Source organism: Budorcas taxicolor, chromosome 14 (genome assembly GCF_023091745.1).
Source record: "Budorcas taxicolor isolate Tak-1 chromosome 14, Takin1.1, whole genome shotgun sequence".
Lineage (NCBI taxonomy): Eukaryota > Metazoa > Chordata > Mammalia > Artiodactyla > Bovidae > Budorcas > Budorcas taxicolor.
This window is the reverse complement of record NC_068923.1, coordinates 70,681,856-70,753,944: the sequence shown is the minus strand read 5'-3', so window position 1 is coordinate 70,753,944 and position 72,089 is coordinate 70,681,856. Positions and strand designations below refer to the sequence as shown.

General features: G+C 39.7%; 1 pseudogene; it reads left to right on the top strand.

Moving 5' to 3' along the window:
• Positions 1-20,926: 20,926 nt before the first annotated feature.
• On the top strand, positions 20,927-50,591 carry LOC128059202 (TBC1 domain family member 1-like; annotated as a pseudogene).
• Positions 50,592-72,089: the final 21,498 nt, after the last annotated feature.

Genomic DNA, 72,089 nt, shown 5'->3' with positions numbered 1-72,089 from the left:
ATTGATTCTTCTGATCCATGAACACGGTATATTTCTCCATCTATTAGTGTCCTCTTTGATTTCTTTCATCAGTGTTTTATAGTTTTCTATATATAGGTCTTCAGTTTCTTTAGGTAGATATAGTCCTAAGTATTTTATTCTTTTCGTTGCAGTGGTGAATGGAATTGTTTCCATAATTTCTTTTTCTACTTTCTCATTATTAGTGTATAGGAATGCAAGGGATTTCTGTGTGTTGATCTTATATCCTGCAACTTTACTATATTCATTGATTAGCTCTAGTAATTTTCTGGTGGAGTCTTTAGGGTTTTCTATGTAGAGGATCATGTCATCTGCAAACAGTGAGAGCTTTACTTCTTCTTTTCCAATTTGGATTCCTTTTATTTCCTTATCTGCTCTGATTGCTGTGGCCAAAACTTCCAGAACTATGTTGAATAGTAGTGGTGAAAGTGGGCACCCTTGTCTTGTTCCTGACTTTAGGGGAAATGCTTTCAATTTTTCACCATTGAGGATAATGTTTGCTGTGGGTTTGTCATATATAGCTTTTATTATGCTGAGGTATGTTCCTTCTATTCCTGCTTTCTGGAGAGTTTTTATCATAAATGGATGTTGAATTTTGTCAAAGGCCTTCTCTGCATCTATTGATATAATCATATGACATTTATTTTTCAATTTGTTAATGTGGTGAATTACACTGATTGATTTGCAGATATTGAAGAATCCTTGCATCCCTGGGATAAAGCCCACTTGGTCATGGTGTGTGATCTTTTTAATGTGTTGTTGGATTCTGATTGCTAGAATTTTATTGAGGATTTTTGCATCTATGTTCATCAGTGATATTGGCCTGTAGTTTTCTTTTTTTGTAGTATCTTTGTCAGGTTTCAGTATTAGGGTGATGGTGGCCTCATAGAATGAGTTTGGAAGTTTACCTTCCTCTGCAATTTTCTGGAAGAGTTTGAGTAGGATAGGTGTTAGCTCTTCTCAAAATTTTTGGTAGAATTCAGCTGTGAAGCCGTCTGGACCTGGGCTTTTGTTTGCTGGAAGATTTCTGATTACAGTTTCAATTTCCGTGCTGGTGATGGGTCTGTTAAGATTTTCTATTTCTTCCTGGTTCAGTTTTGGAATATTGTACTTTTCTAAGAATTTGTCCATTTCTTCCACGTTGTCCATTTTATTGGCATATAATTGCTGGTAGTAGTCTTTTATGATCCTTTGTATTTCTGTGTTGTCTGTTGTGATCTCTCCATTTTCATTTCTAATTTTATTGATTTGATTTTTCTCTCTTTGCTTCTTGATGAGTCTGGCTAATAGTTTCTCAATTTTATTTATCCTTTCAAAGAACCAGCTTTTGGCTTTGTTGATTTTTGCTATGGTCTCTTTTGTTTCTTTTGCGTTTATTTCTGCCCTAATTTTTAAGATTTCTTTCCTTCTACTAACTCTGGGGTTCTCCAATTCTTCCTTTTCTAGTTGCTTTAGGTGTAGAGTTAGGTTATTTATTTGACTTTTTTCTTGTTTCTTGAGGTATGCTTGTAGTGCTATGAACTTTCCTCTTAGCACTGCTTTTATAGTGTCCCACAGGTTTTGGGTTGTTGTGTTTTCATTTTCATTAGTTTCTGTGCATATTTTGATTTCTTTTTTGATTTCTTCTGTGATTTGTTGGCTATTCAGAAGTGTGTTGTTCAACCTCCATATGTTGGAATTTTTAATAGTTTTTCTTCTGTAATTGAGATCTAATCTTAATACATTATGGTCAGAAAAGATGCTTGGAATGATTTCAATTTGTTTAAATTTGTCAAGGTTAGATTTATGGCCCAGGATATGATCTGTCCTGGAGAAGGTTCCATGAGCACTTGAGAAAAAGGTGAAATTCATTATTTTGGGGTGAAATGTGCTATAGATATCAATTAGGTCTAACTGGTCTAATGTATCATTTAAAGTTTGCGTTTCTTTGTTAATTTTCTGTTTAGTTGATCTGTCCATAGGTGTGAGTGGGGTATTAAAGTCTCCTGCTATTATTGTGTTATTGTTGATTTCCCCTTTCATACTTGTTAGCATTTGTCTTACATATTGCAATGCTCCTATATTGGGTGCATATATATTTATAATTGTTATATCTTCTTCTTGGATTGATCCTTTGATCATTATGTAGTGGCCTTCTTTATCTCTTTTCACAGCCTTTGTTTTAAAGACTATTTTATCGGATATGAGTATTGCCACTGCTGCTTTCTTTTCGTCTCTATTTGAGTGGAATATGTTTTTCCAGCCCTTCACTTTCAGTCTGTATGCGTCCCTTGTTTTGGGTGGGTCTCTTGTAAGCAACATATAGAGGGGTCTTATTTTTGTATCCATTCGGCCAATCTTTGTTTTTTGGTTGGAGCATTCAACCCATTTACGTTTAAGGTAATTATTGATAAGTATGATCCCGTTACCATTTACTTTATTGTTTTGGGTTCGGGTTTATACACCCTTTTTGTGTTTCCTGTATAGAGAATATCTCTTAGAATTTGTTGGAGAGCTGGTTTCGTGGTGCTGAATTCTCTCAGCTTTTGCTTCTCTGTAAAGCTTTCGATTTCTCCTTCATATTTGAATGAGATCCTTGCTGGGTACAGTAATCTGGGCTGTAGGTTATTTTCTTTCATCACTTTAAGTATGTCTTGCCATTCCCTCCTGGCTTGAAGAGTTTCTATTGAAAGATCAGCTGTTATCTTTATGGGAATCCCCTTGTGTGTTATTTGTTGTTTTTCTCTTGCTGCTTTTAATATTTGTTCTTTGTGTTTGATCTTTGTTAATTTGATTAATATGTGTCTTGGGGTGTTTCGCCTTGGGTTTATCCTATTTGGAACTCTCTGTGTTTCTTGGACTTGAGTGATTATTTCCTTCCCCATTTTAGGGAAGGTTTCAACTATTATCTCCTCAAGGATTTTCTCATGGTCTTTCTTTTTGTCTTCTTCTTCTGGGACTCCTATAATTCGAATGTTGGAGCATTTCATGTTGTCCTGGAGGTCTCTGAGATTGTCCTCATTTCTTTTAATTCATTTTTCTTTTTTCCTCTCTGATTCATGTATTTCTACCATTCTATCTTCTATTTCACTAGTCCTATCTTCTGCCTCCGTTATTCTACTATTTGTTGCCTCCAGAGTGTTTCTGATCTCATTTATTGCATTATTCATTATATATTGACTCTTTTTTATTTCTTCTAGGTCCTTGTTAAACCTTTCTTGCATCTTCTCAATCCTTGTCTCTAGGCTATTTATCTGTGATTCCATTTTAATTTCAAGATTTTGGATATATAGAGGGGTCTTATTTTTGTATCCATTCGGCCAATCTTTGTTTTTTGTTGGAGCATTCAACCCATCTACGTTTAAGGTAATTATTGATAAGTATGATCCCGTTACCATTTACTTTATTGTTTTGGGTTCGGGTTTATACACCCTTTTTGTGTTTCCTGTATAGAGAATATCTTTTAGAATTTTGAAAATTCACTATCAATATTCGGAATTCTTTCTCAGGTAGACTCCCTATCTCTTCCTCTTTGGTTTGGTTTGGTGGGCATTTCTCCTGTTCCTTAACCTGATGAGTATTCCTCTGTCTCTTCATCTTGGTTATATTGCTGTGTTTGGGGTGGCCTTTTAATATTCTGGTAATTTGTGGAGTTCTCTTTATTATGGAGCTTCCTCACTGTGGGTGGGGTTGTATCAGTGGCTTGTCAAGGTTTCCTGGTTAGGGAGGCTTGTGTTGGAGTTCTGGTGGGTGTAGTGGGTTTCTTCTCTCTGGAGTGTGGTGGAGTGACCAGTAATGGGTTATGAGATGTCAAAGGTTTTGGAGTAACTTTGAGCTGCCTGTATATTGAAGCTCAGGGGTGTGTTCCTGTGTTGCTGGAGAATTTGCATGGTATGTCTTGCTCTGGAACTTGTTGGCCCTTGGGTGGAGCTTGGTTTCAGTGTAGATATGGAGGCGTTTGATGAGCTCCTATTGCTTAATGTTCCCTGAATTCAGGAGTTCTCTGATGTTCTCAGGCTTTGGACTTAAGCCTCCTGCTTCTGCTTTTCAGTTTTATTTTTACAGTAGCCTCTAGATTTCTCCATCTATACAGCACCGATGATAAAACATCTAGGTTAAAGATGAAAAGTTTCTCCACATTGAGGGACACCCAGAGAGGTTCACTGAGTTACATGGAGAAGAGAAGAGGGAGAGGGTTGTTAGAGGTGACTGGAATGAGATGCGGTGAGATCAAAAGAGGAGAGAGCAAGCTAGCCAGTAGTCACTTCCTTATGTGCGCTCCATAGTCTGGACCGCTCAGAGGTATTTACAGAGTTATACAGGGAAGAGGAGAGGGAGGAAGTAGACAGAGGTGGCCAGGAGGATAAGAGAGAGGAATGAGAAGGAGAGAGACAAATCCTGCCAGTAACCAGTTCCTTAGGTGTTCTCCACCGTCTGGAACACACAGAGATTCACAGAGTTGGACAGAGAAGAGATGGGGGAGGAAAGAGACAGAGGCCACCTGGTGGAGAAAAAGGAGAGTCCAAAGGAGGAGAGAGTGGTCAAGCCAGTAATCTCGCTCTCAGGTAAAATTGGGTAGTGAAGTTTGGGTTTTTAAATGTACAAAATTGACAACGAAAACCTTTTTAAGCAAAGATTAAAAATTTAGAGTAGAGGTTGGATTTTCAAAAATACAATATTAAAGAAAAGAAGCAGAAGGAAAAAAGAAAAAAAAAAAGAAAGAAAGAAAAAAAAAAAGCCACAAGAATTATTAAAAAACTCCAACAACAACCACATAAAGACTATATATGGTGTTTGCCTTAAAAAAAGTCTTTTTTTTTTTTTTGAAAAGTAATAGTAGGTTATAGAAATAAAAATTAGAGGAGAAATAGAAGACTTAACAATTAAAAAAAAAGTTAGGGAAAAAAAGCAAGAAAAAAAAGAAAAAAAAGAGGTGGGGGGGGGAAGGAATGATTGTAAAAATAATAAAGATATATCTGGCCCTTCTGTGATGTTGTGGGCAGTGTGGTGTCACTTCCAAGGTGGTTCCCTCTGTTTAACTTCTGTTTGCTGGTTTTTTAGGCTCACTAGTTCAGTCGCGCTGTGGGGAGGGGGAGATGCTGCAAACCAATAGCACTGTCGTGTGCACACAGTGTCTCAGCCCCGCTGGACCTGTCCCTTCTCATGGCGCACAAACTGCTCCGGTTCCACTATGCTCAGCCGGGAACCGTCTGAGGCCGGCCCTAGGCTGCGTGCACTTCCCGGGTCTAAGCTGCTCAGGTTCGGCACTCAGGTAGCCCTCAGAGGCTCAGATTCGGTCGGGACTGTGTTTTGTGCCCTTCCCGGGTCTGAGTAGCTCAGGAGTTTGGCGAGCGCGGTCGCTGCAACTTGTCGTCTTTTCTGTCTCTGCTGCTCAGTTTTCTGGGTGTACTGCTGGCGCCCCTTGTGAGGCAGATGGTGACTGTCCAGCATCCCCAGAAGTCTTAGCAAAGAAGCCTGCTTGCAGTTTGGTAGGTAGAGTCTCTCCGGGGCTGCAATTGCCCCTTTCCAGCCCTTACAGCTCTGGAGGCCTGTCCCTGGTGGGTGAGGGTCTGCAGCCAACTATTTCCGTCTGGTCCTTTGTTCTGTGCTCGGTCCTGGTGGTGTCTTATGTTTGAGCTTTTCGCGTGGTAGCTATCCCACAGTCTGGTTTGCTAGCCCAAGTTAGATCGTTCTGGTTACGCGTGGGGCATTCCTGACCGATTCTTACAAATCTCTGCAGCCCACACCTCCCGCGCTTCCCTGCCCTGTCCCCACTTGCTTGTGGCAGATGCAGGCGTCTGTGCTGCTTTTCCGCTGGGGGAGTTACTGTTGGGCTTATAATCTGCTGGTTTAATTATTTATTTATTTTTCCTTCCTGTTATGTTGCCCTCTGTGTTTCCAAGGCTCGCCACAGACTCGGCAGGGAGAGTGTTTCCTGGTGTTTGGAAACCTCTCTTCTTAAAATTCCCTTCCCGGGACGGAGCTCCCTCCCCACCTCCTTTGTCTCTCTTTTCGTCTTTTATATTTTTTCCTACCTGTTTTCGAAGACAATGGTCTACTTTTCTGGTTGCCTGATGTCCTCTGCCAGCATTCAGAAGTTGTTTTGTGGAGTTTGCTCAGCGTTGAAATGTTCTTTTGAGGAATTTGTGAGGGAGAAAGTGGTCTTCCCATCCTATTCCTCTGCCATCTTAGGACCGCCTGCCATATTCCCATCTCTTAACGAATTTTCCAGAGTTATTTTGATCCACACAGTCAAAGGCTTTGGCATAGTGAATAAGCAGAAGTAGATGTTTTTTCTGGAACTCTCTTGCTTTTTTGATGATCCAACAGATGTTGGCAATTTGATCTTTGGTTCCTCTGCCTTTTCTAAATCCAGCTTGAACATCTGGAAGTTCATGATTCACATACTGTTGAAGCCTGACATGGAGAATTTTGAGCATTACTTTACTAGCATGTGAGATGAGTGCAATCGTGTGAGATTTTGAACATTCTTTGGCATTGCCTTTCTTTGGGATTAGAATGAAAACTGACCTTTTCCAGTCCTGTAGCCTCTGCTGAGTTTTCCAGATTTGCTGAATGTTCTATGTAGACATTCATATCATTTATTAATAGTGACATTTTCATTTTCTTCTATATTCAAGTCTTGTCTTACAGACTACTTAGTACTCCCAGCACATATAGCTATTGAGCACGCAAAATGTAGCTAGTATGAATAAGCATGTGAATTTTTAACTTAATTTTCTTAAGTTTAAATAGTAATTTCTGTCTAATAGTATTAGACCATGCATATCTAGTACCTTTGTTGTCTCTCTTTAACAAAGAAGTTATTCATCATTAAACAAAATAGTTATCATTTTCTTATTTTTAGTGTATAGATTAATCTGTATGTTTAACATTTGATCAACATTATTTCTTGCATTTCATAACTTATATCTAGAATCTTTCCTCCTTTAAGTACACCTTTTAGAATGTATGCTAATAAATGTCTATTGGTGGTAAACTTGTTTTTTCTTTTTGTAAATGTCTTTATTTTAATAATGACCTTGAAAAAGAACTTTTGTAATACAATTCTAGGTTCATATTCTCTCAGTCTTTTGAAGATTTTGCTCTAAGGCCTTTGACTTACGTTGAAGCTGTTCAGAAATATATTGTTTGACCAAATTTTCCTTATTATAGGTGTTCTGTTTTTTTCTTTTTTTCCTGGTTGGCAGAATTTCAGATACTTCCTTTATTGTTGGTGTTCTGCAGTTTTACTATCTTTTATATATAGATCTTCCTCTGATTATTAAGTTTCTCTCTATCATAATTCTTACAAAGCTCTCATGTTCATGAGACTCAGCAATTCTCAGCCTGATTCTCAGTTATTCCATTATTGCTTCTCTGTATTATTTTCTCAAGGATTATAATTAAATGTGTGTTTCACCTTCTGTTTCTTTCTTCAATGATTCTTAACCTTTTATATTTCCATGCCCTTATCTCTCAACTGCAAATTCTTCATTTCTTTTCTAGTTCATTATCTCTTTAGCTGTGTCTTATATATTATTTAACATAGCCATTGAGATTTTAATTTCAATAAATTTTTTTATTCAGAAAACTTCTACTTGATCCTTTTACAATTTGCTTAGCCATTTTTAATAATCTCATGTTTCTAACATATTTTAACTGTGTTTGTCTTTTTCTTCAGTTCAGTTCAGTCGCTCAGTCGTGTCTGACTCTTTGCGACCCCACTAATCGCAGCACGCAAGGTCTCCCTGTCCATCACCAACTCCCGGAGTTTATTCAAACTCATCTCCATTGAGTCGGTGATGCCATCCAGCCATCTCATCCTCTGTCGTCCCCTTCTCTTCCCGCCCTCAGTCTTTCCCAGCAATGGGGTCTTTTCCAATGAGTCAGCTCTTGGCATCAGGTCTTTTTTCTAGGCTTTTATAAAAATCATTTTATATTTTTCATCAGCTAATTCTAATGTCACCAGGTTTTGACAGGTTTATTTTTTGTTATTTCTGATGATGCTCACTCATGCAGCCTATTTTATTTATTGTTAGTGATTTTTTTAAACGGTGAGTTTTACTTTAATTATGCAGTGTTTGAGAATTCCAAAAGGCTAATGTAGGGTGGCTTTCTGCCACTGAAGATTTGTTTGCTTCAGTGAACCAAAGTTACATACATATATTCAACCACTTTAGCTCCTGTGGGTCATCCCATCTTACTGCAGCATCCCTACCTTGAAGACAATGGCCTAGGTGTCCCCTGAGCCCAGGGCTGGTATTAGAATTGGGGAACCTCAAATTGTATATTTGTTTCCTGGGATTATTCAGGGTTGAGCTCACTGTCCTTTTTATTCTTCCCCTACATATCTTAATCTTTGGAGATTTTCTATGTTTGCTTTTGTGTTCAACTCTAATTTAAAAAGCAAGTATGTTGTAGTTATGCAGGATCAACTTGCATTACAAGAGGAGGATCATTCAGAACATCTATCCTACCCTTCTCTTAACATCAAAAGTCAGTTTCAGGGCTCATTTGATCACAAATAGGCTTCTTCTAGAGCCCTACAGCATTTTTGGATTAGAGTGTGCTTATTGTAGAACTTCTAGCCGTGGGGTTAAATTGATTGACTTTATTTTTCCTGTATTCTAGGCTTTTTTTGAGCCTCATAAAATCCAATTATGTTCAGTTCAGTTGCTCAGTCGTGTCCAACTCTTTGCAACCCCATGAATTGCAGCACGCCAGGCCTCCCTGTTCATCACCATCTCCCGTAGTTCACTCAGACTCACGTTCATCAAGCCAGTGATGCCATCCAGCCATCTCATCCTCAGTCCTCCCCTTCTCCTCCTGCCCCCAATCCCTCCAAGCATCAGAATCTTTTCCAATGAGTCAACTCTTCGCATGAGGTGGCCAAAGTACTGGAGCTTCAGCTTTAGCATCATTCCTTCCAAAGAAATCCCAGGACTGATCTCCTTCAGAATGGACTGGTTGGATCTCCTTGCAGTCCAAGGGACTCTCAAGAGTCTTCTCCAACACCACAGTTCAAAAGCATCAATTCTTCAGCACTCAGCCTTCTTCACAGTCCAACTCTCACATCCATACAAGACCACAGGAAAAACCATAGCCTTGACTAGATGGACCTTAGTCGGCAAAGTAATGTCAGATCATTAAATTATTATAATAAATTGTGGAAAAAACAAAATACTAGTTTGTATCTGAAAAACAGATATAGGTTTCATACTTATTGTCTTCCTTGGGAAAATAACTTCTGAGAAAGTTGTAGATATGCTTTATAAAATATTTCCCAGTTTTATCCTCCTGGCCTGTATTGTCTAAGATTACAGAGATAGACAGTATATGGAAAGAGTACTAAATCTGGGGTGAGAGAAATGACTGGAATCCTTAGTTTAGACATTATGTATATGATTTTCAATGATGTAATTAACTTTATGAGTCTGTATTTTATTTGTATAATGGAGATAATTTGTTTCACACATTTTTTATAAGAATTAAATTCAACAACATAGTACATGTTGAGTTACCTGTGAAAATGTCCAGTCAGGAGAGCAGTATATGCTATCCCCCAATACTTCTCTTTGGCATAAAAATTATCTTGAGCTGGTTATTCTTAAGCCACAACAGACTTTTTAAGCAACAGCAGACATAGGAGAAGCTCTGAAAATCTAGTAGAAGTTGTCCATTTTATTAAAAACATGCATAGTTATAAGGGAAAATGTCCATTTATCAGTCTGTCTCCCTCTCTGTACCAGGAAGAGAAAGATCACTAAATCTTTAGATATGCTTTCCAGTGGAGAAAACTACTCTATCCCTGTTTATTTTGCTTTGCCTAATAACCTTCCATAATTGGCTAATCCCTCCCTTTTGCAACATCTTCTGTATGTAAGGTAGTGTTGTTTAGCTGCTAAGTCATGTCCACCTCTTTGCAACCCCTTGGACTGTAGCCCACCCAGCTTCTCTGTCCATGGGATTTTCCAGGCAAGAATGCTAGAGTGGGTTGCCATTTCCTCCTCCAGGAGATCTTCTGGATCCAGGGACTGAATCTGCATCTCCTGTGTTGGCAGGTGGCTTGTTTACCAGTGAACCTCCAGGGAAGACCCATGTAGTGTGTGGCTTGGGCCATTTTGGGAGTTAGTTTTCCATGGGTATCACCAAGGTATACATGTTATTAAACTTCTTGTTTTTCTCCCCTGTTAATCTGCCCTTTAGCACAGTTGTCTCCACTAAGAATCTAGAAGTATAGAGGGAAAAGTATTTTTCCTCCCCAGTAATTTTGAAAGACCCATGATGGGAGTTTCTGAGACAACTTACTCTGGAGCCTACAGATGAGAAATCTGGTAGAAGCCGGCAAAAAGTAAAAAGTTTAACAAAGTCAATTCTCCCAAGTCCCTATCTGTATACCCAGTTTAGACAAGAGGGTAAAAAATTTCTTGTCCCCCCTGTCAACTAAAACCTGTTTAGTTACAACCTGAAAGTAGGGCTTCCCTCATAGCTCAGTTGGTAAAAAACCCACCTGCAATGCAAGAGACCCCGGTTTGATTCCTGGGTTGGCAAGATCCCCTGGAGAAGGGATAGGCTACCCACTCCAGTATTCTGAAAAGTAGAAGGCTACTTTTTTGGTGGGAATGTTTAGGACTCTGAACCTGGGAGGCAGCATCTCAGTAGCTCTGAGAAAACTGCTCCAAGGAGGCAAGAGGGACCATCAGACTATATACAAGTTTGCAACAAAGGGAGCAGGCACTCTGAACATCAAAGATCAAGTATCAAGTTAAGGAATTGAGCATTCTATGTATAGGAAGATGCAAGTCTCTGGGCTCACTGAATTCATTCATTTCAAATGCACCTCAGCTATCTGGGGCTAATCCTGTTTTCTTGTTCACCGTGCTTCTTGCATTTCCCCAGCTCCTCAGCAATCACCTGGGAGCGGCGGCATCCCCTAGATTACAGTCTGGGGAGCCTGCATTCACTTTTTTTTAATTTTTATTTTTACTTTATTTTGCTTTACAATACTGTATTGGTTTTGCCTGCATTCACTTTTGAAGGCCAGAAATCGCTGATGGCTGTGACATCTCTTGTTTATTAATATGGCAGGAGATATTTTCATTTCACACTTGCATTCCAAATTTAGATTAGACGAAGAAATATTTGTGTGAACTGGTTTCCTGGGTATAGGAACTAGTGAAGAGGCTCTGGAGGAGGACATGGCAACTCACTCTAGTGTTTTTGCTGGAAAAATCCAATGGGTAGAGCAGCCTTGGTGGAATGTATAGTCCATAGAGTCACGACTGAAGCAACTTAGCACACGCAAGCCAATGAAAGTCTTATTGGTTTGAGTCACTATTGAGATAAATATACCATTGAGTATTCTACTTGTCAGTGGACAGATGATGGATCTTTTGAACTGGAAAGACTTCCGTATATGAAAAAAAATTTTTAACAACTGTGTTATTGGTACCTATGGAAAGATAACATTGAAAAGAAGACAGAAAAGTAGTAGTATGGTATATTTAGCTTTCGGGATTTCCTTAACAGGATGAAATTATGTAAAATATCCTTTTTCTTACTTCAGTTTCAAAAGACCCTACCACATTTATAAGAGTTGAAAACACCAGTGGACAGTTGCATTTCCATTTACAGGGACCTTGCCTGGCTGCTAAGTTGCGTTCTTTCATTATAATACTGTAATTAACAGAAAAGTCAGATGGTCCCCTGGGGAAAACACTTCTCATAGAGGGAACAGATGAGCAGAATTCCTCCTAGGTCCGTTTACAAATGATCAGGACATGACTCAGGGGGAGGTTGATGTTAAGATGCTGGTAGGAGAAATAACAGAGCTTTTCATCCTAAGGTAAACTGGTTGAGGTTGAACTCAGAAAAAAAGGTAAGCATTTTTACAGACTTTTTACAAAGGCATACCATATTCAACCCTGAAGTTCCAAAACATAGGATTCTTTTGATTTCCATCTTGGTGAAAAATCTTGATAGAAAAGAAGGAAATGGGAGATAATATATTTGGATGGGCAGGTCAGCCCCTTGATATAATTCAGGCTACAGTCCAATTCTCTGAGGAATTCAAAACAACTGTCCTTGTCTTTAAAATCTTTACAAAACCAGAAATGTAGCTGTAGAAGCAATTCAAAAATCCAGCTATCCTTACCAACCCCCCAATCTCCCTATTGATCTCAAAATGCTTGCAAATATTGTAGAAAATTAGGACATTGGAAACAGAATTGTTCTGCACTTGAGAAAAAGACAAGATTTTTAATTTCCCTGGACGTTAATAGTATCCCCCAAATCTCAGCTTAGAGGAAACTTGTACACTTTCTCTGTGCCTACCTTGTCTACTCTAGGAACTGATAGCCATTTCTTTGAAATGCAAAAAGGAGCTATTTAGAAATTGAGAAAAAAAATGTAAGTGTCTTTTCCACAGGTATTAGTAAAAAAGCTTCCCTCTGAGCAGGTAAACTTATTCCATCTGCCAGAAACACAATTTGGATCCAACTATTTTAAAAAATAGTTGGAAAAGACTCTGATGCTGGGAGGGATTGGGGGTAGGAGGAGAAGGGGATGACCGAGGATGAGATGGCTGGATGGCATCACCGACTCGATGGGCGTGAGTCTGAGTGAACTCTGGGAGTTGGTGATGAACAGGGAGGCCTGGCGTGCTGCGATTTATGGGGTTGCAAAGAAAGAGTCGGACACGACTGAGCAACTGAACTGAACTGATTTTTAAAAATAAGTTTTATATTGAGTTTAGTTTTAAATGGGTTTTATATTGGACTTGACATATGGCTAAAATTTTAGAATCAAAGCTATACTGTTTCTCTTTGTATTTCTCTATATGATTATGTGTATCTCTATATGTATGTTATAGATGTCGTATTTTTCTATCTCTATATGATATTGTCAAACATAATTTGTCAAAACTCTATTTGGTCAGCTTGAAAGAAAACACTGTATGGCTTGGATAGTCCAAAACTCACAGAAATACAGAAACTAACCCTACAATGTTTTTTCAGGTACATGTGATTTGAAATGCATGCGTACGTGCTAAGTCGCTTCAGTCATGTCCAACTCTGTATGACCCTATGGACTGCAGCCTCCAAGGCTCCTCTGTCCATGGGATTCTTCAGACAAGAATACTGGAATGGTTGCCATGCCATCCTCTAGGGGATCTAGACTAATATTTGGTAAATGAAAGCTAGTTGAAGTTTGTTGGTTTAATTAAAATGACATGTTTTTAGTGTTATTAGCACTAAATATAATGCATACATGCAACTTTTATTCTACCTGAGTTTACTACTCAGCTAAGCTCATGTCTTACCTGTTACAAAAACTGTCTGCAAGAGAAAAATAATATGGTTAATTTTGTCTAATATTTATGAAAGTTTCATAAATAATTAAGATATGATTAATAATGAATTATATAGTTGTAAGTAGACTTTTCAATAATGATGAAGTTTTTATATGTCTTCTTTAAACTCTTTTAAAGCGTCCAAAATCTTTTTAGGAACTTAAAATTTTGCTAAATTAAAGGATACAGATTCATTGAAATCTACATCATTTCTAAATAAGATAGCATTTTGAACATTAGTTTTTCTATAATAAAAAATAGATGTGCCAAAAATGTATGGGTCTCATGCCACATCAAAAAACTGTACTATTAAAAAGGAACACTATTATAACAGACCATTCACAATTGTTTACTTCTGAGGTTTGAGTAGAACTTAAGATTTCTATAGGTTAAGGATTCTAATTTATGTAATTAAAACTAGTAGCAATAGTAAGAGAAACTATTTCATCTCTGAGTACAAGGTAAGTAGGGTATGTTATTGGGTAGCAAAATATGAGACATGGAGATGTGTTTTTGTTAAGAGAAATGAAAATTTTGTCTTTAAGAGCAACTGGCTATTTCAAAATGGAAAAGATGATAAAGAACAGTCTAAATGGATATGAAAAGTTGTGAAGAGAGAATCTTATGTGGTTGAGCTAGCTAAAATTGAATTATTATAAGGATTTTAAAATAAGCTTTAATATCAATATTTGTACTTCTATAAAACTATAACTTTTCTTTCATCTACTTAAAGGGCAATGTTTTCTTATTGGGTGGGAAAACCTATGGGTGTAGGAACCTCAGGATATCTTTATTAGATACCTAATTGCTTACATCATATAGGTCTAACTTTGGGAGCCCACCCACAATGCTGCCTTCTGAAATAGGTCAGTTAAACAGCTGCCTCATTTCAAGACTAAGGGGCTGGTTCAATGAAATATGGAACTATCTCTTAACTCACCTTCTGTACTATGATTCCCCTTGGAGAAATTTCAGTAGCAGGGTGAGGTGAACAAATATGCCACCCCAGAATAAGCCTCATTGGTATATGGATTATCTAGAGATGGTTATTTTTAAGAAACAGCAGATACAGGAGAAGCTCTGAAAACAAGTACAAGTTACCCATTGGTAAGAGACATTCACATTTATAAGGAAAACCTCCTTTTATAAGGAAAGTCTCCTCTTCTGCTGTAGTAGGCAGAGAAGATGACTAAATCTCTAGAAATTCTAATCAATAGAGAAGGTAACCACTTCAATTCACATAATAATCATACCCTTGTTTACTGTGCTTTGCCTGGTAACCACGTAACTGCTTCCTTGGCTTACCTCCAAGATCTTCTTTTGTCTTTAGCTGGAGATGGTATTTAAGATGATGGCTTGGGCCATTTGTGGGAGTTACTCAGGGTTTCTGGGTATTTCCTAGGTATATCTCCCATGCATACTCACTTTTCTATCGGTCTCTCTCAGATATATATGTTATTAAACATTTATTTTTCTCCTATTAATCTTTTAACAGAAGTATCACAGCCAAGAACCTAGAAGGGTAGAGGAAAATTTATCTGCCACACATGCACATAATGGACACTGGGACATTATTATTTATTTTTTCTTTCCTTCTGATGGCATTTTTGAGCTAATATAGTTACATGTGAGATTTCAAAAACTATATCTTGAATTTTCATTGATACTCATTTACTTCTAAGGAAATCTATCAGCTTTATCTCTGTATTTAAGCTGAGAGTTAATTTTTAAAAAACAGAGCAGAGTCGAACTCCTACCTATACAAATTAAGTTACTTTCAAGAAATGGGAACTTAGGTCTGATTGTAGTTAAAAATGTGAACAATGCTTATGTAACTTTAGTTAGGCAACATCTGGAGCTGATTTCCTAACTTTGATTAAGAGAACCAGACTGATGAATCCCAGATGTTTAAACATGGCTGTGTTTCTTAGACTCACTAAATTATTAGAGTGAATACATGGGAGGAAGGGAAACATTTATAGGAACTAGGTGTCAAAGTGGCCAAGGGGGTTTTGGGGTGTTGGCTTAGCTGTGTGTGTGTGGGGGGAGTCTAAATGAACATCCCCTTTAAAGTTTTATGCATGTTATTAAGACAAAGGCCCAATCTTTGATAACCTCAAAAGTATGTCTTAATAGCTTCACTCATATTTATTCCTGCGGAAATATATTTTTGAGCATCCACTGTATCTAAAGTCCTGTGGTTAGAAAGATAAATAATAAACATTCCCTTCCTTTGAGTCACTCAGTTTAGTAAATGAGTCAGGCATGTGAACAGTAATTATAATCAATTATAACTGCTATATTGAAGGGCTAAGTACAGAAAGCAGCCAGATCTTCCAGGGAAGATAGGATGGTTTCAAAGAGGTGGCAGCCTTGGTCTCAAGATTTCTGTACATTACTTCTATCAGCTGCATTTAGCTGTAGTAATACAATTCCGCTTCCATAGAGTTGTATGTTCCATTAGATCATGAGACCATTTACATGTCATAAAAATACATTTAAAACAACAATTTATGAAATTGTACAATAGGAAGATCCCCTGGAGAAGGAAATGGCAACCCACTCCAGTATTCTTGCCTGGGAAATCCCATGGACAGAGGAGCCTGGCCATGGAGTTTCAAAGAGTCAGATGCAAAGAAGCACACACACATTCTGATAATTCAGCGTCACAGGGGTAAAAACATGGTTATTAATGTTGACTTCCCATCATTTGGTAAAGCTTTTAGAAAAAAAATGAAAACTGAAAAATGTTAGTCGCTCAGTGGTGTTTGACTTTTTGCAACCCCTTGGACTAGACCCTGCCAGGTTTCTCTGTCTATGGAATTCTCCAGGCAAGAATACTGGAGTGGGTTGCCATTCCCTTCTCCAGGGGATCTTCCTGACCCAGGGATCAAACCCCGATCTCTTGCTTTGCAGGCAGATTCTTTACCATCTGAGCCACCAATAAATACTAATAGTTTAGTCCGTCTTTTCACATATTGTGCTTTCAAGTGCAGGAATGCCTTTACCTTGTGCACTCTTTCTGCAGTAGATCCTGACTGTTCCCTCTTCCTGAACAGTCTCCTGTGCTTTCTTCAGCTCTTCACCCAGCAATGCCTGCTTAGCTTTCACAACCTGGTTTAAATGTCAGTTCCCCAGAAGGGACTTCCCCAGTCCTTCTAGGCTTGCTAAAATCCGTTCACCACATATGCCCACATAACACTAGCACACGATCTTTATCACACTTGTAATTGTATACTGAGCGTCTGTCTTTCTCACCTGATTACAAAGTTCCAGGAGAACAGGAACTTTTTGTATCTATACTCATCACTGCGTTTTCAGCTCATTGCATCCATGCAGTAGATGCTTGCTGAAAAGAAAACATTCAAAATCTTTATCACTGTAATATTTTATGCTCTACTTATATCTTGTCTGATCCATCTAGAAGGCATGTCTTACCTTACAGGCTTCAACACATGTCTATCTGGACAGACTTTCTCATAAATGATTACATCTTGACCTTCAGGTCTCAGCTGAAACCGCACGTTTTCATGAAGATCTTCTCTCACCAATCTAAATGAATGGGTTAATTTCTACCTTATTTGTTTTCTTCATGATGCTCATCAGGATTTATAGTTATATATTAAATTTTTTCTTGTTCAATAGCTAAGTTGAGGGCAGGGCTGTGTTACCCAGTACTTAGCCAGGTGACTAGATAGGAAGATACTATTTTTTTTGGCAGAGGGGGGGAAATGAATAAAAGTTACATATATGAATTTGGTAAATCTCTCTCTAAATATATTTTATGAGTTTCTTAGACACAGGGGCTATGGCTTTTTATCACTCTTATTCTATATCTAGCTTGCTTTTTGTATATATTAGGAGTTCATATATTTTTTATTAAATATATAAATAATGTTTTAGTCATCCAAAGAACTTTTGTGGTGTCTTATTATAAAAAGGTTGTCATTTTTACTCTATACCTATCAGAAAAAAATTCAAGATGACTTGTATATCTAAGACAGTAAAACGTCAATTACCAAAACCTAACTATAACTTTTATTCAGTTAACTATTAACACCTAGAGTGCAAGGTGCTATTGCCCCCTCTGAACAAGACTGAAACCATCTCCTCAAGCAGTTATATTAACTGGGGCAGCTCTTGCCTCACTGTTTCAGGGGGGTTACTTTTGGGTTCCAGTCCATGATGGGATAATAGGATTGACACTGCTCTCCTTACCTATTAGAAGTAGCAGCAAATCCAAAATAACTGCTTTCCCAGAGGTCCCCCAGGAGCTAAACACTCAGAACGAGACTCCCAGAGCTGCCCTTCTGAATAAGTGCCCCAGGTTGGCAGTTCAGACTGCAAAGCCTGACATTCCCAGGGATGCTAAGATCCATTCTCTCGTCAGTGCTCCTGGGCAGGGGCACCAGTGACATAGGAGCCCAGGGGCTAAGCGGGGTGCTCTGTTAAGGGCACTGGCTGACAGGTGCACTGGGATAATGGCCTCTTTCAAACCATTCTCATACTTCATAGGACAGTGAAGGGGTAAAAAATTAATTTTTCTTCTACCCTTCCAGGTTCCTGACTGGGACCCTAACCCCATAATAAAAGGCAAGTTAATAGGAGAAAAACAAACAGAAGCTTAGTAACATTGTTGATGGAAAAATTAATAGTTAAGAAAGAAATGGAAATTTTTATTTGAGCCAACCTGGAGGATTATAACCCAGAAAACAGTCTTTCAGAAAGCTCTGAAGACTATTCTGCCCGTTAGAGGTTAAAGCACAGTTGTATACGTTTCTGAGACAAAGGGATATACTTCAAATGATGTACTGACACTTTACACTGTCCAGATCTTTCCATGTACAAAGAAGCACACAGTGGGTCATGGGTCATCCTGGCCCCTTACAAGATTAAGAAGGAAGGTTATCTCCTGAGGAGTTGTAACCCTTGATCAGATTAAGAAGGAAGGAATGTTATCTGCTAAGCAGGTCTGGTTAAGGCATATCCTACAAAGAGGTCCATACAGGTGAAGAAAAAAAATCATGTTTAAAATTTTCTCATCTTGCTATAAAATAGGAATTTTATTTCATCAACGTGTATACCACCTGTATATGTGGACGATAGCTAGAAAAACTGAGTAAAACTACCAGAAGTGGCCAAAGCGGCCACCTTAGAATACCATCTCCAGCAAAAGACAAACAAAAGACATTTTGAAGGGGATGCCAGCTATGCTTGCCTGAAAAATACCACGGCCAGAGGAGTGTGGCGGGCTACAGTCCAAGGAGTTGCAAAGAGCTGGACACGGCTGTGTGCACTCACACACACAAGCTATGGGAGGTTGCTAGGTAAAGCCTGGTGACAAGGGAAGGTTTGCTCTGCAGATTTAAGTGGTTGTGGTAAAGAACCTGCCAATGCAGGAGATGTAAGAGACGGGGATTCGATCCCTGGGCCAGGAAGATCCCCTGAAGGAGGGCATGGCAACCCATTCCAGTGTTCTCCTGGAGAATTCCATGGGCACAGGAGCATGTGAACTTAGTCCATAGGGTCTCAGAGCCAAACACAACTGAACCAACTTAGCACACGTGTACACTTCTCCACTGATAAGAAATTCTGGAGCTGGAGAATCCTTCTCTTCCTGGGACAGAGGAAGATGCCCTTACAAATGGAGATTTCCTGTATAATGTCCCTTACCAAAGGGCAACTATTATACTGTTTTTATAGATTTTCCTGTGTTTGTTGTTTTTCAAAAATAAGGAGCTAAAAGTAATACTTATGCCAAAGAGGTGTGTCTGGGATGGCATATTCTCCTGCCCTTCAACAGCTTCTGAGGGTGGGTCAGGATTGGGATGAGCGTCTCCTTGTATTTTAAGCTAAGAACCATCGGAGGCTTTGTTCTGCTTTCTTTCCAAGGCAATGTGGCCATCCAGTCACACCAGTCTTAAATAAAGCAACTTTTTAGTGATTCCAAGTGCTTTTCTCTCCTATGGGTAGGAGTGATGAGTCAGTGATTGCAGAAAGCACCCCACCTCAGCCACCCACCCAGACTCTTCAAAAAAAAGAGCTGGATCTCATTTTCTATTCTATTTCCCCCCCTTTTAAAGTATCTTTCTTGCTGAGGCAGAAAGGGAAACATTCTCAAGTTTACTCTGTGTTAGGAAATTCCAAATATAGTAATATTAGAAAAGATGAAATGCTTTCAGATGTAAGGTAATGAATGATGCATTTTGAAGGGTACCAGGATATATACCACTCCAAAATATGCCCCTCTGGCATGTGGATTATTTTGAACTAAAGCAAAATGAGAACAAGCAAAAGCAGGTAAACCTCTAAAAAAAGGCAAGAGTTTTCCTTTGACAAAGGAGATTTACATTTATAAAGGAAATTTATTTTCATAGAGATGTTGCCCTCTCCAATATCAGGAAAAGACGCAACCACATAGTAAGACTGTCCGGCCAATGGGGCACCCAGACAGGCCGATATGCTGTCCCAATCTCTATCACTGTGAAAACGGGAGCCTCGTATCCAGGGAAAAAAACAATACCCTCTTAAAAAAAGGCCAAATCTAGCTGGTTTTAAACTGATTTCTAAAGTATGGGCTAATTAGACTCCACAGGTTGCCTTGTGTGTGTGCTCAGTTGCTCAGTCGTGTCCAACTCCTGCAACCCCATGGATGGTAGGCCACAGGTCTCCTTATAATACTCCTATTCTGCTGGTCAAGAAAACTCATACCAATGAATACTGATTCATTCAGGATCTGTGAGCCATAATGAAATCATTCAGGACCTTTACCCTACAGTTCTGAACCCATATAACTTATTCCTTACTTAAGAACCACACCTGGAGATTATTAGATTTGAAAGGTGCCTTTTTCTGTATTCCAGTAGAAAAGTAATCACAATTGCTATTTGCCTCTGAATGGCAAGACTCGAATTCCAAAACAAGAAGTCAGCACTGCTAGATGGTATTGCCCCAAATATTAAAAAACTCCCCTATCCTCTTTAACAAGATTTTGGCAGAAGATTTATGAGTATTACACCTGGAACAAGGTTGAGTCGAGGCCTTCCCAGCGAGGATGGAAAAAGCATTGAAAGTGACAGAAGCCCTTCTTAAGGATGTTATTCCTAGGAACAGCCTTCCCTCTACTCTTTGGAGTGAAAATGGATCTTTTCTGTTCCAGAAATAACAAATAGTAAGTAAAGCTTTAGGTATAAAGTGGAAACTTCATTCATCATGCAGACCCCAATCTAAGGGAAAGGCTGAGAAATGAATCACACCCTGAAGAAAACTCTCACCAAATTATGCCAGAAAACTCATCGAAAGTGGGCTTGTTTATTGCTCCCCTTTATATATGGTTGGCCCCTAGAAGTGGGCTAGGATTGAGCCCTGATGAAATCCTATATGGGAGACAATCCTTAGCTCCTAAGAATAAAAGAAAGAGAAACATTTCTATAGCAGGAGGTAAAAATTAAACAGCAGGTACAACAGACGGATGAACCATTAAATGCTGTGCATGAGTTTGGGTCCCATAGGTCTCCATCTCACCTGGAAGCCCCTTTGCATCCCTTCAAAGTGGAATAGTGGGCGGCGCCAAAAATGTGGAAACAGCAAGCAGCTGAGCAGCAACTTGAGGAAAGGAAGGGACCCTTTGATGTCCTCACTACGCACGCCTCTCTAAAATTGAGTGGAGTAAAACTGTCGGTACATCACATTAGAGTAAAAAGATGACCAGAGGCTGCCCAGCCAAGCCTGTGTACAGCCAGTGAGTGGATCCGAGAAGCAGACATCTGACACTTTGGGAAACCTTAAGTATTTGTCTGGCAAGCAAAATGAAAGTTCTGTTTTGTTTCTTATACCTTTTCCCACAAATAGCTTCACATACTGATTCTTTCAGTAATTCTAACTGCTGGATACGAAGTCAGCTTCCTCTTTCCAAGTCTGCAGGATTGCCTTGGTGGGTTTCTCCCCCTTACAGGGAATGAAGTGCAAACAATTGGCCACAAGTCCCTCCGCAGTGCCATGTCCATACTGGGCATCAGGCTTAGGCTCCTGAATCCCCAAGGGAAGGCGATCTGGCCTGCCTACTGACGTTTCTGTTTTTAGTCCTCCTACCTCTCACTGGGTCTGTTGTGCCAAAATGGCAGACGAAGGGACTGAAATCTTAATTATGCAAAACTCAAATCCAAGATTTGGAACTCAAATATTTCTAATCTGATACCCATTCCCCCCAGTTTAGGAAGGACTACCCCCTACCCCAACACACACACACACAGGGAAGCCTGGCATGCTGCAGTCCAGGGGTTCACAGAGAGTCAGACATGACTTGGTGACTAAACAATATGCCCCATTTCAACAGAAAGTAGCTAGACTGGTTATTGCTTATTTCCTGAAAGATTTAGGGAAAGATAAAACTGAGTCCCCCTAAAACTGAGTTCATGATTAATGTCTCTGCCCAAAATGATTGTTCCTTTCCTTATGTAACTTCTGTTCTCAAGATTGAGGAGTATCAAAGAAAAGGGGAGAGTGAAACCAAGCAGGACCCCGTTGTCTCCTGGGCACGCAAGCCTTTCCGGGTCTCCCATTTCTTGTGTGTAGGCAAAAGACTCTAGCCTCCCTGATCTTCCCTGAGTTCCAAAGGGCAGATTCAAACAGTTGCCCATCAGAGAAGGGAGAGGATACAGAGCAAGAGAGGAGCCTTGAGGCAAGACAATACAGCCTTGGGGGCAGGGTTTTGGTTCTACCTCAAGGAATAAACACAACAATATCCTGGCATCTTTACAGAACTAAAAGCCTCCTGACAAATGGAAAATGTCAGACTTCTTCATTCCAGAGAAGACCACCTGAGGCCAGATTAAAGAAACCAAAGATGCTTCACCTCACACACACCACAAGCTTATCAGTGATCCCGCCCTTGAGCCATTGCTATGGAACACCACACCAGATCCTCCCAGGCTGGGACACAGTTTCCAGGAGCATGAGCCTGTTGTGTCTCTTTGTCTGGAATAAATATCGCAATAAAACTAACAATAAATAAACAAAATAGCAATAATACTGTTCTTTTCTACTTCACCCCACACTCTGTCTCTGAGACTTGATTCAGCACTGGGTGCACAGAGGCCAAGTTTTTTGGCCTCATTATCAATGGAGAAAGCACTTCTTCCATATGCACAACAAACTTTGCTTAAACAATTCTTGTTTACTACACCTTCCTTGGTCACATTCTTTTAACGACATCCCTTGCTCAGTAGCCCCAAACTCCTTTACCTCCACGTAGCTTGAGGTAAGCCCAAACTCTAATTACTCCTCTGAGTTACGTGTTAGGTGCACCCATGTGTACATTCATGATGCAAATATTAATAAACTTCTGTTTTTCTCTTATCCTGTCTCTGGCCAGTTGAATTTACCAGGTTCTACACTAGAGGATTGAAGATGTGTGGAGGAAAATTTTTCCTTCCCCACAATGCCACAATTTGTAGTGATGTATAAGTAACATGTGACATGGGTTCATGGGTTGGCAAAATCGCATTTACTTGTAGGAACCAGGACAATTAGGGAGGAAACTGTCTGGGAAGTCTATGTTGAATGCAGGACAGAGCTTGAACATGTGTAAAAGTGGCAGAGAAGATCATCTGAATGTAATAATACAATCAAAGACACAGTGAGGAGAAGATGGGACATGACTCGGGGGATACAAGACCTGAAAAATTAGTGCTAGAGACAGATCATGGACATACTTGACTGGCAAACTAAGGAGACTCGACTTTGGCTAGGAAAAAATATTTTAAGCCGAGTTGTGGTCTACATATAGAAATGATGGGATCAGGAGCATATTTAAATATTCTAGAAAAGAAGTTAATGAGATTGTGAGTAGCAGCAACGGAAGAGAACAGAAGGAAGATGGGCTGGATTACGAGAGAGGTGCACTAATGATTGATGGTGCTGGATATGAGGAGAGAGTAGAGGCAAAGAAGCTGCCACTTCCTGATGGAAAGATCAGTTGGTATCACAGCATGACTTACCCCAATGACACAGCTGCTTCTTCTGCCTCAAGGAACCAAGCTTTTGTGTGTGTGTGTGTGTGTGTGTGTGTGTGTGTGTGTGTGTGTGTGTGTGTGTGTGTGTGTGTGTGTTTCAGAACATTTTGCCTAAAAAATTTCTGAAGTTTCTTTCAGAGTTAGAATATAAGTTACACAAAGCAAGAATTTCCTTTGAAGCATTTATCCTTTAGAATCATTTATACTTTCTTTTTATCAACTAGGGGAATAATAGCTCTTGACATGCAACTGTTTTAAGTGGATTTCATATACTTCTCACTTTATCCTGATTATAGCACCATGAAGAAGGCTTTGGGGCACCTTTATTGGTGGGAAACAATGTACTTTTAGTTGTCAAAGTTTTCTGTAGAATTGGAAATAATGAAAAGCCGCCTACAAGCAGCTGCAGGAGACCCATGAGTGTGAATCGCCATGAGCATACCTGGGACATCTTAGTTTTAAAGAACATGAGGCAAGAACCACCAGTGTGCTGTGTCAGAGACCAGGTTCCACAGTCAGCTCTGGAAATAAGTACCTTTTCAGGCAATTACCAGCTGTATGAACTTGAGCAAATTACCTAGCTTCCATGGACTTTAGTTTCCCTCATCTCTATGATGGGGTGATAGTGATCAGTCTCATTAAATGAAAAAAAAAAAATTGCTAGTATCAGAAACAGCTAATATGCTATACTTCTTTGCTAAGTATCAAACATTCACTAAGAGTTTTACATTCAATATCTCAGTTATTCTCAAAATAGTCCTGGGATAAGTACTACTAGTATTTCCATTTTATAGATGAGAAAATTGAGGCCTTTGAAACATTTATTTGCCTAGATTACAATGTTAGTATAGTGTTAATGAGGATTTAAATCTGTGTGGACTTATACTGGTGCTTTTAAAGTATTATTCTATACTATCATTGCACATGTAAATTACTTACCAGAGCATCCAGAATGCAACAAGTCCCAGATATGTAATATTAGAGATCTCTTTATAGTCTCAGATCAGATTGTGACTTAAATTGTATAAGTACTCTGCAAACTAGTTAAAGAGAAGTAACATTTAATTAAAAATGTCAATTTTTTTTACAATAGCTAAAACATGGAAGCAACCTAGATGTCCACTGACAAGATAAATGAGGCAGAAGTTGTGGTACATATATACAATGTAATATTACCCAGCTATATTAAAAAAAAACATATTTGAGTCAGTCCTAATGAGGTAGATCAGCCTATTATATAGAGTAAAGTAAGTCAGAAAGAGAAAGATTAAATAGTATATACTGAAGCATGCATATGGAATCTAGAAAGATGGTACTGATGAACCTATTTGCAGGGCAGCAATGAAGATGCAGACACAGAGAACAGATTGTGTACATAGTACCGGAAGGAGAGGGAGGGACAAACTGAGAGAATGGCATGGAAAGATATACATTACCTTATGTAACATAGATCACGAGTGGAAATTTGCTATGTGGCACAGAGAGCTCAACCCAGCGCTCTGTGATAACCTAGAGGGGTGGGATGGGGTGGGAGAGGAGAGAGGGGTTCAGGAGAGAGAGGACATATGTATACCCATGGCTGATTCATGTTGAGGTATGGCAGAGGCCAACACAATATTGTAAAGCAATTATCCTCCAATTAAAAACCCCACAATTTAAAAAAAGTATCAGTCAAGGTAGAATCAGATGAAAGCAACTGATCATGACCTTGTCATAGCAAAGGGGGCTTGCATAACTCAGTGAAGCTATGAGCATGCTATTATGCAGGGCCACCAAAGACAGATGGGACACAGTGAAGAGTTCTGACAAAACATGGTCCACTGGAGGAAGGAATAGTAAACCACTCCAGTATTCTTGTCTGGAGAACCACATGGACAGCATGAAAAGGCAAAAAGATATGACACCAGAAGGTGAGTTTCCCAGGTTGGAAGGCGTCCAATATGCTACTGGCAAAGAGCAGAGGGCAATTACTAATACCTCCAGTAAGAATCAAGCAGCTGGGCCAAAGCAGAAATGACACTCAGTTGTGGATTTTGTGACAGTAAAGTCTGATTCTGTGAAGAACAATATTGCATAGGAACCTGGAATGCTAGGTCCATGAAACAAAGCAAACTGGATGTGGTCAAGCAGGGGATGGCAAGACTGAACATCAACATTTTAGGAACAAATGAATGAAAATGGACGAGAATGGGTAAATTTAATTCAGATGACATTATATCTATTATTGTGGGTAAGAATCCCTTAGAAGAAAGAGAATAGCCCTCATAATCAACAAGAGTCCAAAATGTAGTGCTTGGGTGCAGTCTCAAAAACAAGAGAATAATCTCAGTTCATTTCCAAGGCAAACTATTTAACATCACAGTAATCCAAGTCTATGCCCCAACCACTGAAACTGAAGAAACTGAGGCTGACCAGTTCTTTGAGAACCAACAACACCTTCTAGAACTAACAGCAAAAAAAAAAAAACAAAAACAAAAACAAGATGTCCTTTTCATCATAGGGGATTGGAAAGCAAAAGTAGCAAGTCAAGATATACATGGAATAACAGAAAAGTTTGGCCTTGGAGTACAAAATGAAGTGGGCAAAGGCTAACAGAGTTTTTCAAGAGAACACACTGGTCATAGCAAACACACTGTTTCAACAACCCAAGAGATGACTCTATACATGCCCATCATGAAATCAGATTGATTATGTTCTTTGCAACCAAAGATGGAGAAGCTCTATACAGTCAGTAAAAAAAAGAACTGGAGCTGACTGTAACTCAGATCATGAACTCCTTATTGCATAATTCAGGCTTAAATGGAAGAAAGTAGGCAAAACCACTAGGCCATTCAGGTGTTACCTAACTCAGATCATGTAGGATTATACAATTGAGATGGCAAATAGATTCAAGGGATTATGTCTGATAGAACACTTGAAGAACTATGGACGAGGTTCATGACTCTGTACAGGAGGCGATGACCAAAACCATACCCAAGAAAAAGAAATGCAAGAAGGTAAAGTGGTTGTCTGAGGAGGATTTACAAATAGCTGAGGAAAGAAGGGAAGTGAAAAGCAAAGGAGAAAGGGAAAGATATACCCAACTGAAAGCAGAGCTCCAGAGAATAGCAAGGAGAGATAAGAAGACCTTCTTAAATAAACAATGCAAAGAAGTAGAGGAAAACAACAAAATGGGAAAGGCTAGAGATCTGTTAAAGAAAATTGGAGATTTCAGGGGAACATTTCATGCAAGGATGGGCATGATAAAGGACGGAAATGAGAACCTAAGAGAAGCAAAAGAGATTAAGAAGAGGTGGCAAAAATATACAGAAAAACTATACAAAAAATGCCTTAATGACCCAGATAACCATGATGGCATGGTCACTCACCTAGAGCCAGACATCCTGGACTGTAAAGCCAAGCGGGCTTCAGGAAGCATTACTACGAACAAAGCTAGTGGAGGTGAAAGTGAAGAAGGAGGGTGAAAAAGCTGGCTTAAAGCTCAACATTCAGAAAACTAAGATCATGGCATCTTATCCCATCACTTCATGGGAAATAGATGGGGAAACAGTGGAAAGAGTGTCAGACTTTATTTTGGGGGGGCTCCAAAATCACTGCAGATGGTGACTGCAGCCATGAAATTAAAAGACGCTTACTCCTTGGAAGGAAAGTGATGAGCAACCTAGATAGCATATTCAAAAGCAGAGACATTACTTTGCCAACAAAGGTCCATCTAGTCAAGGCTATGGTTTTTCCAGTGGTCATGTCTAGATGTGAAAGTTGGATGGTGAAGAAAGCTGAGTGCTGAAGAATTGATGCTTTTGAACTGTGGTGTTGGAGAAGACTCTTGAGACTCCCTTGGGCTGCAAGAAGAGCCAACCAGTCCGTTCTAAAGGAGATCAGTCCTGGGTGTTCACTGGAAGGACTGATGTTGAAGCTGAAACTCCAATACTTTGGCCACCTCATACAAAGAGTTGACTCATTGTAAAAGACCCTAATGCTGGGAAGGATTGGGAGCAGGACAAGAAGGGAATGATAGAGGACGAGATGGCTGGATGGCATCACCGACTCGACGGACATGGGTTTGGTAAACTCCGGGAGTTGGTGATGGACAGGGAGACCTGGTGTACTGTGATTCATGGGGTCGCAGAGACAGACACGACTGAGCGACTGAACTGAAGTGGAGGTAAGGGAATTCTAGCTGAGCTATTTCAAATCCTAAAAGATGAGGCTGTTAAAATGCTTCACTCAATATGTCAGCAAATTTGGAAAACTCAGCAGTGGCCACAGGATTGGAAAATGTCAGTTCTCACTTGAATATCAAAGAAGGGCAATTCCAAAGAATGTTCAAATATGATACAATTGCCATCTCACATGCTAGCAAGGTAATGCTCAAAATTCTTCAAGCTAGGCTTCAGCAGTGTGTGAACCCAGAACTTCCAGATGTACAAGCTGGGTTTCAAAGAGGCAGAGGAATCAGAGACCAAATTACCAACATGTTGGATCATGGAGAAAGCAAGGGAGCTCCAGAAAAATATCTACTTCTGCTTCATTGACTATGCTAAAACCTTTGTTTAGTTCAGAACAAACTATATCCTAAAGATACGGGAGTGTGAGACCACACCACCTGTCTCCTAAGAAACCTACATGCAGGTCAAGAAGCAACAGTTAGAACCAGACGTGGAACAACGGACTGGTTCAAAATTGGGAAAGGAGTATGGCAAGGCTGTATCTTGCCACCCTGCTTATATATGCAGAGTACATCATGAGAAAGCTGGGCTGGATGAAGCACAAGCTGGAATCAAGATTGCCAGGGGAAATATCAACAACTTCAGATGTGCAGATGATACCACTGTAATGGAAGCAAGTGAAGAAAAATTAGAGTCTCTTGATGAGGGTGAAAGAGGAGAGTGAAAAAACTGCCTTGAAACTCAACATTCAGCAAACTAATATCATGGCATTTGGTCCCAACACTTCATGGCAAAGAAAAGGAGAATAAGTGGAAACTGTAACATTTTAATTTTCTTGGCTCCAGAATCACTGCAGATGCTAACTGCAGCCATGAAATTAAAAGATGCTTGCTCCTTGGAGGAAAAGCTATGAGAATCTTAGCTTACTAAAAAGTAGAGGCATCACTTTGCTGACAAAGGTCTGTACAGTCAAAGCTATGGTTTTTCCTGTAGTCATGTATGGATATGAGAGTTGGACCATAAAGAAGGCTGAATGCTGAAGAACTGATGCTTTCAAAATATGTTGTGGAACAGAATCTTGAGAGTTCCTTGGACTGCAAGGAGATCAAACCAGTCAATCCTAAAGGAAATCACCTCTGAATATTCTTTGGAAGGACTGTTGCTGAAGCTGAAACAAATACTTTGGCCAGATGATGAGAAGAACTGACTCATTGGAAAGGACCCTGATGCTGAGAAAAATTGAGGGGGAGGAGGAGGGGGCGGCAGAAGATGAGATGGTTAGATAGCATCACTGACTCAATGGACATGATTTTGAGCAAACTCAGGGAGATAGTGGAGGACAAAGGAACCTGGCGTGCTGCAGTCCATGGAGTGAGACCTGACTTAGCAACTGAACAACAACAGCAAATAATATAATATTAAGATGAAAAATGGATTTTAGAGTGGATTGTAGAGTTAAAAGAGAAAAGTGATAAAGAGACCTGGAAAGAGAATAAATGGAGGGAGGGAAGAACCAGGAAAAGATCATCATCATGCTAGCTTTTTTGCCATCTTCCCCTAATGAATTGGGAAAGCAAATCTGTAGGCATCGAGTCTATACTGCAGACAGCATATGACTGTAATATCCTTTGTCTGTAGGCCCATCATCTTATTGTGCACTGATTGAGGGAATAGTGTGAATTACATGCAAGATTTGGTGGCCACAAGTACCCTAGGAAGAAGCTAGGGTAAAAGCCCTGGGAAGAAATTGTAGAGATTCTTGCTTAAAATGGCTAAACCAGGACAAGGTTCTATGAATCAGGGAATGGCTAGCAGCAAGCAGTGGACTGGAGCTGCCAGCAAGCTGAAGAGAAGCCTTAGCTTGTGGAAGGGAGAGACTTCATGTTTCCTCCTGGGAAAAGTTGAAATCACTGGTGGGAACTTCTTCTGAGGACTTGAACTTGCTATCAGTAAGTAACCCAAGGTTTTGCATGTGTTGAACTCTAGAAGTGGAGATGTATAGACCCTGCTTATTGTCTCAGTGGGATTACTGATCACAAGAGTGCCAGTAACCAGGTACTTAATGCCATTGTGGTTCTATTAGTGCTTTATTCCCAGATTCCTAATCTATTTGAACACCTGCCTGGGGCCACATTCTGAATTAAAGTGGTCCTCTGAGTTGTATCCATATCACCTGGATAGCTTGGTGACATCTGAAGTGTCTGGAGCTCACGAACTCCCCAGGGAACATCATACTTCTGAGCCAAATTCAAGACAGTTGTACTTTTTCTGCTTGCCTCTGATGGACCAAGGTAAACTTTCCTACAGAAAAATAGCAATAGCTGAAACCTGACCTTAAGAAAAATGGCGCTAGGCAGAGATGGAACTATACAAAACGTGATTAGTCATTCCTAAGAGTATAGACGAATCCACACTTAAAGAGTTTAAAATAATTAGGCATCCATAATGTTATTTCAACATGGTTTTTAACATAATGAAAATTAAATTAACTAGAAATTTGTAGATCTGTCTATACACACACAAATTTGATTTGCATAGTACAACAGTTGTGCTTTTGTTTCACTGAACTGGCAAATAGCTTGATTGATTTAACTGAATGAGCCAGTTATATTTGTGCTGAGTTGGCTCTAGAAAGCATGCATGTAGACAGTAAGCCACGCTGATACAAATCAACAGAGAATATCGAGTTCACCTTAGATGGGTTTTAGTCAGTACTGTCTACATCTTGTGCTTTAAGAGGAGCACAGAATCTCTCATGCTAAATTTCAATTAAAAGTGCAACCTATTTTTCATGGTATGAACAATCTAACATGGTTAACTTTACACAATTATAAAGTTATATTTTATAATTTTGAGTCTCTTCTCCCACCTCTTTGTATTCCCATCACAAGTGTCTTTACTTTCTTTCGATGCTACTTCAAATAATCAATTTGAGCTGTAGAAAATACTGGAGAGTTTCACCTCAAAAGAAAAATTTTGGCAAGTTTTGAGTGAAAACAGAGCATTATAATAGAATCCACTATGCATACCTCTACCGCTGAGAGCAGACCTCATGTTTTTATAGTCACCCAGCGCTAATGCAGCAGGGGGGCTCTGTCCTGGATTCTTTGTGGCTCCAGACTACTTTATTTCCTTTCTTCTCACTGTAGGAGAATGTTTCCTTTTTCCCCCGTGTCTCAGGGCCTATGAGACATCATTAGCCCTTCTGGCTCTATATCTTGCTATTTATCTTTTTTGCTTTCTTCTGTTTCCATTTTCATATTTTACCATTTTTTGCTTCTCTGTGAACAAGATTAGTTGTTGTTCAGTCACCCAGTCGTGTCTGACTCTGCGACCCTATGGAGTGCAGCCAGCCAGGCCTCCCTGTCCCTCATCATCTCCCAAAGTTTGCCCAAGTTCATGTCCATGGCATCACCAATGCCATGGACATGAACAAAACTAGACTGATTGTTCAATTCAAAGCTGAGGGAATAATAGTTCATTACTACTTTTGAATACCTGTTGCATGCCAGGTGCTACAGGTACCTTGCAAACCTTATTTCTAATTAAACAATTTAATATTCCTATTTCACAGTTGTGGAAACTAAAGCTTAGGGACTAAGGGAAGTCTTGGACATACAGTTGGTAAATAACAAAATTAATGGAAGACCTCAGGACTGTTGCCTTCCAAAGGCTGTACTCCCTCTTTCCTTTCCAATCATCTGAGTCTATTCACCTGGTCTAGTTTAGCATGGATTACCTTCCCAGGCATGATACACTAAACTTTCATTGATGATCATGGGACTTTTATCTTTATCTGAGGATTAAGTTTATTCTTTAGTTTTGCAACATTCCTTCTGCGAGTCTGTCTAGAAACTCTGGCTCTAACTGAAAACCCACTAGACTGTGCACTCCTGTCTGACTTCAAAGGCTCTGCTCTTTGCATCTTGTTATACTTCCTATCGGAGAAGGCAATGGCACCCCACTCCAGTACTCTTGCCTAGAAAATCCCATGGGTGGAGGAGCCTGGTAGGCTGCCGTCCATGGGGTCGCTAGGAGTCGGATACGACTGAGTGAGTTGACTTTCACTTTTCACTTTCATGCATTGGAGAAGGAAATGGCAACCCACTCCAGTGTTCTTGCCTGGAGAATCCCAGGGACGGGGGAGCCTGGTGGGCTGCAGTCTATGGGGTCGCACATAGTCAGACACGACTGAAGTGACTTAGCCACAGTAGCAGCAGCATACTTCCTATCAAGCATGATTGATCAGTTATTACCCATCCACCAAGTTCTGGAAGCTACAACAAAATTTAAACTTCAATGGCTGAGTTTCTTGGAAATGCTTTCAAACACATAATTGGAATTTTCTTACTTAACTATACTTCAGCTACACTTTTCTAAACTTTTCTTTCTGGAACAGTGCCAGTCACAATATAGTTATAAGAAACAAAAATAGAGCTATTTGAATTAGAAAAGGATTCAAAACAAGGAAGGAGTAGCCTCTTGGCAGGTCATCCAGGAATGACCCTCCGAGTAATAATGAGGAAGTTGCCCTTCAGGGGAGCTGCTCCTTCTGCCCTAATCAAGAGGGAAGAATCACAAGGCCACCAAAGCATCTTTACAGCTGCTGCTGGGCATCTCAATGGCAGCAATTGGGCACTAGAGAACCAACTTAGACCCAATGCCTCTGGCTGTGGCTTTCTACAGAAAACAGCACTGAAGCAAATCACTGGCCTCTGCCCCTCTTCCATCTTCTGAATCTTGCATGAGTGAATCTCATTTGTGAACACTGTCAGGTATCTAGAACCCTTGCTGCAAGGGAGTTTGAGAAGAAACTTTTAGTTTTTCAATCTCTGCCACAGAGAAATCTTTTAGAAAGCAGGTGGAATAGAGAGCCGATAAACTAATTATTCTTTGGCAGAGGGGTATTTGGTAAACATTGATTTTCTTTGTTTTGCATTGAATGAGATGGAACATTTTTAGAAAACAGCTATAATATTGCAAACAACAACAATAAAGCACACCGTGTGAGTATCTCACTTATCTGGATGATTGGTGTCTTGCCTTACTGAATGTGTATTTATACTTCATTAATGATAATATTTGACAAAAGGTTTAACTTTCTCAAAGGCATGAGTGATCTTATAAGTGGAGGGAATCTTTCTTAAAGACTCTGACTCCAGGTAGAGGGACTCAAAATGTAGAATGTAAGTGCTACAGTCTTTATGGTACATAAAGTCTGGAAGAGAATGGAAGGATATCTTCTTGACAAAAGCTTGATCTCTTATATTTCATATTAAGCTTAAAAAATCAGTATTACAGGGAACATTTAACCAATTCAAAGTAAGCTAACCAATTATAGAGAAGTCAGTTAATACTAGATCACCATGAATCAACAAAAAATCTAAGGTTCTTTATATAAAAGAGAAAATCTTTCTAGAGATTTCAGATATAGTAGTGATGTTAATGATCAAATTCATATTGATGTCAGAATGAAAATTTAACATATAAAATTTTCATGTCTTTAATGAAGCTTTAAACTAAGTGTTCTTTGACCAACTTATTGCTGAAAATAGCTATTTTAGGAATAACAAGAGACGTTTATCCCATAAGAGATATTTTTTCTTTGAATTATTTTAAATTGGGATGTAAACTAATCATCTGAAACAACTTTATCCAAAAAGATGTTTATGTATAAAATACAGTGAAAGAAATGTATTATTAATCATCTCTGATGAAAAGTTAGCTTTTAAGAAGTAGAGTTGAAATGTAATACTAACTTTTAAAATATGGATAATGTAAAATTCTATTTTGGTTACTTTAAATCAACTTTTCTTCCTTCTTTACTGTTTCTGATGGGGGATGGGATAGGTTCCTAAGGTTAACTATTCTGCTCTATTTTTCAAAAATACTTTCAAATACATTTTCCTTTTTTTAGTTATCCTTAAATAACTAAAAATGTTTCAATTTTATTTTCTACTAGGCTAGTCAGTTCAATAATTTGAGTCTTGAGAGTTCTGGTTCAAGATGGTAACACAGAAGGACCCTGAATTCACCTCCTACCATGAAATCTATAGTTATATTTGAAATCTATAACACACCAAATCTATAGGTACATTTGGAAAATCTTTCTCTGGGGAAAAAAAAAAAAACTCATTTATCATTGTATCAAAAAGAATAAAATGCCTAGGGATAAACCTACCTAAGGAGGCAAAAGATCTGTACTCCAAAAACCACAGATGCTGATGAAAGAAATCTATTATGACACAAACAGATGGAGAGATGTAACATGTTCTTGGATTGAAAGAAACAATATTGTCAAAATGAATATACAATCCAAGGCAATCTACAGATTCAGTGCAATCCCTAGCAAATCACCAACAGCATTTTTCACAGAACTAGAACTAAAAATTTTAAAGTTTTTATGGAGACACAAAAGAACTCAAATAGCCAAAAGAATCTTGAGAAAGATGGAGCTGGAGGAATCAGCTTCCCTGACTTCAGATCATACTACAAAGCTGCCATCATTAAAACAGTATGGTACTAACACAGAAGCAGCAATATAGATCAATGGAAGAGTATAGAAAACCCAGAAATAAACCCATGCACCTGTGGTCAATTAATCTATGACAAAGGAGGCAAGACTATACAATGGAGAAAAGACAACCTCTTCAATAAGTAGTGCTGAGAAAACTAGATAGATACATAAAAAAGAATGAAATTAGAACATTCTTTAACACCATACACAAACTCAAACTGGATTAAAGACATAAATATAAGATGGGATACTATAAAACGCCTAGAAGAAAACATAGTCAGTACACTTGTTGACATAAATAAAAATATCTTTTTCAGCTGTGTCCTAGAGTAATGGAAATAAAAACAAAAACAAATGGGACCTAATTAAACTCAAGAGTTTTTGCCCAGCAAAGGAAACCATAAACAAAACAAAAATACAACTTACAAAATGAGAGAAAATATTTGCAATCAATGTGACTAACAAAGAATTAATCTCCAAAGTTTAGATACAGCTCATGAAGCTCAATCAAAAAAAATTTTTTTAATCAAAAAATGGGCAGAAGACCTAAATAGACATTTCTCCGAAGAAGACATACATTTGGCCAAGAGGCACGTGAAAATATGCTCAACATCACCAGTTAAAGAAGTTCAAATTAAAACTATAATAAGTCAGAATGGCCATTATAAAAAAATCTACAAACAGTAAATCCTGGAGAGAGTGTGAAGAAAAGAGGCCTGTCCTACAGTGTTGGTGGGAATGTAAGTTGGAGAACAGTATGGGTTCCTTAAAGAACTAAAAATAGAGCTAACATTTGATCCAACAATCCCACTACTGGGCATATATCCAGATAAAAACATAGTTTGAAAGGATACATGGACTACAATGTTTATTGCAGCACAGTTTACAATAGCCAACACATGGAAGCAACCTAAATGTCCTTTGACGGATGGATAAAGACATGGTACATATATACAATAGAATGTTACTCAACCAAGAAAAAGAATGCAGTAATGCCCTTTGCAGCAACATGGCTGGACCTGGAGACTATCACACTAAGTGATGTTAAGTCACACAGAAAAAGACAAATGTTATATGATATCATTTACATGAAGAATCTTGAAAAAAAAAAAAGATACAAGTGAACTTATTTACAAGAAAGAAACAGACCCACAGACTTACAAAACAAACTTATGGTTACCAGGGGGGAAGGGTAGGGGTTAGGGATAGTTTAGGAGTTTGATATTGACATGTACATACAAGGACCTATGGTATAGCACAGGGAAATCTGCTTAATACTATGTAATAACCTAAATTAGAAAAGAATTTTAGAAAGGATACATGTATATGTATACCTGAATTCATTTCCTACATCTGAAACTAACACAACATTGTTAATCAACTATATTCCAACAAAAAAAATTAATAAAAAATTGATGAGAAAGGGGAGAAAATATACAAATGATAATTATATAAAACAGTAATAAGAATTGTTTTGAGAAATATTCAAAATTATATTGGTGGTTTAATAAAAATACACATAGTCTTGGAAAAAAATAGATCACTAACAAGGACTTACTGTATAGCATAGGGACTATCTGCTCAATATCCTGTAATATCCTAAATGTGAAAAGAATCTGAAAAAAATGGATGTATGTATATTTATAACTGAGTCACTTTGCTGTACACCTGAAGCTAACACAACACATTGTAAATCAACTACAGTCTAATAAAAAATAAAAATTAAGATAAAAACCAGAGCCAGCTGAATGACTCCTATAAATTGAACAAATGAGAAAAATCCCATATCGAAGTGAGTAGCAGAGACTGAGACACAATCTAGCCATAAATCACAGCCCTGCAATCTGCAATCAGGAGGAGACTCAAAACCCTGTGCTTCTCCTGATGAGCAAAAGTTTTGAGCCCCACAACTGGCACCCTAACTGTTAAGACCTGCACCCAAGAGATGAGCCCCCTAAAATTCTAGCTTTGAAAGTCAGTGGTGCTTGGGTCCAAGAGAATCACAAGGCTACAGAGAACTGAAAGCAGTTCTTAAAGGGCTCCTGTGCATAGATTCACCCATCCTAGATCCCAACACAGATAGTCAAAGCACTTAGACTTTCTACTTTCTATGAAAGCCGATTTGCTTATATCTAAGCATCAGCCTGAGGATGTATTTTAACATACATCTAGTGACCTATGGAAATATTCTCCAAAAATAGAGGTCAGGGGTGCCATCTTTGTGTGTTCCTTCTGCCTCACTTCGGGTTGCCAATACCTCCTGGAAAGCAGCTTGTACACTTATCTGGCATCTCAGTTTTAACCTCTGCCATCCAGAGGACACCTCTAGATCACCTGGCTCTGGTGACCAGTGGGGTTAGGCTTTCAGGTCCGACAGGACTCTAATAAATGGGGAAATTTCTGAACCCGCTACCACCTACAAGGTTAAGCAGAGAGGCAATAGATTAGGGTGTCCAGTCATTCTGTGAAAGAAGCCTATTAGCTTATTTTTATAACTGTGGCCTGAAGGGCAGGCTTCTAAGTAAACACATGTCCAAGGGCTGACTATAACCTCCCTCCCTCAGAGAGTGGGGAAGATGGCAGGCATCATATTAGCACTCTCCTTCTGCTCCACTCAGGTCATCTGTGTCTTTAAGAAAGGAGCTTGTATATAATCCTGGTGTCCCAAATTTTGCATCTGCCACTCAGAAGATAGTCCCTTGAAAGCCTGGCTTTAGTTGCCTTCTGTGCTTATGTTTATGGGTTTAGTGGGACAATGACAAAGTAAGAAAGATTTCTTGACTGGTTATCACCCCCAGTCTCAGCACAGAGAGAAGAGACAAATGCCCATATCCCAGTCTTCTCTTGGAGCTTCCCCCATGGCTCAGTAGTAAAGAATCCACCTGCACTGCTGGAGACACGGCAGGAGCCACTGCTTTGATCCCTGGTTTGGGAAGATACCCTGAAGAAGGATATAGCAACCTACTCCAGTATCCTTGCCTGGAAAATTCCATGGACAGAGGAACTTGCTGCGCCACAGTTCATAGGGTCACAAAAGAGTCAGATATTACTTAGTGACCAAACAACAATAACAAAAGTCTCCCCTTAAAGAGATCTATTTTTATACTTTAAAAGTTGCTGCACAAGGACCTGGCTTCTAATAAGCCTGAATCTAGCGTTGACAAAGATCCTTCCTTTTGGACACTGACAAGATTGGGCATACCTCAACTACTGGGAGCCACTAAAAATAAAATAGGCTGCTTGGAAAAATCACAAAAATTTGAGAGACCAAAGAGCTAGGGCAGAGTTGAATGATAATATTCATTTCCTATAGGAGAGCACTCCTTCAAGACTAGAGGTGGTGACTGTTTCACCTAATGCTTAAAAATGCATAACCCATACAGAGAATCAAGGAAAATGAAGCAACAGAGGAATATGTTTCAAATAAAAAAATGATGAAACCTCAGGAAAAGAACTTAATAAAATGGACATAAAAGATTTACCTGATAGGCTTCAAAATAATGGTCATAAAGATGCTCACTGAACTCAGAGAAGATTGAATAAATAAATTTTGCAAAGAGAGAGAAAAAGAAAGTACAAATACAGCTGAAGAATACAGTGATTGAACTGAAAATACAACAAAGGGGCTCAATAACAGACTAGAGGATGCAGAAAAAAGGAAACTCAAACATAGGGCAGTGTTTTATTTAAAATGGATAATCAACAAAGACCTTATGTATAGTACATGGAACTCTGCTAAATGTTATGGGAGTTTGGGAAAGAATGGATACATGTATATGTATGGCTGAGTCCCTTTGCTGTCCACCTGAAACTCACATTGTTAATTGTCATAGTCCAATAAAAAATAAAAAGTTTAAAATAGATTATTATATATATAAATTGTTTCCTGTAAACCTCATGGTAACCACAATGCATAAACCTATAGCAGATACACAAGAGATTAAAAAGAAATCTAAGCATACCACTAGGGAATATTATCAAATCACAAAGAGAGCAAAAGGAGGAAGGAACAAAGAAATTACGAAATACCTGCAGATCAATTAACAAAATGGCTATAAGTATATATGTACATACTTCAAATATAAATGCACTAAATCCTCCAATTATAAGAGAGAGTGGCCGAATGGATAAAATAACAAGGCCCATCTATATGCTGCCTAAAAAAGACTTCTTTCAGACCAAAGGATGCACACACAGAGTATAAGTGAAGGAACAGTAAAAAGATATGACATGCAAATGGAATTTTAAAAGTTGAAGTAGCTATACAATCATACCTTGGAGATATTGTGGGTTTGATTCCAGACTACTATAGCAAAATGATTATCTCAATAAAGTGAGTCACAAAATTTTTGGTTTCCTAGCACATATTAAAGGTTATGTTCCCACTATACATAGTCTATTAAGTTTGCAATATATATAAAATATAGCCTTATATTTAAGCAATGTACATACCTTAATTTTAAAATATTTTATTGCTAAAATCCTAATCATCATCTGAACCTTCAGCTATTCATAATCTTTTTGTAACAGTCACACCAAAGACCACTGCTCACAGATTACCATAAAAACTACAATAATAAAAGTTTGAAATGTTGAGAGAATTACCAAAATGTGATACAGAGACATGAAGTGAGAAATGCTGTTGGAATAATGTGGAATAATGGCACTTCTTTGATGCCCTGTTGCCACAAAACTTCAATTTGTTAAAAAAAAAAAAATCTGTGACATACAGTAAAATAAGGTATGCTTGTACTTACATCAGGCAATAGAGTTTAAGACAAAGAGTATAATAAGAAACAAAGAAGGTCATTATATAATGATAAAGAGGTCAATCCAACAAGAGGATATAACATTTTAAAATATGTATGCATCCAATATAAAAGCACCTAAATTATAAAGCAACTATATTAATAGATCTAAAGGGAATAAAAGATGGTAATATCATAATAGTAGGGGACTTTAATACCACCATCAATAGATAGATAATGCAGAAAAAAGATCAATAAAATTGATCTTAATGTGTTTAAGGCTGAATAGACTTAAAAAAACATGCAGAACATTTCATCCAAAGGAAACAATACACATTCTTCTCAAATGTATATGAAGAATTCTATAGAAGAGATCATATGTTATACCACAAAATGTCTTAATAAATTTAAGAAGTTTGAAATCATATCAAGCATCCTTTAGACCACATGGTATACAACTAGAAATCAATTACAAAAAAAAGTAGAAAATTTACAAACAAATGGAGATTAAATAACAATACTGAACAATCAATGGGTCAATGAAAAAAATCTAAAGAGAAATTAAAAAATACCTTAAGAATATGAAAATAAAATATACCAAAGCTGATGCAATGGAACAAATGCAGTTCTAAGAGGAAAATTTATAGTGATTAATGTCTATATCAAGATTAAGAAAAAGGACACAACCTAACTTTATACTTCAAGGAATTAGAACAAGAACAACTAATTCCAAAATTATTAGAACGAAGGAAATAACAAAGATCAGAGCAGAAATAAATGAAATAAAGACTAAAAAGGCAAAACAAAAGATGAAATTCAGCGGATATTTTTAAAAAGTAAGCAAAATTGACAAATCTTTAGCAAGTCACCAAAAAAAAGAGAAAGAACTAAAATATATAAAGTTAGAAATAAGAGATTTTACTGTACCAGAGAAATACAAAGGATCATTAAGAGACTCCTATGAACTATTACATATCAACAAGTTGGACAACCAAGAAGAAATGGATAAATTCTTAGAAACATACAATCTACCAGGACTAAATCATTAAGAAATAGAAAACATGGATAGACTGATTACTAGTAAAGAGATTCAGCCAGTAACCAAAAACTTCCAACAAACAAAAGTCCAAGACCAAATGGCTTCACAGGTGAGTTCTATAAAACATTTAAAGAGAATTAACAACAATCACCTCAAACTGTTCCAAACATTTTGAGAGAGAGTACTTCAAATCTCATTTTTTGAGGTTAGCATTACTCTTGATACCAAAATTAGACAAGGACACTCGAAGAAAAGAAAATTACAGGTAAATATCACTGATGAACATGGATGCAAAAGTCCTCAAGAAAATATTAGCAAACTATGTATTTGTTCGGTTACATTTAATAAAATAAGTTAAATTTGTTAATTTATCAACAATAAAAAGGCTCATACATCATGATCAAGTGGGTTTTCTCCAGGGATACAAGGACGATTCAACATCTGCAAATCAACCAACATGATGCACCACATTAACAAAATAGAAGGATTAAAATCATATGATCTCCATAGATACAGAAAAACATTTGACAAAATTCAACATCTTTTTATAATAATGACTCTTAACAAAGTGAATATAGAAGGAACATCAGTTCAGTTAAGTTCAGTCGCTCAGTCGTGTCTGACTCTTTGTGACGCCATGAATCGCAGCACGCCAGGCCTACTTGTTCATCACCATCTCCTGGAGTTCACTCAGACTCACGTCCATAGAGTCCATGATGCCATCCAGCCACCTCATCCTCAGTTGTCCCCTTCTTCTCCTGCCCTTAATCTCTCCCAGCATCAGAGTCTTTTCCAATGAGTCAACTCTTCTCATGAGGTGGCCAAAGTACTGGAGTTTCAGCTTTAGCATCAGTCCTTCCAGTGAACACCCAGGACTGATCTCCTTCAGAATGGACTGGTTGGATCTCCTTGCAGTCCAAGGGACTCTCAGGAGTCTTCTCCAACACCACAGTTCAAAAGCATCCATTCTTCGGCACTCAGCCTTCTTCACAGTCCAACTCTCACATCCATACATGACCACAGGAAAACCCATAGCCTTGACTAGACGGATCTTAGTCGGCAAAGTAATGTCTCTGCTTTTGAATATACTATCTAGGTTGGTCATAACTTTTCTTCCAAGGAGTAAGTGTCTTTTAATTTCATGGCTGCATTCACCATCTGCAGTGATTTTGGAGCCCCAAAAAATAAAGTCTAACACTGTTTCCGCATCTATTTTCCATGGAGTGATGGGACCGGATGCCATGATCTTCACTTTCTGAATGTTGAGCTTTAAGCCAACTTTTTCACTCTCCTCTTTCACTTTCATCAAGAGGCTTTTTAGTTCCTCTTCACTTTCTGCCATAAGGGTGGTGTCATCTGCATATCTGAGGTGATTGATATTTCTCCTGGCAATCTTGATTCCAGCTTGTGTTTCTTCCAACCCAGCGTTTCTCATGATATACACTGCATAGAAGTTAAATAAGCAGGGTGACAATATACAGCCTTGACGTACTCCTTTTCCTATTTGGAATCAGTCTGTTGTTCCATGTCCAGTTCTAACTGTTGCTTCCTGACCTGCATACAGATTTCTCAAGAGGCAGGTTAGGTGGTCTGGTATTCCCATCTCTTTCAGAATTTTCCAGTTTATTGTGATCCACAAGGTCAAAGGCTTTGGCATAGTGAATAAAGCAGAAATAGATGTTTTTCTGGAACTCTCTTGCTTTTTCCATGATCCAGCGTATGTTGGCAATTTGATCTCTGGTTCCTCTGCCTTTTCTAAAACCAGCTTGAACATCAGGGAGTTCACAGTTCACATACTGCTGAAGCTTGGCTTGGAGAATTTTGAGCATTACTTTACTAGCATGTGAGATAAGTGCAATTGTATGGTAGTTTGAGCATTCTTTGGCATTGCCTTTCTTTGGGATTGAAATGAAAACTGACTTTTTCCAGTCCTGTGGCCACTGCTGAGGTTTCCAAATGTACTCGCATGTTGAGTGCAGCACTTTCACAGCATCATCTTTCAGGATTTCAAACAGCTCAACTGGAATTCCATCACCTCCACTAGCTTTGTTCATAGTGATGCTTTCTAAGGCCCACTTGACTTCACAGTCCAGGATGTCTGGCTCTAGATGAGTGATCACACCATCATGATCATCTGGGTCGTGAAGATCTTTTTTGTACAGTTCTTCTGTGTATTCTTGCCACCTCTTCTTAATATCTTCTGCTTCTGATAGGTCCATACCATTTCTGTCCTTTATCGAGCCCATCTTTGCATGAAATGTTCCCTTGGTATCTCTAATTTTCTTGAAGAGATCTCTAGTCTTTCCCATTCTGTTCTTTTCCTCTATTTCTTTGCATTGATCACTGAAGAAGGCTTTCTTATCTCTTCTTGCTATTCTTTGGAACTCTGCATTCAGATACTTATATCTTTCCTTTTCTCCTTTGCTTTTCACTTCTCTTCTTTTCACAGCTATTTGTAAAGCTTCCCCAGACAGCCATTTTTCTTTTTTGCATTTCTTTTCCATGGGGATGGTCTTGATCCCTGTCTCCTGTACAGTGTCACGAACCTCCATCCATAGTTCATCAGGCACTCAGATCTATCAGATCTAGGCCCTTAAATCTATTTCTCACTTCCACTGTATAATCATAAGGGATTTGATTTAGGTCATACCTGAATGGTCTAGCAGTTTTCCCTACTTTCTTCAATTTAAGTCTGAATTTGGCAATAAGGAGTTCATGATCTGAGCCACAGTCAGCTCCTGGTCTTGTTTTTGTTGACTGTATAGAGCTTCTCCATCTTTGGCTGCATAGAATATAATCAATCTGATTTCGGTGTTGACCATCTGGTGATGTCCATGTGTAGAGTCTTCTCTTGTGTTGTTGGAAGAGGGTGTTTGCTATGACCAGTGCATTTTCTTGGCAAAACTCTATTAGTCTTTGCCCTGCTTCATTCTGCATTCCAAGGCCAAATTTGCCTGTTACTCCAGGTGTTTCTTGACTTCCTACTTTTGCATTCCAGTCCCCTAGAATGAAAAGGACATCTTTTTTGGGTGTTAGTTCTAAAAGGTCTTGTAGGTCTTCGTAAAACCATTCAACTTCAGCTTCTTCAGCATTACTGGTTGGAGCATAGACTTGGATAACTATGATATTGAATGGTTTGCCTTGGAGGCGAACAGAGATCATTCTGTCGTTTTTGAGACTGCATCCAAGTACTGCATTTTGGACTCTTTTGTTGACCATGATGGCTACTCCATTTCTTCTGAGGGATTCCTGCCCACAGTAGTAGATATAATGGTCATCTGAGTTAAATTCACCCATTCCAGTCCATTTTAGTTCGCTGATTCCTAGAATGTCGACATTCACCCTTGCCATCTCTTGTTTGACCACTTCTAATTTGCCTTGATTCATGGACCTGACATTCCAGGTTTCTATGCAATATTGCTCTTTACAGCATCGGATCTTGCTTCTATCACCAGTCACATCCTCAACTGGGTATTGTTTTTGCTTTGGCTCCATCCCTTCATTCTTTCTGGAGTTATTTCTCCACTGATCTCCAGTAGCATATTGGGCACCTAATGACCTGGGGAGTTCCTCTTTTGGTATCCTATCATTTGCCTTTTCTTAGTGTTCATGAGGTTCTCAAGGCAAGAATACTGAAGTGGCTTGCCATTCCCTGCTCCAGTGGACCACGCTCTGTCAGACCTCTCCACCATGACCCCCCATCTTGGGTTGCCCTGCAGGCATGGCTTGGTTTCATTGAGTTAGACAAGGCTGTGGTCCTGATAAAACATCATACAGGACATGCCCACATCTAATATCATACTCAATTGTGTAAAGCTAAAAACTTTAGGGTCAGAATTTGGAAAATTCAGTAGTGGCCATGGGACTAGAAAAGGTCAATTTTCATTCCAATCACAAAGAAGGGCAATGCCAAAGATTGTTCAAACTTTCAAAGAAATCACTTAGACAACAGTTGCACTCATTTCATCTGCTAGTGAGGTAATGCTCAAAATGCTTCAAGCTAGGCTTCAGTAGTATGTGAACTAAGAACTTCCAGAAGTACAAACTGGATTTAGAAAAGGCAGAGAAACCAGAGATCAAATTGCCAACATCTGCTGGATCATAGAAAAAGCAAGGGAATTTCAGAAAAACACTGCTTCTGCTTCACTGCTTCTATGCTAAAGCCTTTGACTGTGCGGATAACAACAAATTTTGGAAAATTCTTAAGGAGATTGGAATACTAGACCACCTTACCTGCCTCCTGGGAAATCTGTACTCAGGTCAAGAAGCAACAATTAGAACAAGACATGAAACAACAGACTGGTTCAAATTTGCAAAAGGATTATGACAAGTCTGTACTATTGTCACCCTACTTATTTAAGTTATATGCAGAATACATCATGCAAAAGGATGGGCTGGATGACTCACAAGCTGAAATCAAGATTGCTGGGAGAAGTATCAGTAACCTCAGATATGCAGATAACACCAACTTAATGGCAGAAAGTGAAGAGGAATTAAAGAGCCTCTTGATGAAGGTGAAAGAGGAGAGTGAAAACCTGGCTTAAACCTCAACATTCACAAAATTAAGATCAAGGCATCCAGTTCCATCACTTAATGGCAAACAGATGGGGAAAAAAAAGTAAATAGTGACAGACTATTTTCTTGGGCTTTCAAATCACTGCAGATGGTGACTGTGGCCATGAAATTAAAAGACACTTGCTCTTTGAAAGAAAAGCTATGACAAACCTAGACAGCACATTATAAACCAGAGACATCACTTTGCCAACAAAGGTCTGTGTAGTCAAACTATGGTTTTTCCAGTAGTCATATATGGATGTGAGAGTTGAACCATAAAGAAGGCTGAGCACCAAAGAATTGATGCTTTCAAACTGTGGTGCTGGAGGAGACTCTTGAGAGTCCTTTGGACAGCAAGGAGATCAAACCCATCAATCCTGAATGAAATCAGTCCTGAATATTCATCGGAAGGACTGATGCTGAAGTTGAAGTTCCAATACTTTGATCACCTAATGCAAGGAGCCGATTCATTGGAAAAGACCCTGATGCTGGGAAAGTTTGAGGGGTGACAGAGACACTCAGACTCCCAACTCATGTCAAAGGACATGAGTTTGGGCAAACTCTAGGAGATGGTGAAGCACAGGGAAGCCTGGTGTGCTGCAGTCCATCAGGTTGCAAAGAGTTGGACATGACTAAGCAACTGAACAACAACAAGACAAGAATGCCCACTCTCACCACTTTTATTCAACATAGTATTGGAAGCCTGAGCCAGAGCATTTAGGTGAGAAAAAGAGTAAAAGAAATCCAAGTTTGAAAGGATGAAATAAAACTGTCACTAGTTGCAGAAGACATGGCAGTTTATATATATTTTAAATGCAAAAGTTGCAATAAAGTTAGGAAAGTTGCAAGATACAAAATAAAAAAACTGTTGTGTTTCTATACCAATAATACAGTATCAGAAAAGAATTAAGAAGACAATCTCATTTACAATTGCATCAAAAATAAATTTAAAGAAGTGAAAGACCTGTATACTGGAAATTATATGATGTTTCTGAAAGGTACTGAAGAAGATACAAATAAAATGGAAATATATTACTTGTTCATAGGTTGGAAGAATTAATATTATTAAATGTTCACACTACTGAAAATAGTGTATAGATTCAATGCAATCTCTATCAAAATTCCAGTGGAATTTTTCACAGAAATAGAGCAAACAATCCTGAAATGTATATGGAACCACAAACGACTCTGAAAGCCATAGTGATCTTGAGAAAGAAGAGCAAGCTGGAGACAACACAGTACCTAGTTTCAAACTATATCACAAAAGCTACAATCATGAAAACAGTATGGTATTAGTATAAAAGCAGAGACATAGATTAATGGAATAGAAGACAGCCCAGAAATAAGCCCATTTGTATATAGTCAATTAATTTGCTTAAATGAGCTAAGACTATATAAGGGACAAAGGACAGTTTTCAGTCAGTGATGTTGGGAAATCTGGAACATATGCAAAAGAATGACAGTGGTCTGCTATCTGATACCATACCCCAAATTTAACTCAAAACGGATTAAAGATTTGAACATAATACCTGAAACCATAAAACTTCTAGAAGAAAGCAGAGTGGTAAGCTCCTTGACCTAAGTCTTTACAATGGTTCATGGATTTGATGCCAAATGTAAAGCAATAAAAATAAAAACAAATGAAATTACATCAAACTAAAAGCCTCTCCACAGCAATGATATGAAAAGGCAACCAACTGAATGGGAGAAAATATTTGCAAACCAAGTATTTGATACTGGAATAATATTCAAAACATATAAAAACACATAGAATTCAATAGAAAAATAACAATCTAGTTAAAAAATAGGCAGAGAATTTGACTAAATTTTTTTTTCCAAAGAAGACACACAGATAGTCAACAGGTACATGAAATGGTGCTCAACATTACTGATAAATAGGGAAATGCAAATCAAAACTCCAATGGTTATTTATGCACGTCTGAATACTATGAAAAAAACAAATAGTATGCATTGCTGAGAAGACGGATGTATAATGTTGGTTGAAATATTAATTTGGTATAGCCACTATGTAAAAACTATATAGTGTTTCCTCAAAAACAGAACTACCAAGTGACGTGGGTCTTCCCTGGTGGCTCAGATAAAGCGTCTGCCTACAATGCGAGAGACCCGGGTTTGATCCTCTGGAGAAGGAAATGGCAACCCATTCCAGCGCTCTTGCCTGGAAAATCCCATGGATGGAGGAGTATAGTAGGATACAGTCCACGGGGTTGCAAAGAGTTGGACATGACTGAGCGACTTCACTTTCACTTTTACCATGTGACAGGTGGGGAGGAGTCTGCTGCTGCAGCCCGGGGAGCCAAGCCCTGCCCTGCTACACCTCAAGCCCCGCCCTGCTGCACCTCAAGCCGGCCCCTGATTCCCCGCCACCTCTAGGGCAGGCGGTGGGAGTAAGCGGGAGCCCGGGATAACAAGCCACCGCCTGGCCCGCGATTTCACCATTGTTCAGCTGGGTGGCCAAGGTGCCTGAGATCAATGCCATCCAGCAGGCCCGCCAGGAGGAGCTGCACTGCCAGACAGAATTCAATGACACCTTCGTGGGAAGTTTGAGGTGCTGTTTTGCGGCCATGTGGTGATGGCGCTCAGGAAGGCTCCACCAGCCCTGATCAACCAGTGCTTGGAACGCTTCAGTCACGTGAGTGGTGGCTTTTCCTCTCGGATCAGTTCCAGCCTGCACTGCAGCACTGGGGAATGCTGAGCTGGTCCTCAGCCAGTGCGCACGTCCTTCTCAAAGCCTTGGCTGCCGCTCCTTGGCCTTCCGAAAGGAGTTTCAGTATGCAGGCTTGCGGAGTAGTAGTTTCTTCAACTCTTTTGAGGAAAGTGTCATCCAGAACCACCTGATTAGTGAACTCAATATTGTGCAGCGGACAGATATTGAGGAAGCTTGAACTATGCTCTTCACAATTGGTCAATCAGAAGTTTACCTCATCAGTCCTGACACCAAAAAAATAGCGTTGGAGAAAAATTTTCAGGAGATATCCTTTTGCTTTCAGGGTATTAGATATACAGACTACTTTGGTTTCATCTGCCAGGATTCTTAAGGTGGTAGAGGCTTTCATTTCCTCTGTTATGTGTTTCAGCACACAAATGAAGCTCTGGTGGATGAGACTGTCAAGGGAGTGTGTAATTTCCTTGGTTCTGTCTCGCTGCAGAAAAAATTTGAAATGGCAGACCAGGGTTACAGCTTGGTTACAGCTCAGTGTTATTTGGCAAGCAAAGGAAAATACATCCTTGAGGTGTGAAGGCAGTCCAACCCACAAGAAGAGGCCAGGGCTCGATTTTGGCTCCTCTTTTTGTATGTTTTTTCCTTCCCCCTGAGCCTGCCCTACATAAATTGGGCTAGCCAGGAGGGCTGTTTGTTTCACCTGAGGTTCTCACTCTGGTCCTCAGATTTTCTTTTGTTTCATTTCCGCGGGCTTTTCTTTTCTTTGTCTTTTAGCCACTGCCATTTTGGACTCCTTTTTCCTATTCTAACTACCTATCAAGATCATGATGACCCTGAAGCAGGCCTTCATGATGGCCTCAGTGCAGCAGACAGTGAAGGTGCTGGTCCAGCTATGTGAGGGCTGCCCCCCTGCAGGGCCTGCACAAGCTCTGTGAGCAGATCGAGGGAATGAATTCTTCCAAAACCAAACTAGAGCTCCAGAAGCACCTGACAACATTAACTAATCAGGAGCAAGCAACTATTTGTGAGCAGGTTCAGAAATTGAAATCAAGGAATGAGCAGTGAGAGGATGAACTGGTTATTTCTTTCCTGAGATGTTTACATGAAGAGAAGCTAAAAGTTCACGTCCATATTGGGGAGATAAAAAAGACGTCACAGATTGCAGCAGAGAATATTGGAAGTGAATTACCATCAAGCACTACTCGATTTAGGCTGCTGCTGCTGCTAAGTCACTTCAGTCGTGTTCAGCTCTGTGCGACCCAATAGATGGCAGCCCACCAGGCTCCACCATCCCTGGGATTCTCCAGGCAAGAACACTGGAGTGGGTTGTCATTTCCTTCTCCAACGCATGAAAGTGAAAAGTGAAATTCAAGTCGCTCAGTCGTGTCCGACTCTTAGCGACCCCATGGACTGCAGCCTACCAGGCTCCTCCATCCATGGGATTTTCCAGGCAAGAGTACTGGAGTGGGGTGCCATTGCCTTCTCCTCAATTTAGGCTAGATATGCTGAAAAACAAAGTGAATAGATCTTTAACAGAATCTTTAGAAAGTATTTTGTCCTGGGATAATAAAGCCAGAGGCCTCCAGGAGCACTCAGCCAGTCTGGGTCTGGTCAGCTCTGTGTCTGGCACATTCAGTAACACCAGCAAAGAGCTGTCTGGCTGTGAAAAGGAGGCTTTGCCCATCTCCAAGAGCTGCTTCAGGATCCTCGGCTCCTTGGATGACCTGTCCAGTGACTCGGAGAGCCAACCTGTGGAAGAGCCAGCCCTGCTCTCACCCAAGCAGGGCTTCGAAAGGCACACCAACACCTGAGTCATGTCCTCATGGAATGCCAGGAGCCTCCACAGCTGGCATGGGGGTCCCCAGGGGTCTCACAAAGGAAGCTTGTGAGGTATCACTCAGTGAGCACAGAGACACCTCATGAATCAAAGAACTTTGAGTCCAAAGCTGACCACATGGGTGACGCCAGCAGGACCTCCATAAAGACACAGAGACCATGGAGGCAGCAGATCTTCCTTCGAGTGGCCACCTTCCCTGAAGGCCTGCAATTCTTCTAGCAGATACAAAGATCATTCAGAGCTGGGAGAGCTTTCCCCATGATCTCCTCTAGAACCAATTTGTGAAGATGGACCCCTTGGCCCTGTCCCAGAGGAACAGAAAAGGACATCTCATGAACACCGAGAGCTGTGGCAAAAGGCCATTCTACAACAGATACTGCTGCTCAGGATGGAGAAGGAAAATCAAAAGCTGCAAGCCTCTGAGAATGATTTGCTGAACAAGTGCCTAAAGCTTGATTATGAAGAAATCACTCCTTGTCTTAAAGAAGTGACTACAGTGTGGGCAAATATGCTAAGCACTCCAGGAAAATAAAAAACTAAGTTTGACATGGAAAAAAAATGCACTTGGCTGTTGGCCAAGGTGTGCCACGACATCACCGGGGTGAAATCTGGAAATTCTTGGTGGAGCAGTGCCACCTGAAGTACCTGTTCCTCAGCAAACAGCAACCCAAAGACACGCCCTACAAAGAGCTCTTAAAGCAGCTCACCTCCCAGCAGCACACCATTCTCATCAACCTCGGGTGAACCTTTCCAACACATCAGTACTCCTCTGCTCAGCTAGGAGCAGGGCAGCTGTTACTTTACAACATCCTGAAGGCCTGCTCGCTTCTAGACGAAGTGGGCTATTGCCAAGGTCTCAGCTTTGTAGCAGGCATCCTCCTGCTTCACATGGGTGAAGAAGAGGCGTTTAACATGCTCAAGTTTCTGATGTTCAACATGGGACTGTGGAAACAGTATCGAACGGACATGATTATTTTACAGATCCAGATGTACCAGCTCTCAAGCCTGTTCCATGATTACCACAGGGACCTATACAACCACCTGGAGGGGCATGAGCTCAGCCCCAGCCTCTGCCATGCCCTGGTTCCTCACTGTGCTTGCCTTGCAGTTCCCCCTGGGCTTCGTCCCAGAGTCTCTGATATGATCTTTCTTCAGGGATCAGAGGTCATATTTAAAGTGGCTTTAAGTCTTCTGGGATACCATAAGCCCTTGATTCTGCAGCATGAAAACCTAGAAACCATAGTTGACTTTATAAAAAGCACACTACCCAACCTGGGCTTGGTGCAGATGTTGAAGACCATCAGTCAAGTGTCTGAGATGGACTCCTCTAAAGTTACAGGCTTATGAAGTTGAGTACCACATGCTTCAGGAAGAGCTTATCGATTGTTCTCTCAGTGACAACCAAAGAATGGACAAATTAGAGAAGACCAACAGCAGAACTTACACAAACAGAACTGTGACCTCCTTGAACAACTGCAGGTGGCCAATGGGAGGATCCAGAGCCTGGGAGCCACCCCTGAGAAGCTCCTAACTAGCGAAAGCAAGCTAAAGCAGGCAACCCTGGCCTTGGAGCTGGAGTGGTCAGCCCTGCTGCAGACAGTAGAGCAGCTCTGGAGGCAGATGGCAGCGCTGGGGGGCCAGGAGCCTGACCCCACACTACCCGAGCCCTTGGGTGACTGACGGCCTGGGGCCCAACTCCCACCAGCCCACAGCTCCAGAACAGGTGTGGCCACCACCCTGACATTTTCCAGGCCTTAACTGAGAGAGATGAAGATGCTGGAGCAGAACAGAGAACAAAGCGTGCTTCTCAGGGAGGAGACTGGCTTGCCAGCACACAGATTCTTCTGAACTGACTCACAATGCAGGGAATGAATGTCTCAGTGTTTTCGTTGTAGTTTGGGTTTAATTCTTCCCTTTTCTAGTCCTGATTACTCAGTAGATTAGATGGCACGGACTCGAATAAATGCACGTTTATGTTTTAAAAAAAAGAGACAAAAAATAAAACTACCATATCATTCAACAATTAACTTCTGGGTGTTTATCTAAAGGAATAAAAAATGCTAAGTAAGAAAGATGTGCATGCTTATATTCATTGCAACATTATTTATAATAACCAAGACATGGAAACAGTCTAAGTGTCCATCAATGGATGAATGAATAAAGAAAATGTGGAATATGAATTGAGTGGAATATTATTCACCCATTAAAACAAGAAAATCTTGCTATTTACTCTGTTGTGGATAGACCAGTATATTGTGGTTGTATCATGGATGGACCATACATTATTCTCAATGAAATAAGTCAGACAGAGAAAGACAAATATTGTATGTTCTTATTTATTTGTGGAGTCAAAAAACAAAACCCCACAGATACGGAGAACAGATTGCTGGTTGCCAGAGGTGGGGTTTGGGTGGCGGGTAAAATGGATGAAGGTAGTCAGGAGGTAAAAATTTCCATTTATAATAAAAATTAATACATGGATGTGCTGTATATCATGGTGACTATAGTTAATAATACAGTATTATATGTTTGAAAGTTAATAAAAACTAAATCTTTAGTTATCATCACAAGAAAAAAATTTAAATTTGATGAATGTTAACTAGACTTATTGTGGTGATCGTATCACAATATATACAAATTTGGAATCATTATGTTGTATACCTGAAACTAATATAACGTTACATGTCACTTATAATAAAGAAGAATTTGAATCCTTGAAATATGATTCTTAAAAAAAGCATTATCCATACTAAAATATGATTGAAGCCTGTCATAGGTCATTTAATTTCACCTCAATCTCATGCACATCATTTTAGCAGATTTATTATGCAGTTTTATATCTCCATTTAAATGACAGCATGTTTGAAATAAAAATAGAATCTGACTCCTGGATTTTAAAACATAAATGCAAAGCTACTATCATAAGTTGTGGGCAGAATTACTTATTACCAATGAAAAAGGACCTTTATTTAACAGGCTTGAAGTTATGTTCCTTAGAAGGAGAGCCGGAGACAAGAATTCAGATGCAGATTTTTTTGAGGGAGTGCTCCTCAGGATGGGTGGTGGGTGGCGGGGGAAAGCTGTAGGAGAGGAAGTAAAGCAGGATAAGACAGGTGAACAAGAGGAGAAAAGGCAGTAACCTGTGGAGTGAGGCAGCTCCTGTCAGTTTCCTGAAGAAGGAAGGCTTCTATAAGCCTTTAACACCTATGCTCAAGAAACCAGGGAGGTGGGTGTACTGGCTCATAAAAGGGGATATGGGTTGGGGACCACCTATCTATTGCATAGGAAATATAGAACTACAGTTGATATAACTCACCACAGTCATAATAGTTGTTTCCCTCTGGGCCAATTTAAGGAGAACTAAGCTACTACGTCGGAGAAGGCAATGGCACCCCACTCCAGTACGCTTGCCTGGAAAACCCATGGATGGAGGAGACTAGTGGGTTGCCATCTATGGGGTCGCACAGAGTCAGACACGACTGAAGTGACTTAGCAGCAGCAGCAGCAACCTACTATATAGGGTGCCCCGGTGGCTCAGATGGTAACGCGTCTGCCTGCAATGCGGGAGACCTGGGTTAGATTCCTGGGTCTGGAAGATCCCCTGGAGAAGGAAATGGCAATCCACTCCAGCACTCTTGCCTTGAAAATCCAATGGAGGGAGGAGCCTGATAGGCTACAGTCCATGGGGTCACAAAGAGTTGGACACGACTGAGCAACTTCACTTCAAGCTACTACATAACGGAATTCATTTAGGTCATATCTGAATGGTCTAGCGGTTTTCCCTACTTTTTTCAATCTAAGTCTGAATTTGGTAATAAGGAGTTCATGGATCTGAGCCACAGTAAGCTCCTGGTCTGGTTTTTGTTGACTGTATAGAGCTTTTTCATCTTTGGCTGCAAAGAATATAATCAATCTGATTTCGGTGTTGACCATCTGGTGATGTCCATGTGTAGAGTCTTCTTTTGTATTGTTGGAAGAGGGTGTTTGCTATGACCAGTGCATTCTCTTGGCAAAACTCTATTAGTCTTTGCCCTCCTTCATTTCTCATTCCAAGGCCAAATTTGCCTGTTACTCCAGGTGTTTCTTGACTTCCTACTTTTGCATTCCAGTCCCCTAGAATGAAAAGGACATCTTTTTTGGGTGTTAGTTCTAAAAGTTCTTGTAGGTCTTCATAGAACTGTTCAACTTCAGCTTCTTCAGCATTACTGGTTGGGGCATAGACTTGGATAACTGTGATATTGAATGGTTTGCCTTGGAGACGAACAGAGATCATTCTGTCGTTTTTGAGACTGCATCCAAGTACTGCATTTTGGACTCTTTTGTTGACCATGATGGCTACTCCATTTTTTCTGAGGGATTCCTTCCCACAGTAGTAAATATAATGGTCATCTGAGTTAAATTCACCCATTCCAGTCCATTTTAGTTCGCTGATTCCTAGAAGGTCGACGTTCACTCTTGCCATCTCTTGTTTGACCGCTTCCAATTTGCCTTGATTCGTGGATCTGACATTCCAGGTTCCTATGCAATATTGCTCTTTATAGCATCGGATCTTGCCTCTATCGCCAGTCACATCCTCAGCTGGGTATTGTTTTTGCTTTGGCTCCATCTCTTCATTCCTTCACATGCTAGTAAAGTAATGCTCAAAATTCTCCAAGCCAGGCTTCAGCAATACGTGAACCGTGAACTCCCTGATGTTCAAGCTGGTTTTAGAAAAGGCAGAGGAACCAGAGATCAAATTGCCAACATCTGCTGGATCACTGAAAAAGCAAGAGAGTTCCAGAAAAACATCTATTTCTGCTTTATTCACTATGCCAAAGCCTTTGACTGTGTGGATCACAATAAACTGTGGAAAATTCTGAAAGAAATGGGAATACCAGACCACCTAACCTGCTTCTTGAGAAATCTGTATGCAGGTCAGGAAGCAACAGTTAGAACTGGACATGGAACAACAGATTGGTTCCAAATAGAAAAAGGAGTACATGAAGGCTGTATATTGTCACCCTGCTTATTTAACTTCTATGCAGTGTATATCATGAGAAACGCTGGACTGAAAGAAACACAAGCTGGAATCAAGATTGGTGGGAGAAATAACAATCACCTCAGACATACAGATGACACCACCCTTATGGCAGAAAGTGAAGAGGAGCTAAAAAGCCTCTTGAAGAAAGTGAAAGAGGAGAGTGAAAAAGTTGGCTTAAAGCTCAAGATTCAGAAAATGAAGATCATAACATCCAGTCCCATCACTTCATGGGAAATAGATGCGGAAACAGTGGAAATGGTGTCAGACTTTATTTCTTTGGTCTCCAAAATCACTGCAGATGGTGAATGCAGCCATGAAACTAAAAGACACTTACTCCTTGGAAGAAAAGTTATGACCAACCTAGATAGCATATTCAAAAGCAGAGACATTACTTTGCCAACTAAGGTCCGTCTAGTCAAGGCTATGGGTTTTCCTGTGGTCATGTATGGATGTGAGAGTTGGACTGTGAGGAAGGCTGAGCACCAAAGAATTGATGATTTTGAACTGTGGTGTTGGAGAAGACTCTTGAGAGTCCCTTGGACTGCAAGGAGATCCAACCAGTCCATTCTGAAGGAGATCAGTCCTGGGTGTTCACTGGAAGGACTGATGCTAAAGCTGAAACTCCAGTACTTTGGCCACCTCATGCGAAGTGTTGACTCATTGTAAAAGACTCCGATGCTGGGAGGGATTGGGGGCAGGAGGGGAAGGGGACAACTGAGGATGACATGACTGGATGGCATCACAGACTCGACAGACGTGAGTCTGAGTGAACTCCGGGAGATGGTGATGGACAGGGAGGCCTGGCGTGCTGCGATTCATGGGGTCGCAAAGTGTCGGACACGACTGAGCAACTGAACTGAACTGAACTTCATTCTTTCTGGAGTTACTTCTCCACTCATCTCCAGTAGCATATTGGGCACCTACTGACCTGTGGAATTCCTCTTTCAGTATCCTATCATTTTGCCTTTTCATAATGTTCACAGGGTTCTCAAGGCAAGAATACTGAGTGGTTTGCCATTCCCTTCTCCAGTGGACCACATTCTGATTGATTATATTCTTTGCAGCCAAAGATGGAGAAGCTCTATACAGTCAACAAAAACAAGACCAGGAGCTGACTGTGGCTCAGATCATGAACTCCTTATTGCCAAATTCAGACTTAAATTGAAGAAAGTAGGGAAAACTGCTAGACCATTCAGGTATGACCTAAATCAAATCCCTTATGATTATACAGTGGAAGTGAGAAACAGATTTAAGGGCCTAGATCTGATAGATAGAGTGCCTGATGAACTATGGATGGAGGTTCGTGACACTGTACAGGAGACAGGGATCAAGACCATCCCCATGGAAAAGAAATGCAAAAAAGAAAAATGGCTGTCTGGGGAGGCCTTACAAATAGCTGTGAAAAGAAGAGAAGCAAAAAGCAAAGGAGAAAAGGAAAGATATAAGCATCTGAATGCAGAGTTCCAAAGAATAGCAAGAAGAGATAAGAAAGCCTTCTTCAGCGATCAATGCAAAGAAATAGAGGAAAAGAACAGAATGGAAAGACTAGAGATCTCTTCAAGAAAATTAGAGATACCAAGGGAATATTTCATGCAAAGATGGGCTCAATAAAGGACAGAAATGGTATGGACCTAACAGAAGCAGAAGATATTAAGAAGAGGTGGCAAGAATACACAGAAGAACTATACAAAAAAGATCTTCATGAGGCAGATAATCACAATGGTGTGATCACTAATCTAGAGCCAGACATCCTGGAATGTGAAATCAAGTGGGCCTTAGAAAGCATCACTACAAACAAAGCTAGTGGAGGTGATGGAATTCCAGTTGAGCTATTTCAAATCCTGAAAGATGACACTCTGAAAGTGCTGCACTCAATATGCCAGCAAATTTGGAAAAGTCAGCAGTGGCCACAGGACTGGAAAAATTCAGTTTTCATTCTCCTAAAGAAAGGCAATGCCAAAGAATGCTCAAACTACCGCACAATTGTACTCATCTCACACGCTAGAAAATAATGCTCAAAATTCTCCAAGCCAGGCTTCAGCAATACGTGAACCGTGAACTCCCTGATGTTCAAGCTGGTTTTAGAAAAGGCAGAGGAACCAGAGATCAACTTGCCAACATCCGCTGGATCATAGAAAAAGCAAGAGAGTTCCAGAAAAACATCTATTTCTGCTTTATTGACTATGCCAAAGCTTTTGACTGTGTGGATCACAATAAACTGTGGAAAATTCTGAAAGAGATGGGAATACCAGACCACCTAACCTGCTTCTTGAGAAATCTGTATGCAGGTCAGGAAGCAACATTTAGAACTGGACATGGAACAACAGACTGGTTCCAATTAGGAAAAGGAGTACATGAAGGCTGTATATTGTCACCCTGCTTATTTAACTTCTATGCAGAGTACATCATGAGAAACACTGGGTTGGAAGAAACACAAGCTGGAATCAAGACTGCCGGGTGAAATATCAATAACCTCAGAGATACAGATGACACCATCCTTATGGCAGAAAGTGAAGAGGAACTAAAAAGCCTCTTGATGAAAATGAAAGAGGGGAGTGAAAAAGCTGGCTTAAAGCTCAACACTCAGAAAACAAAAATCATGGCATCCAGTCCCATCACTTCATGGGAAATAGATGGGGAAACAGTGGAAACAGTGCCAAACTTTATTTTGGGGGGCTCCAAAATCACTGCAGATGGTGATTGCAGCCATGAAATTAAAAGACGCTTACTCCTTGGAAGAAAACTTATGACCAACTTAGATAGCGTATTCAAAAGCAAAGACATTACTTTGCCGACTAAGGTCTGTCTAGTCAAGGCTATGGTTTTTCCAGTAGTCATGTATGAATGTGAGAGTTGGACTGTGAAGAAGGCTGAGCGCCGAAAAATTGATGCTTTTGAACTGTGGTGTTGGAGAAGACACTTGAGAGTCCCTTGGACTGCAAGGAGATCCAACCAGTCCATTCTGAAGGAGATCAGCCCTGGGATTTCTTTGGAAGGAATGATGCTAAAGCTGAAACTCCAGTACTTTGGCCACCTCATGCGAAGAGCTGACTCATTGGAAAAGACTCTGATGCTAGGAGGGATTGAGGGCAGGAGGAGAAGGGGACGACATAGGATGAGATGGCTGGATGGCATCACTGACTCGATGGACGTGAGTCTGAGTGAACTCTGGTTGTTGGTGATGGACAGGGAGGCCTGGCATGCTGCAATTCATGGGGTCGCAGAGTCAGACACAACTGAGCGGCTGAACTGAACTGAACTGTAGCTACTACAGTAGCTGCAGGAGGAGTGAGTCTGGATGGTCAATTTTGTTCCATTTCCATACACAACTGGATAACCAGGCGAGGCCTTGGACTAAGGGCAGTCAATCCATTTGTTTTCCAAAAAAAGAGGATGACAGAGGATGAGATGGCTGGATGGCATCACTGACTTAATGGATGTGAGTTTGAGTGAACTCCAGGAGTTGGTGATGGACAGGGAGGCCTGGCGTGCTGCGATTCATGGGGTCGCAAAGAGTTGGACACAATTGAGCTACTGAACTGAACTGAGCTACGATAGGACCAGATATAAAAGATAACCTGGGGAGATCATCTGTTTTTAGTTTAAATATTTGAAGTAGGCAGTACTGGGAGCATAAACTGAAAAGTCAGAGAGGTTTTGATAATCTAATGTATAGGCTGAAGTCATGAGGGAAGCAGAAAGTATGAGTAAGTAAACGGGTATATGTGAGGTAGAGAAAAGGCATATAGACAGTGTAAGTGAGGAACCTGTTTGTTGGATAAATGTAGGATGGAAGACAAAGCAGAAACATAAAGGGCAGCTGAATCACATTGGTAGAGCTCCAGAGAAAAGAACCATAAAATCCCAATATTACTTTTATTTCATCAGATAGGATGTGGGTTCAATCCCTGGGTCAGGAAGATCCCTACCCACTCCAGTGTTCTTGCCTGGAGAATCCCATGGACCAAAGTGCCTGGAGGGCTACAGTCAATAGTGTCACAAAGAGTTGGATACAACTGAAGCAAATTGGCAAGTATGCAGGGAAAGATTTCAAAGAGCAAGATCAGTAAACATCAGACTGGATGAATTTCCTCTGGAGAAAGCAGATACTGTTGTTTGCATGACTGTGTTTTCTTAAACACTTAAATGCTTCTGGAATGTTTGACAGTAGAATTGTTCTGCCTAAGAGAGACTAGAGAATCCTGGAGGCCAGAGTGCCACCAGGAGAGAGTGATAATGAAGGTGACTCTGAAGAAGATGGATGCCCAAACTGAATTTCAATGCTGTTAATGATAGAGTCTGTGTAAACCAATTTACACAGTGAATTTGTTTTTAGTTAAGTGTTATACAACTATGGGGATGAGGGGGCAGTTGACATCTGGACTATTCAATATTATTTTCCTGAGAAAGAATTCCAAATGAACTCATAGGAAGAGCACTTGCCAATCAGAGCAGAAGCCAGAGAGAGATATGAAGGATGGACAGGGGTTGGCCTGGTGAAGAGGGGAAGCTCAGGTCACTATTCTAACAGTAGTGAGAAATGTTGAACTTGATCATGTTTATGGATCTTGCTAGTTTTGCCTCTTTTCGTGTTCTTGAATATAAGGTCTTAGGCATTTTGATCTCCTTTAGCAGGTAGAGAGATAAACTTGGGTGACCTGGGCCAGAGTTTAGTAAAGGGAGTTATTTTTGCAATGCTATGAGATTTCTGAAACAGTGATAAGTAGGGAGGCTGGAACCTGGTTAGGTTATCACAATTCATCCTCTCTCCCCATGAGAATATTCTGTAAGAAGTATTAAATAGTACAAATATTTACAAATTTTAAAGTCAAACAAATTCAAATATACCAATGTAAAGCCTCTAGGAATTGCTGGATATTCCTTACCATTTGAATTATGAACTGTTTGACCCAAGAATATATGTGTATGTGCATATATGTGCATAGATCCATTTATCTCTGTATGAAAAATATCCATAAATCCACTTTTATGAGATCAAGAGAATCTGAGACATGCTTCGTTGTTTCTGCATTTGCCCTTTGCACTTAAGGTTTGGTCAAGTGATTTCTTGAACATGCCATTAAAACAGATCTCAAGATAATAATAATGGAGCTTTGAAATATAAAATTAAGCAACACAATAAAGTTGTAGTGGGTAGATCAAAAACAAGTTCATAGCATAAGGAGCCTTTATTATATGTGGTGGTGGTGTTTGTGTGTAAGTGTGAATGTATTTGTGAGTGTCTAATTCTATGATAAGAGAACGTTTAACATTAATTCAGGAGAAACAGCTCAGCAATTTACCCAGCTCTTAAATTCTTAGATTCATCTTGCTTCCTCTTAAAAACACTAAATTAACACTACTACAGACCTTTCCTCCATCCTACTTTCTGGAGAATATCTAAGAGACAATTCCACAGCTTTTGATGTTACCATCAAAACTCTTTAATTTTAAATGGAATACTTTTTTTGTTCCCACTGAGTGTTGTCATAAATGAAATACAACCACTAGAAGAAAAAGTATTAATCAGATCAGTTCAAAGTTGGAACTTAAATGGAATGCTCTAAAAATTGAAACAGTGTGCCCCTAATGTGATAATATGTATTTATAAACAGGGCTTTGTGGTTGATGCCATCAACCGCTTTGCAAACTCTTGCCAATAATATTATTGCCATAAATTTGGAGAGTTGATTAGTGGGTCACTTAAAACCGTAATCTTAGCCTTTAGAGGATTTATTTAAATCTAATTTAAAAAGAGTCCTTTAATATTTATTTTTACAGAAGTTTACTTAGAAATTTAAGATTAGAGAATAGTTTCAAATGAGTGCTGCTGAAACTAAAAGAATTTGGATATATGGATTTTTTCCAAGGTGGTCGCATTTCCCTCAAGGCCAATTTGTCATTGATGAAACATCTGTCCAAAACCATTCATGTGTGTTTTGAGAACCTAGGATCAATCAAATTCTCTGTTTGAATAGGCAACTATTGTTTTCTAAGTAAAGATGAATGATGATAGGTGAATATATTTTTAGGTTTAACTTTAATGAAGTCTACTTATTTTTCTGTAATTGGAAAAATGTTGTGCTTTTGCCTTATCTCACAATTAAGTTCTTGGAAACTCTGAAAAGGAAACAGTCAAAGGATATTTAGAAGTCTTAGGAGATATTTTATTTTGTGCTGATGGCACTTTCTCATGGAACTGTTTGAATATATTGCCAGCGTAGAACTGGATGTTTATACAAACAAATCACCGAAGATTTTTCTACGTCGAAACACTTTCTGATTTGAGGCACACAAACCGTGATGTCATTCCACTCTTCAAGAGTCTACAGGCTCCACTTTCTGTCTCCCAGATCTTCCTCTTCTCTATTCTAGCCACAGACAGGCACGAGGCATGTTGTGTGAATATATACATGAACTGGAATTTTTAGTCTTTGTCGATATAGGATAACTGATAACTTTAAGTTGAAGTCTCTAGAAAGAGATACACACTGTAGGTTAAGCTCTTCACTTAACCATTTGTTCATTTATTCACTAAGAATTAACTGAACATCTACTCTCAGGCACATTTTATTCTATGCTATAATTAGGTTTTCAAAGGTCTCGGATAGCAGATTGTGAGAACTTCTATTTCAGTGCCTGGATTAATAGCCATCAGTTAGAAAAAATGGACAATTTTTCTCTCACTGGGCCTAGTAAAGCGGTAAGGGTTTCGTGTGGTGGTGAGCTACTGCAGTCTTAACCATATGGTCTTTGAGATCATATATACGTGAGCTCACCTCTCAGTTCCAACTTACCAGCCCACTTACTTTGGGCCAGTCACTAAATCTCCCTGATTCTAGTTATTTTAATCCTTTCTGAGAGGTTACTGTAAGAACTGAATAAAAAACAATATAACTAAAGTGATTCTAACATATATTGCATGCTAAATAGAAGTTAGGTGTCTCTTTTACATTTCCCTTCATCTTTAAAACATCACTCTTGAATATTTACATTTATTTGTTTGACAAGTATGTTTATAAAATGTACTAAATGATGGCCATTAATCCAGGCACTGAAATAGAAGTTCTCACAGTATGGGCCTTCCCTGGGGGCACCAGTGGTAAAGAATCTGCCTTCCAATGAAGGAGACATAAGAGACACGGATTCGATCCCTGGACCTGCCTCTAGAGAAACCTATATGCAGGTCAGGAAGCAACAGTTAGAACTGGACGTGGAACAACAGACTGGTTCCAAATAGGAAAAGGAGTACGTCAAGGCTGTATATTGTCACCCTGCTTATTTAACTTCTGTGCAGAGTACATCATGAGAAACTCTGGGCTGGAAGAAACACAAGCTGGCATCAATATTGCAGGGAGAAATATCAATAACATCAGATATGCAGATAACACCACCTTTATGGCAGAAAGTGAAGAGGAACTAAAAGGCCTCTTGATAAAACTGAAAGAGGAGAGTAAAAAAGTTGGCTTAAAGCTCAACATTCAGAAAACGAAGATCATGGCATCTGGTCTCATCACTTCATGGTAAATAGATGGGGAAACAGTGGAAACAGTGTCAGACTTTATTTTTTGGGGCTCCAAAATCACTGCAGATGGTGATTGCAGCCATGAAATTAAAAGATGCTTACTCCTTGGAAGGAAAGTTATGACAAACCTAGATAGCATATTCAAAAGCAGAGACATTACTTCGACAGCAAAGGTCCGTCTAGTCAAGGCTATGGTTTTTCCAGCGGTCATGTATGGATGTGAGAGTTAGACTGTGAAGAAAGCGGAGTGCCAAAGAATTGATGCTTTTGAACTATTGGAGAAGACTCTTGAGTCCCTTGGAGATCCAAGGAGATCCAACCAGTCCATCCTAAAGATCAGTCCTAGGTGTTCATTGAAAGGACTTATGCTGAGGCTGAAACGCCAATATTTTGGACACCTCATGTGAAGAGTTGACTCATTGGAAAAGACTCTGATGTTGGGAGGGATTGGGGGCAGGAGGGGAAGGGGACAACAGAGGATGAGATGGCTGGATGGTACCACCAACTCGATGCACATGAGTTTGGGTGAACTCCAGGAGTTGGTGATGGACAGGGAGGCCTGGCATGCTGAGATTCATGGGGTCGCAAAGAGTTTGACATGACTGAGTGACTGAACTGAACTGAACTGAAGGGGGAGGAAATTGCAACCCATTCCAGTATTCTGGCCTGGAAAAATCTCATGGACAGAGGAGCTGGTGGGCTATAGTCCAAGGGGTTGCAAAAAGTCAGACATGACTGAGCACACACACATGTATGCCTTTACCACTGATTAATTAGAAGGAAATTTAATAAGCTTCAAAACCAATTCTATGAAAAACATTTCTTTTAATGAAGTAGCCACAATTCTGTGTTCTCTCTAAAACTGGAATGGGAGACAGCCAAGGTGATGACTGTTTTAAAAGTTCTGGCCAATTTAAAAGGATACAAAACATGAATTTAAATATGGGAAAAGTAAGAAAATATTCTTTTGTCGTTGATATGTTTGGCTACCTAAAAGTCGAAAGACTCAACTAAAAATTATTAAAATGCAGGTACACTAATTCAAGCAGATGAATGATGCACATAAATGCTGTGACCATTTTTCTCTTTAATTCAGTCAATATTTTGTGAAGTTACTACTCTCAATGCTAGAGATACAACGTGAAACAAGAGAGACAAAAATCTTGCTCTCCCTGAGCTTACATTCCTAAGGAGGCAAATAATAATATTTATTCTAGTAGCAGTGCATATGTAGTGCTCATGTGTCAGACACTCGTTTCTTTTTCTCAGTTTTTCTTCCTGTCTGTCACACAGACACAATCTTGTTTAAATTTAACATCCTTATGAGGTAGGTTCTATTATTATTCCCATGTTACAAACATAGAAAATAGGTCATAGAAAGGTAAAGAAGTTGCCCAGGGTCATAACAGTGAGTAATGGAGACAAGTTTCAGATCTGGGCAGTTAATGCTCCTATGTCAAGATTAACATATTCATTATATTAATTAACTATATTATATTGATTATATTATATTTATAACTATATTAAGAAACAGTAAAGCAAAGTAAGGGGATAAAAGGTGGCAGGGGTGCTATTTTACTGAAGTTATTGAAAGAGGCCTTGAGATGAGATGGCATTTAAAAAGAGACCTGATATAAATAATAATTTAGCCATAAGGATGTCTTAGGATAAAAAGAATTCTGAGAAGTGGGAACAGTAGATGCAAAAGTCTTGTACTTGGAACAGGCTGGGTGTGTTCAAAGAGTTCAGTGTGACTGGAGGAGAATGGGAACGAAATCATTTGATAAGCTATGGGCCAAAGTGGGATCTTAGATGTTTGGATTTTGGGTTATTCTGTTAGAGATGGGAAACAATAAGGAGATTTAAGGATAGCTCTGGTATAATCTGGGCTTCCCTGGTGGCACAGATGGTAAGAATCTGCTTGCAATGTGGGAATTGTGGGTTTGATCCCTGGGTCAGGAAGAGCCCTTGGAGAAGGGAATCACTACTCATTCCAGGGTTCTTGCCTAGAGAATTCCATGGACAGAGGAGCCTGGCAGGTTACAGTTCATGGGGTCAAACAGAGTCGGACATGACTGAGTGACTAACACTTTCACTTTCTTGTATAATCTAACATTTTAAAAAGGCTCATTCTAATAGCTATGTAAAGACGAGACTGTGCACTTGCAAGACTGGAAGCAGAGGGGTTATTTAGGAGGCTTTCTGCTACTGTTCAGGAAGAAAAGTACTTGGACCAGTAGTATAAAGTTGGTAGATTTCAGAAGTATTTTGAAAGAAAAACCAATGAGATTTACTGATGTGTGCGCTTAATCTCTCAGTCTGTGTCTGCTATCTGATAGATTTACTTTTTTTTTTTTTTTTTTTTAGTGTGTGAAAATAAAGAGGCAAGATGATTCCAGTTTTTGGCCAGTGTAATTGGATGAATAATTGCTGTTTACTGAGGAAATATTGGGAGAAAGACATGTTGGAGTAAGGAGAGTAAGAAATTTTGTTTTGAACATTTCATGTTTTACAGTCTCTCCCCACTGAGTCAAAAGTAAGAAACCATCCATCTGCAAGCCAGGAAGAGAGCCTTCACCAAGAAATGGAAATGCCAGAACCTTAAACTTGGACTTCGCAGCCTCTAGAACTGTGGAAAGTAAATTTGTTATTCAAACCACCAATCTGTGGCTTTTTAGTTTTTGCAGTCTGAGAACACTAATATAGGAGTGGAAGTGTGTAAGATTTTAGAAGCTATATATAGTTTTAAAAAGCAGATATATCACTTTGCTGACAAAGGTCCATACAGTCAAAACTATAGCGTTTCCAGCAGTCATGTACAGATGTGAGAGTTGGACCATTAGGAAGCTGAGCACCAAAAAATTGATGCTTTCGAATTGCGGTGCTGGGGAAGACTCTTGAGAGTCCCCTAAACTGCAAGAACATCAAACCAATCAATCCTAAAGGAAACCAACTCTGAATATTCATTGGAAAGACTGATGCTGGCTCCAATACGTCGGCCACCTGATGCAAACAATGGATTCATTGGAAAAGACCCTGCTGCTGGGAAAGATTGAAGGCAAAAGGAGAAGGGGGCAACAGAGGATGAGATGGCTGGACGGCATCACTGACTCAATGGACATGAATTTGAGTAAACTTAGGGAGACAGTGGAGGACAGGGCATGCTGCAATCCATGGGGTCACAAAGAGTCAAACACGACTTAGTACATGAACAACAAACGTAAAAATAATAAGGAGAATAGTAGAGCGAATTGACTTGAGTTTTGCAGGTAGCAATGAGGGATTAGGTAGGATTTTTTATTCATAAATTTCAAGTTGGACTATTAAAGCATGGTTTTGAGTTTTATTCTATTTATATTCAGCTAATTCAGTGCCAAGATAGCAGTGCCAGATAACTAGCTTTGATATATTTTGATATATGATAGAGGGAATGCGGGAAACGGCTTTAGAGTGCTCAGAACCACAGAGTAAACATCCTGCTTAGAGATCACATGGCACCCCACTCCAGTACCCTTGCCTGGAAAATCCCATGGACGGAGGAGTCTGGTGGGCTGCAGTCTATGGGGTCACAAAGAGTTGGACACGACTGAGCGACTTCACTTTCACTTTTCACTTTCCTGCATTGGAGAAGGAAATGGCAACCCACTCCAGTATTCTTGCCTGGAGAGTCCCAGGGACGGGGGAGCCTGGTGGGCTGCCGTCTATGGGGTCGCACAGAGTTGGACATGACTGAAGCGACTTAGCAGTGGTAAAACAGTTATAAATAATTACTAGTGTGAAACATATAAAATCCATTAAATAAATTGTACTGAGAGACGTGGGTGTTGGTAATGTGTCACCTTGCCTAAGCTGACCTACATTTCCCAGGATTCCCTTTCTTGTGTATTTCCAGTTAAGACTGGACTGTTGGAAACATGTTTACAGGCTGTCAGGGAGATGGAAGTTAAACAGAAGCCATTTTGTAGTTTGCACCTAGTTCTGCTGTCTCAAACCTAGGTGTGGGGCAGAACCCACATTTTCTGAATTCCTTCTTCAACTCTGCCTCTCCTGACATTCATGAGGAAGGTCACCAACTTTCTGTGCAGGATACCCATCATCAGGATCACAGATGGGTGAGAAATGACATGGGATATGTTTTTTCTCTCATGGGTTCCAGCTCCTTCTTGTGAATTTCAGCCTCTCTTTGATCTTCCCTATGTTACTTTCATCTCTTCCCAGCTACCCCCCCTCTGGACTTCAAGCTGTAGATGAGATAAAAGACAGCAGCCTTACAGACATTACTTAGCCAGCTCTCATATTTCCATAAGACCCAATCCTGGCAACAAATTCCTTATATATAGTGGTTCTGCTTGTTTTAAAATATAATTTGTTAAAATCTTTTTAAAAATTTCTTGTTTTGGCAGTGCTGCCATGAGGTATATGGGATCCTATTTCTCCAACCAGGGATTGAACCCCTGCCCCCTGCCTTGGAAGTGTAGGGTCTTAACTGTTGGACCACCAGGGGATTCCTCTGATAAAATTCTAGTACAAGAGATTATGAAAAAAGACGGCACATATATTGTAAGCTTCCCAACCCAGGGATCAAATCCAAGTCTCCCGCATTGTAGGTGGATTCTCTACTGGCTGAGGCACAAGGGAAGCCCAAGAATACTAGAGTGGGTAGGCTATCCTTTCTCCAGCAGATCTCCCCAACCCAGGAATCAAACCAGGGTCTCCTGCATTGCAGGTGGATTCCTTACCAACTGAGCTATCAGGGAAGCCTTATATTGTAAGCTGTGCTGTACTTAGTCACTCAGTCATGTTTGACTCTTTGCAACCCCATGCACCGTAGCTTGCCAGGCTCCTCTGTCCACGGGGATTCTCCAGGCATGAATATGGGAGTGGGTTGCCATGCCCTCCTTCAGGGGAATCTTCCTAACCCAGGGATCGAACCCAGGTCTCTCGCATTGCAGACAGTTTCTTTACCATCTGAGTCACTATATAGTAAGCTGCTGCTGCTGCTAATTAGCTTCAGTCATGTCCGACTCTGTGCGACCCCATAGACAGCAGCCCACCAGGCTCCCCCGTCCCTGGGATTCTCAAGGCAAGTATAGTAAACTAGAAGGTATCAATTCTCCTTACATTAATTTAGAAATATAACAGTTCTGATAAAAATTCATCCAGATATGTCTTATAACTTAAAATTTCAGTGAGAATACTTTAAGAATAAGACAAAGCATAGAAAGCCACCACCCTAAATCCCTGAGGAGACTCAGTGTGAGAATATGAATAGAATACAAAGGTAATCAGGTTCTATGCCATGCTTGGAAGCATTACATAGTCACACTATATGAAACATCTACAGCAAGAAACTACAAACTAGGAAACCAGACTTTCATTTCAGATGACAGGAATTAAGCAGTATGAAATTATATTTATAACTTGCATGTATTTGGTACTTAATGTGTGAGACACTCATTTTCAAAGTGTGACATACATACACACCAGCTCATTTAATCATTATAATAGCCCTGTGAGGTAGGTACTATTATTACTATTATCCCTATTTTTCAGGCAAGAAAATAGAATCACAGAGAGATTAGGCACCTTGCTTAGAATCACACCAGCAAATGACAATAAGGTCACACCACAGAATAACAGCAGTCAGAATTCCTATCCCAACCAGCCTCTGGCATTTCCTCATTGTGATTTATGCTCGGCTATTTGAAAATGTCACTGTGGAACTGCAAAGATAAGTGATGGAGAGGACCAGTACCTACAAGGTGTTCTTGAGAGGAAGACAGCCGTCCTTCATCCTCTAACTAACTGAGTACATCTGGACTGCAGATGGAAACGTCAGCTCCATGAGCAGAGAGCTAAGTAAGAACAACTGACTCGATTATTATTCTTGTGAGTTACTGGCTTGTTGGAACAAGGCTGGCAGAGTGGCCCAGGCAGCGATAGATGACTGAAACATGTTGCAGGGCAAGAATCAAGACAAAAGCTTTTTTAACATCTTGACATTATCAGGGAGGCATTTTAGCACACACCAACATAAGGACACCCCTTCCTCTCACTATCATGCCAACGTAGACTGCTTCTGTTGACAGATCAGCAATCACAATAGAAACGGAGACAGTTCATGTGGCTCCAGGCCCATATAAAACCATAAGTGCTTACATAGTCAAAAGACAAGGCAACAATCCTGGCTAGAACATGTTCTGCCTCTGCAGAGTAGGAAATGGTTGTTGGGTGTCTGTGAGGCAGGTAAGGGTACGTAAGACAACTATTTCCCTTAAAAGGCCTTGTAAGATTTTTAAGTCTTTATGTGCAAATATATTGAATTTCTATGAAATGAACTAAAAACTGTAATGCTATTCAATTTTTTACCTGTCACATTAGTTAAGAGGCCAAGTGAGCCTGGGATGAAAACATTAAGAAGTGTATGATAGAATGCTCCAGTGTTGGGGGTGGCAGAGTTAATTGATATGATCTTTCTAGACAGCAATTTATCAATATGTATGAAGAGCCTTAAGAACCTGATGTCCTCTGCACAGTAATTCCACTCCTGAGAGTCTACAATAATAAAACAATCCTAAATACAAAAGAGAGCTTGTCACTCAAAGAAGTTCATGGGATCATCAGTAATAAACATGAGAAACTAGTAACAAACAATATTCAATAAGGAAACAATTAAATACACCACGGTACATCACTCATTAAAATGTTATACACCACTTAAAATATTTAAAAGATAATGTAAAAACATGGAAAATGCTCATGGAATAATTCTGTTAGAAGACTAGTACATAAAGCTGTATATATTACTTTTTTAATGCCTATATTTTTGTCAAAGGTTTAGAAGATAAAAGACCATAGCTGTTTGATTTCCCTCTTTTCAATTCTATTTCTCTGAATTTAAGTCTGTTCATGAATGTTTTGAATTAAAAAATTGAATAAGTTAGAACAGACTGGTTCCAAATAGGAAAAGGAGTACGTCCAGGCTGTATGTCACCCTGCTTATTTAACTTATATTCAGAGTAATCATGAGAAACGCTGGGCTGGAAGAAGCACAAGCTGGAATCAAGATTGCCGGGAGAAATATCAATAAACTCAGATATGCAGACGACACCACCCTTATGGCAGAAAGTGAAGAGGAACTAAAAAGCCTCTTGATGAAAGTGAAAGAGGAGAGTGAAAAAGTTGGCTTAAAGCTCAACATTCAGAAAATGAAGATCATGGCATCTGGTCTCATCACTTCATGGTAAATAGATGGGGAAACAGTGGAAACAGTGTCAGACTTTATTTTTGGGGGCTCCAAAATCACCTCATGCGAGGAGTTGACTCATTGGAAAGGACCCTGATGTTGGGAGGGATTGGGGGAAGGAGGAGAAGGGGATGACAGAAGATGAGATGGCTGAATGGCATCACTGACTCGATGGATGTGAGTCTGAGTGAACTCCGGGAGTTGGTGATGGACAGGGAGGCCTGGCATGCTGTGATTCATGGGGTCGCAGAGAGTCGGACACGACTGAGCGACTGAACTGAACTGAACAACAATAGTGTAAACTTAACCATCAGAAAGAAAGAGGAATTGTACATAAACAAGCCTGAGCCCCATAAGCCCATTGTCACCAAGGCCAAAGGAAAGTCCCAGCACTTGGAAAACGTGATATAATGTTCTGTTGTAGCTGTTAGAGGAATAGCTTTCAAAGTGAAGCTCAAAAGAAAACCTAAAGTAAATGCTCTGGCTATTGCCAGAACTTGGCTTATTTGCAATAAACTGGCTCAAAAACCTTGCTGTGATTAACCTGTATAAAAAAGCTGGAAATTTAACTTGAATTTTCAGTTATATTGCATTCAACCTGGGACTTCCCAGGTGGCTCAATGGTAAAAGAATCTGCTTGCCAATGCAGGAGGCACAGATGTGGGTTTGATCCCTGGTTTGGGAAGATCCCCTGGAGAAGGAAATGACAACCCACTCCAGTATTCTTGCCTGGAGGATCCCCTGGTCAGAGGAGCCAGGCAGGCCCCAGTCCATGGAGGCACAATGAACTGGACATGACTGAGGGACTGAGCATGCAAGCCTGCATCTAATTTTGCTTATTACCCTGAAGAAACTCAGTATTGGGAAAGGGTAGGGCTGGAAGAGGGGAAATTCCAAATATGTCTTAGTTCGGACACTCTTCTAAACTATGGCTCTGCGGTGGTATTTGTCATTGGTATGAATGCTTCTGCACTATAAACAGTTTTGAAAGGAGCGGAGGTATGTGGGTGCACCAGGTTTTTTCAGGTTTTCTCACGTTTGTATGTAGTTACTTAAACTAGGATGCAAGTTAGGAGCTGGTAGCCAGGGCTTCTAATTTGTAACCCACTAACACAGTATTATTTTTCTTTTAAAATTTCTTCTGAGGGATTGGCTTCTCTCAGTGCATAGCTATTCAGAAATGTTTAAAAGCACAATAAATATCATCTCATAGTTACTGCCCTAAAACCTACAAGAAAATAATCCTGCATTTGCAACAACATGAATGGAACTTGAAGGCATTATGCTAAGTGAAATAAGTCTGACAAAGGAAGACAAATGCTGCCATGTTATTACTTATATGTGGAATCAAAGGGAAAAAAGGAGGGAAAACCCTCACAGATACAGAAAACAGACTGGTGGTTACCAGGGTTAGGGGGTAGGAGGTAGCCAAAATGGGTGAAGGTGGTCAAAAGGTACAAGTTTCTAGTTATAAAATAAATAAGTCCTGGGATGTAATATACAGCCGTGGCATCCATAGTTCACAATATTGTACTACTGTGTATCTGAAAACTGCCAAGAAAGTAGGTATCAAAAATTTTCATCAAAAGAAAAAATTATAGCTCTGTGTGGCGATGGATGCAATAGGCACATATATCAAATCATTATGTCATACATGTAAAACTAATATAATGTTATATGTCAATCGATAAATTGACATAACAATCAATAAAACAAAAAATTAGAAAAAAGCAAATTAAGTAATACTTTTAGATATATAAATGTGAATTATAGAGGGATTCACAAGATAGTATATATAATTTTACTTCTGAGGACAAAGTACCTCTTGTCCTTTTTTCCCCAAATGTAACATTATTTTTTTTTGTAAAAAAAAAATAACAGGATAGCTCCCTGTACACATTTTGGACATTTGTAAGTTGTAGAAGAAGTAATAGATGTAACATATAACATGTAATAGATCAGGTCACTACTTGGCCCTTCTTTTCTTGCATTCCCAGGAAGATAATTATATTACAGGAATTTGTACATTCTGTCTGTGCTGACACTATCTACTATTTTTATTTTCAAACTCGACTGCTGCCTTCAGCATTGTGCAATGTTTGGCTAGCCTTCAGTTTTGGCTGTCAAGACTTTCTTGTATTATACATGATTGCAATAGATTTTGTTATTGATTCCAGATATGTTTATATGTATTTCTTGTTCTCAGTTTTTTCTGGAGGTTAATCTGCCTAGCGTTGTTTATTTAAAGAAAGGAATCTAGGAATCCTTGAGAGTTGGGTTCTCAAAATGGGGGAAAAAACCTGAGTGAAGTCTTTGAAAAGTGAAAACTGATTCAAAGGAAAACCTTTAGTTCTGAAAAATCTCAAATTTAGAAATATTCTCATGTACAGTCTCTTCACATTGCTGCAGAGTATCAGGAGTCAAAGTGAATGCTCACTGATGTTTTTAAATGTACCAAATGGTACACTGTTGTTGCTGCTTAGTAGCTAATGCTGTCCGCCTCTTTTGTGACTGCATGGACTGTAGTTAGTGCAGATACTCTGTCCATGGGATTTCCCAGGCAAGAATACTGGAAAGGGTTGCCATTTCCTTTTCCAAAATGGTCTATTAGCTTCTGAAATTCAAACTGGCTCTATATTGGCCATAAAAAGAAGAGCAGCATGGCAGAAGTGCCAGTACGGTAACTGGTAGTGTTTTTCTTGGTGAATCAATAAGATGGACAGATGGACACACATGGATTTAAACTGAAAGCTGTTTCAGTCAACCTGGCTTTCATAGGAAGGGCATTTTAATCTTGGTCCTATAGCTATATAAATGTGTGAACCACTGGATAAAGTCTAAACAGTTATTTGTCTCCTATTGCTCATTTATTTAGTTTGGAGAAAGCTTTTCTCTATCATATTAAAACAGCACGTCACAAAATGTTTGTGCTCAGTCTTAAAGTATGCAGTTACTTTAAGAGATGTGACATAATCTTATGGCAAAAATTTTTTAAATTACCCAGTGTAAAATATTAGTTTTGTTTTGTTTCAATCCAGAGTAAGATGTTGAGACTTGCAGATGGTAGGCTGGGGTATTTGGAGAGGAGAAAGAGAAGCTTATGCTAACTTTCCTGGACTCAGGCTCATCAAGCTGTAGTTTTAGACCATGCCATGGTTGAAGAAGGAGGAGGGAAGAAAAGGAAATAGGAAAGGGAAGTTCTTTCCTGACTGAGGACTAACTGATATCTTCATTAACTGGCTTCTCACTCTGGTCCTGGCAGGTGTTGGTAGCTGATGCTTTCTCCTATGGGTACTTTGTGTGTTATTCACTCAGTTATGTCTGAATCTTTGCAATCCCAAGGACTGTAGCCAGCCAGGCTCCTCTGTCCAGGGAATTCTCCACGCA